At 39.4% G+C, this 72,089-nt stretch overlaps 1 protein-coding gene across 1 annotated transcript; it reads right to left on the bottom strand.

Annotated features, from left to right (window-relative positions):
- Window positions 1-35,062: 35,062 nt before the first annotated feature.
- On the bottom strand, window positions 35,063-35,425 carry LOC140010629 (uncharacterized). The gene has a single exon (XM_072057933.1). It carries the CDS (start codon window positions 35,423-35,425, stop codon window positions 35,063-35,065), a length of 363 nt encoding a protein of 120 aa, XP_071914034.1.
- Window positions 35,426-72,089: the final 36,664 nt, after the last annotated feature.

Consider the following 72,089-nt stretch of genomic DNA (forward strand, 5'->3'; position numbering starts at 1 on the left):
ACCAACAGGCAGTACCTGAACCAACAGAGATAGTAGAAGGTACGATTCGTAATTTCTATTGTTTAACTAAGTTTTGGCTATAGTGAGACCCGAGAGCCGGAAACGAATATATAAGGAAAATACCCTACGTTATTCGAAGTGCATGTATGAATTTCGAGGACGAAATTCTTTTAAGGAGGGGAGATTGTAACATCCCGAATATTAGGAGGTTGGTTATGAAGAAAATATTAAAGTGCATTTCTTTGGGTTGATTTAAAACCTAATTTTGTTTTAAAAAGACTAGAAACCCTAATATTGTAGCCCAAAACCCTAGTTTACTTGTGACTAACCGGTTTTCCTAAATCTCTCATATTTTAATTGAAACCCTAATTTTAAATTACTGGAATTGGAAAATTCCTCACGTTTTCTTAAAAATTTCTTTTTATTTGAAAATTATCATTTATTAAAACCCTACTATCCAATTATTCCATGATAAGTGTAAATAAACCTAGAAAATAAGGTTTTATTCTTCGGTTTCAAGTTTGGAGCAAAATTAGGGTTTTCGCGATTTTCTGCCGGATGAATTTTCGGTACGAAGCAAGGACCAAATTGGGTGATTAAAAGTGACTTTTAAGTGAGAAATAATATGTGAGTAGTAGCAATGATATAAGGTTAGTGAATGAGAAGTAAAAACCCTAGTACGTGAGTTTTAAGAAAAACGGCGCGAACCGGCGGGTCCCGCGCATTACCGATTGAACGCACTGCTTGACCACCATTTTTCTTACCCAACAAGTTTGTTGACTTTGTACATAATATCTTCTTATATTGTAGCAGCCTTGACCGAAATTAGTGGCCAAGAAAGGCAAGAAAGAAAGAGAAAAAGAAAGGGTGGTGGTGGTGACACTTGTCACCACCTCATGGCTTCTTAACCAAGACCATTAGTAACCATTTAAATCCAACACTTAGCAATTTCTTCTTCATTTCTGCTGGGCTGGCTGAGAACAACAAGGAGAGAAACTCCAAAGGAAAATCTTTCATTTCATCTCCAAATCCAACAAATAAGTGAGGAATCGAGCAAAGTAAACCGATTAAACTTGTTTTCTAGTGACTAGCTAGTGAGTTGTGGAGTGATTCTTGAGGGGGAGAGCTTGTGCTACTCTTGGTGACTTTTATTCAAGGTAAGAGAGTTTATCTCTCCAAGTTTTACTTCTAATCTTGTTATATTAAGCCTAGTAACTTGATTTTATGGTGAGATTATGGATGATGAGCATGTTTTAGTAGTTTTCCCCAATTTATTTGATGCACTAGGGCTTATGGAAATTCTGCCCAAATGATTGTATGATGTTTATATGTTGCAATTGAGGTGTTATATGGTGTTTTGGTAGTGATTGGACCAAGAAATTGAGGAAAGATTCACTAGAAACTTAAAATTTCCAAAATCTGGAAAATGGTCTTAACATTCTGTCCGAATTTTTATCTATATGTTAGAGGCTGTTTTGGCCTTAGGTCAAAGAATAAAAGTTGTAGCGAATGACATTTTATAGGTGCCTACAAAATTTCAGCTCAAACGGAGCAACGCAGAACGTGAAAAGTCCAAAATACCCCTACTGTTTTAAGAATTTCCCAGCAGTCCGTTTCTTCAGTTCAGTCCAGTTTATCACGATTTTTGACCAGGATCCATTCTGATTTAGCTCTGGGCCAAAACATAAAAGTTGTAGTGTTCTGAAGTAGCTTTAAAATGCCTCAAAGAAAACCTGATTCGGACTTGTGTGCACTGAGTTATGTCCATTACAGTGTTCTGCGTTTAAACAGCCGGTGAATTGGTTTCTGGTTTAGTAATCTGAGATTTTGACTAAGTTACATTAGGAAATGGACTAAGTGACCTTCATGAATGTTGTAGCTTTGTGTCTTAGCTTCGAAACGGCATAGGTTTCGCCTTAATCCGATAAGCGTAGCCTCGGACAAGTTATTTCCGCTTTTATACGTCAAATCTGTCTTGTGCCACATTGAATTTCTGCACTTGTACTTGATGCAATTCTTGTTGTTATGATATTGTGAGCCTAGGGAACGGCTCTTGGCTTGAATTGTTTTATGTGTGATGTTGGGTTGTTGTTGAGAAAACAATGAAGCCTAAAAGGCTGGAAAATTAGGTAAACACAAAGGGCATGCTGCCCAAATTTACGCTCGAAGACTAGAGAACTACTTGCAACTTGAGTAAGGGTTAAGAGTGATTATTGCTTGAACCGTCTAGGGTACTTAAGTCTTCTTGTCCCAAGATATATAAATAAGGACTTGGCCGAACTTGTACCCTTGAGAAATGAAATAATGATTGCTCAAAGTACGTTTTCCTTGTACTTTCGACTCGCATGACCATTTCAAGTATAAATGTTACAAAGTTTTATCATTTAAAAAGTGAGCGAGTATTTCACGAGTATTCTCCAAGTGAATTTCCATTTCTTGATTCTTATTGAACGAAACGTATAAGTTTCGAATTCTAGTCATGTTTCAAAGTTCTCAAACTAAGTTTTATCGCAGATTTTGAACTCCGAACCCGGAGTATAACCTGAAAGTGACCAGTGAAGGCACTATATCTTTTGGTGAGTGCTTTCAAATACCGAATTGAACTTGATACTTGAACTTGATATGTGACCAATATGATTACCTGTTATATACGTGAATTGTTAGGGCAAGAGTGTACTTTATCGCACTTGCCCTTACATGATATACACTTGTTTATGGTTGCAATTGACTTGACATACTTGTTATGATGCGCGCACTCCCTGGAATTCCAGAAACCCTGTGGCGAGTTACTCTAGTCGAGCCGGCAAGGGCTTGGTCGATTGGGTAACGAACCCTGGGTCTCTTGTATTGTCGAGTGGAGTGATATCTCCTCGACTAATCGGTATACTCGAGTATTACCACCCATCTTTCTTGAGGATTTTGGGCCCAGCTGGGGGTTTGAACGGTGGACGGAGAGTCGTGTAAGTGGTGTTCTACTGGATTGGTTACTTACTTGAAAGTTGACGGAGTGTCAACTACTACGTGATCAAGCTTCTGGTAATGCAATGGGAATTTGGCTCCTGAGAGCCATCCGTATCCTTATACTTTGGAGTGATTATTGTTTATTGGATTATTGTTTCTTTTGAAAAACTTCTACACTCGCTCATTTTAAGATTGCTACTTGACGTGTTATTGCTCACATTTATGAACTCTTCGTGCTCGTTACTTTGCTATATCGAAAACTTGTACTTATAAATAATGGTCAATTTGCTATTTGGAACCTCACTGGGCTTTTAGCTCATACCACGCTATTTGTTTTCCTTACAGGGGGTACGAGTGACGCGTGAGACTTGTAAAAGACTAGCGTAGCCTTTTGTTTTGACTTTTGACTTTTGGTCTTGTACTCGCGCTATTCCTCGAATGGAACATGTTGTACTTGGATTGTATAGGTTTTGAACTAGTTTGGTGTATTGAGGCTTTGTACCTCGATTTCTATCAATGTAAATTATAAGCTTGAATTGCGGATATTATTTATGGTTCATGGATGTGTGTACATGACTCGATTGAGATAGTGAGTGAGTCCTGGCGAGAGCTGGGCAGGCGCTCCGCCGAACCCTTTGGTACGCCTTAGGGGGAGGTGGGGTCGTCACAGATGGTATCAGAGCTCCTATTGAGCTCGTGCCGGGAGAGGGTTCTCGGACTGTGGGGATTGACTTGTTAAGTATGGAACAATTGTCTATTGTTGGGAACCTTAGATATGTATGTTGGGTAGGAATCTCTAATACGGGTGATTTGCTCTTGAGCCTGGCCAGCTTGAGTGGTGAATTATCATATTTTCGGATTCTTGTCCCCGAATACCAAAGAGTGACATCTTTACGATCAGTTGAGATCTCGTGTAATATTCGGATAAGTTTGGATGGTGAAAACAAAGGCACAGGGAATGCGAGTAGTCTGGACTTGAAAAATATTGAAGATATTCATGGGATTTGGGATCCTTCTTATTCACGTGTTTCGAGCCTTGATTAAGTGTAGTGCCTGAGCGATACCTAGGGTTAATGCTCTATAAGCTATGTGACTTGTTTTGATCGAATGTGTTGTATTGCCTTGTTTTATGATTTAGAGGGGTTTATGATTTGCATTAGTCTGTTTTGTGCTGTTGATATTTATATAGTTACTTAGTGGCTATATTCTATTATTGATTAGTTGGTTATATTGTTATAGTTGATTCGCTACGAACCATGGAGGGTAGAAGAAGTCAAGCTAAGGGAACTAATCGAGGACGCGGTCCTAGTCGTAGCCGTGGGGGTAGACAAGCCCAGGAACCGGTACGAGAATCGAGAGAGGAAAGAGAGGCAACGGTTGAGCCACAACCTGAACCCCAAGCTACAGGGGGAGATCAAGTGGCAACTGCCATCCAGCAAATGACCAATATTCTGGCCCGTTTAGTGGAACAACAGGGTCAAGCCCCTGTAAACCAACCTCGGGACCCCGATATGGGGCAGGATAGAGCTTTGGAGAGATTCCAAAAGTTCTCCCCACCCAAGTTTTTAGGAGGGCCAGACCCGTATGAGGCTGAGAAATGGCTGGAGGCCATGATAAATATTTTTGCTGCCCTAAACTATACGGAGGAGAGACAAGTCCAATTTGCTGTATTTCAGTTTGAGGGGCCAGCTAGGGCCTGGTGGAATGTAGTGAGGGCCAAGTGGGAGAGAGAAAGAACTGCATGGACTTGGCTAAACTTTGTACGGGACTTCAACGAAAAATACCTTCCACCCATCGTCCAGGAGAAGAGAGAGGACGAATTCATTAAACTTCGTCAGGGGATGTTGAGTGTAACTGAGTATGAGACTCAGTTTACAAAGTTGTCCAAATTTGCTCCCGAACTGATAGCTACGGAACAAAGAAAAGTACGGAGGTTCATACAAGGACTGAACGTGGAGTTACAAGAAGCCTTAGCGGCGGTCCAAATTAATACATTCACCGAGGTTCTGGAGAAAGCCTTGAGGATAGAGACTGCTAGGGCACAAGTGAGAGCTTTCCATACAAAAAGGAGAGGTGGGCCTGGTGGAAGTCAAAGGCAAGGACAAAGTGATTTAGATATGCCACCTTCTAAGTTAGGTCGAGAAGATGGTAGTGAGAAAATTTCAAGGACGGTTAAGGAAAGTACTCCAAGAGGAGCTTCGCGTGGCTGGGCCCAAGCAAGAGGTACCTCACAAGGAGGTCAGACCTCAGCCCCTCAGGTATCTTGTGGGTACTGTGGGAAGGCCAATCATGTGGAGAGTGATTGTTGGCGAAAAGCGGGAAAATGTTTATGGTGTGGTAGCACCGAGCACCAGCTTGCAACCTGTCCCCGTAGATCACGCCTAAACCCTGAACAAGCAAGTGTAGGAGGAACTAAGCCAAGAGTGCCGGCTAGAGCGTATGCCTTGAACCAACAGGCAGTACCTGAACCAACAGAGATAGTAGAAGGTACGATTCGTAATTTCTATTGTTTAACTAAGTTTTGGCTATAGTGAGACCCGAGAGCCGGAAACGAATATATAAGGAAAATACCCTACGTTATTCGAAGTGCATGTATGAATTTCGAGGACGAAATTCTTTTAAGGAGGGGAGATTGTAACATCCCGAATATTAGGAGGTTGGTTATGAAGAAAATATTAAAGTGCATTTCTTTGGGTTGATTTAAAACCTAATTTTGTTTTAAAAAGACTAGAAACCCTAATATTGTAGCCCAAAACCCTAGTTTACTTGTGACTAACCGGTTTTCCTAAATCTCTCATATTTTAATTGAAACCCTAATTTTAAATTACTGGAATTGGAAAATTCCTCACGTTTTCTTAAAAATTTCTTTTTATTTGAAAATTATCATTTATTAAAACCCTACTATCCAATTATTCCATGATAAGTGTAAATAAACCTAGAAAATAAGGTTTTATTCTTCGGTTTCAAGTTTGGAGCAAAATTAGGGTTTTCGCGATTTTCTGCCGGATGAATTTTCGGTACGAAGCAAGGACCAAATTGGGTGATTAAAAGTGACTTTTAAGTGAGAAATAATATGTGAGTAGTAGCAATGATATAAGGTTAGTGAATGAGAAGTAAAAACCCTAGTACGTGAGTTTTAAGAAAAACGGCGCGAACCGGCGGGTCCCGCGCATTACCGATTGAACGCACTGCTTGACCACCATTTTTCTTACCCAACAAGTTTGTTGACTTTGTACATAATATCTTCTTATATTGTAGCAGCCTTGACCGAAATTAGTGGCCAAGAAAGGCAAGAAAGAAAGAGAAAAAGAAAGGGTGGTGGTGGTGACACTTGTCACCACCTCATGGCTTCTTAACCAAGACCATTAGTAACCATTTAAATCCAACACTTAGCAATTTCTTCTTCATTTCTGCTGGGCTGGCTGAGAACAACAAGGAGAGAAACTCCAAAGGAAAATCTTTCATTTCATCTCCAAATCCAACAAATAAGTGAGGAATCGAGCAAAGTAAACCGATTAAACTTGTTTTCTAGTGACTAGCTAGTGAGTTGTGGAGTGATTCTTGAGGGGGAGAGCTTGTGCTACTCTTGGTGACTTTTATTCAAGGTAAGAGAGTTTATCTCTCCAAGTTTTACTTCTAATCTTGTTATATTAAGCCTAGTAACTTGATTTTATGGTGAGATTATGGATGATGAGCATGTTTTAGTAGTTTTCCCCAATTTATTTGATGCACTAGGGCTTATGGAAATTCTGCCCAAATGATTGTATGATGTTTATATGTTGCAATTGAGGTGTTATATGGTGTTTTGGTAGTGATTGGACCAAGAAATTGAGGAAAGATTCACTAGAAACTTAAAATTTCCAAAATCTGGAAAATGGTCTTAACATTCTGTCCGAATTTTTATCTATATGTTAGAGGCTGTTTTGGCCTTAGGTCAAAGAATAAAAGTTGTAGCGAATGACATTTTATAGGTGCCTACAAAATTTCAGCTCAAACGGAGCAACGCAGAACGTGAAAAGTCCAAAATACCCCTACTGTTTTAAGAATTTCCCAGCAGTCCGTTTCTTCAGTTCAGTCCAGTTTATCACGATTTTTGACCAGGATCCATTCTGATTTAGCTCTGGGCCAAAACATAAAAGTTGTAGTGTTCTGAAGTAGCTTTAAAATGCCTCAAAGAAAACCTGATTCGGACTTGTGTGCACTGAGTTATGTCCATTACAGTGTTCTGCGTTTAAACAGCCGGTGAATTGGTTTCTGGTTTAGTAATCTGAGATTTTGACTAAGTTACATTAGGAAATGGACTAAGTGACCTTCATGAATGTTGTAGCTTTGTGTCTTAGCTTCGAAACGGCATAGGTTTCGCCTTAATCCGATAAGCGTAGCCTCGGACAAGTTATTTCCGCTTTTATACGTCAAATCTGTCTTGTGCCACATTGAATTTCTGCACTTGTACTTGATGCAATTCTTGTTGTTATGATATTGTGAGCCTAGGGAACGGCTCTTGGCTTGAATTGTTTTATGTGTGATGTTGGGTTGTTGTTGAGAAAACAATGAAGCCTAAAAGGCTGGAAAATTAGGTAAACACAAAGGGCATGCTGCCCAAATTTACGCTCGAAGACTAGAGAACTACTTGCAACTTGAGTAAGGGTTAAGAGTGATTATTGCTTGAACCGTCTAGGGTACTTAAGTCTTCTTGTCCCAAGATATATAAATAAGGACTTGGCCGAACTTGTACCCTTGAGAAATGAAATAATGATTGCTCAAAGTACGTTTTCCTTGTACTTTCGACTCGCATGACCATTTCAAGTATAAATGTTACAAAGTTTTATCATTTAAAAAGTGAGCGAGTATTTCACGAGTATTCTCCAAGTGAATTTCCATTTCTTGATTCTTATTGAACGAAACGTATAAGTTTCGAATTCTAGTCATGTTTCAAAGTTCTCAAACTAAGTTTTATCGCAGATTTTGAACTCCGAACCCGGAGTATAACCTGAAAGTGACCAGTGAAGGCACTATATCTTTTGGTGAGTGCTTTCAAATACCGAATTGAACTTGCTTCGTGCTCGTTACTTTGCTATATCGAAAACTTGTACTTATAAATAATGGTCAATTTGCTATTTGGAACCTCACTGGGCTTTTAGCTCATACCACGCTATTTGTTTTCCTTACAGGGGGTACGAGTGACGCGTGAGACTTGTAAAAGACTAGCGTAGCCTTTTGTTTTGACTTTTGACTTTTGGTCTTGTACTCGCGCTATTCCTCGAATGGAACATGTTGTACTTGGATTGTATAGGTTTTGAACTAGTTTGGTGTATTGAGGCTTTGTACCTCGATTTCTATCAATGTAAATTATAAGCTTGAATTGCGGATATTATTTATGGTTCATGGATGTGTGTACATGACTCGATTGAGATAGTGAGTGAGTCCTGGCGAGAGCTGGGCAGGCGCTCCGCCGAACCCTTTGGTACGCCTTAGGGGGAGGTGGGGTCGTCACATCCTTCAAAGAATTTCGTCCTCAAAATTCATACATGCACTTCGAAATAACGTAGGGTATTTTCCTTATATATCCGTTTGTAGCTCTCAGGTCTCACTATAGCCAAAACTTAGTTAAACAATAGAAATCACGAATCGTACCTTCTACTATCTCTGATGGTTCAGGTAATGCCTGTTGGTCCAAGGCGTACACTCTAGTTGGCACTCTTGGCTTAGTCCCTCCTATATTTGCTTGCTCAGGGTTTAGGTGTGATCTACAGGGACAAGTTGCAAGCTGGTGCTCGGTACTACCACACCATAAACATTTTTCTGCCTTTCGCCAACAATCATTCTCTGTATGATTGACCTTTCCATAGTACCCACAAGATACTTGAGGGGCTGAGGTCTGACCTCCTTGTGAGGCACCTCTTGCTTGCTCCCTGCCACGCGAGGCTCCTCTTGGAGGAATTTCCTTAGATGTCCCTGAAATATTCTCACCACCATCTCCTCGACCCATCTTAGAGGGTGGCATATCTAAATCACCTTGTCCTTGCTTTTGACTTCCACCAGGCGTACCCCTCCTTTTTGCATGAAAAGCTCTCACTTCTGCCATAGCAATTTCTATTCTTTAGGTCTTCTCCAAAACTTCCGTAAACGTGTTAATCTGGGCCGCCGCCAAGGCCTCTTGTATCTCCACATTGAGCCCTTGCACAAACCTCCGTACTCTTCTTTGCTCTGTAGCTATCAGTTCGGGAGCAAATTTGGATAGTTTGATAAACTGGGTTTCATACTCAGATACACTTAAAGTTCCTTGTCGAAGCTTAATAAAATCGTCATCTCTCTTCTCCTGGACGATAGGTGGGAGGTATTTTTCGTTAAACTCCCGTACAAAGTTCACCCTTGTCTATGCAGTCGCCTCTCTTTCCCATTTAGCCCTAATTACATTCCACCAGGCTCTGGCTGGGCCTTCGAACTGAAAAATGGCAAATTGCTCTTGCCTATCCTCTGCATAGTTTAACGCGGCAAAGATGTTAATCATGGCTTCTAGCCATCTCTCGGCTCCCTCTGGGTCTGGTGCTCCCAGGAACTTAGGTGGAGAGAACTTCTGAAATCTCTCTAAGGCCCTATCTTGCCCCATATTAGGGTCCCTAGGTTGATTTACAGGGCTTGACCCTGTTGTACCACTAATCGGGCCAGAATATTGGTCATTTGTTAGATTGCAGTTGCCACTTGATCTCCTCCTACAGCTTGGGGTCCAAGTTGTGGCTCAATCGTTGCCTTTCTCTCCTCTCTCGGTTCTTGCACCGATTCCTATGCTTGTCTACCCCCACAGCCACGACTACAACCGCAAACTCGGTTAGTTCCCCTGGTTTGACTTCTTCTACCCTCCATGTTTTGGATTTAACCAACTATAGACATATAAACAAAGTAAGATATGGCTCATGTAGCACGTTTCAGAAAGATAAACAGAGGCAATAAAACACATAATAAACAGGTTCTTTATATACATAGCAAACAAGTCACATAACCTATAGGACATTAACCCTAAGTATTGCTCAGGCACTACACTTAATCAAAACTCGAAGCACGTGAATAATAAGGATCCCAAATCCCATGAATATCTTGGATATATTTCAAGTCCAGACTATTCGCATTCCCCGTGCCTTTGCTTTCGCCATCCAACCTATCCTACTATTACGCGAGCTCTCAACTTATCGTAAAGGTATCTCTCTTTGGTATTCGGGGACAAGAATCCGAAAATCTGATAATTCACCACTCAAGCTGGCCAGGCTCAAGAATAAATCACCCGTATTAGAGATTCCTACCCAACATACATATCTAAGGTCCCCAACAATAGATAATTGTTTCATACTTAACAAGTCAATCCCCACAGTCCAAGAACCTTCTCCCGGCACGAGCTCGATAGGAGCTCTGATGCCACCTGTGACGGCCCCACCTTCCCCTAAGGCGAACCAAAGGGTTCAGCGGACCGCCTGCCCAACTCTCGCCAGGACTCACTCACGCACTCGCTCATAGCTCAAGCAAAATAACGTGCATCCATAGAAAATGAATAACATATCCACTTCAACTTAATATATACATTGATGCTCAAATCCAGATACAAAGTTTCTACACACCAAAAAAAAACTTCAAACTGTTTACATTTCGAGTACATTCAACCCTAGTCGGGTACTAGCGTGAGTATAAAAACAAACTCAAAACAACTAGACTACGCTAGTCTGTACATGTCTCATGCCTCGCTCGTACCCCCTATAAGGAAAACAAATGGCGTGGAATGAGCTAAAAGTCCAGTGAGGTTCCAAATAACAAATTGACCATTTTAAAAGTACGAATATCAACGTAGCAAGTTAATGGGCATCAAAAGTTCATAAGAGTGAACAATAACACTTCAAGTAATAAATTTCAACGTGAGCGGGTGTGAAAGTTTTCTAGAAGAAACAATAATCCAATGAGAAATAGTCGTTCCAAAGTATAAGGATACGGAGGGCTCTCAGGAGCCAAATTCCCATTGCAACACCAGGAGCTTGATCACGTAATAGTTGACACTCCGTCAACTTTCAAGTAAGTAACCAATCCAGTAGAACACCACTTACACTACTCTCCGTCCACCATTCAAACCCCCTGCTGGGCCCAAAATCCTCAATAAATACGGGTGGTAATACTCGAGTATACCGATTAGTCGAGAAGATATCACTCCACTCGACAAAACAAGAGACCCGGGATCGTTGCCCAGTCGACCAAGCCCATGCCGGCTCGACTTGAGTACCTTACCGCAGGGTTTCTGGAATTCCAGGAAGTGCTCACCTCATAAACAAGTATATCAAATCAATTGCAACAATAAACAAGTATATATCATGTAAGGGCAAGTGCGATAAAGTACGCTCTTGCCCTAACAATTCACGTATATAACATGTAATTATATTGGTCACGTATCGAATACAAGTATCAAGTTCACTTCGGTATTTGAAAACACTCACCAAAAGGTATAGTGCCTTTACTGGTCACTTTCAGGTTGTACTCCGAGTTCGGAGTCCAAATCTGCGATAAAACTCAGTTTGAGAACTTTGAAACATGACTAAGATTCGAAACTTAGACGTTTCGCGCAATAAGAATCAAGAAATAGAAATTCTCTTGGAGAATATTCGTGAAACACTCGCTCGCTTTTCAAACTATATAACTTTGTATCGTTTATACTTGGAAATGCCATTTGAATCGAAAGTACAAGGAAAACGTATTCCTAGTAGTCATGATTGTAATTCTCAAGGGCACAACTTTGGCCAAATCCTCACTGATATACCTCGATAAAAGAAGATGCAAATATCCTAGATAGTTCAAGCAGTAATCGCTCTTAACCCTTACTCAAGTCGCAAGTATATATCTCTAGTCCTCAAGCGGAAATTTGGGCAGCATGCCCTTTGTATTTTCCTATTTCCAGCCATTTTTGGCTTCATTATTTTCTTTAATCAAACCCAAAGTTACTCACAACACCAATTCATTTCAATAGCCATTCAATAGGCTCAAGACAATACAAGTACAAAAATTAAGCTAACAACAAGTGCTGAAATAAGCTTTAGCAAAAGACAAATTTGATAGGGTTTTGCGTAACGGACACAATCGAGGCTACAATTATCGGATTAAAATGCAATTCATGCCATTTTGAAGCTAAGACATGGGGCTACAATTCTCATGAAGATCACTTAATCAAATTTCCAGTGTAACCCAGTCAAATCCCCAGTTCACAGAACCAAATTCCAACTAGTCGGCTAATTAACCGTACTACATTTAAATGGCCATATCTCAGGTTACCAAAGTCCGTTTAAGGCGTTCTTGTTTTGGAAAAGCTAAGACAGAGTAATAAAACTTTCATGTTTTGGAAAATGGCTAAATCAGCACGGATCATAGTGAATAGACACGGTCAATTGGATGAACTGTCTAAAACGGATCACTGGATGCATCCCAGGGCAGTGAGGGTATTTTTTGGTATTTTCACACGATACGTTGCTCCGATTGAGTTGAAATTTTGTAGGCACCTATAAAATATCATTCTCTACAACCTTCATGTTTTATGCCAAGCCTAATTCAGCCTCTAGGATCATGAACTGGAACCGGACAGAACAGGGCTACAATTTTCCAGAAATCTGGAATTTTCGGTTTCGAAGGAAACTTTCTTCATTTCTTGCTTCAATCACTACCAAAGCCCCCTTATATAATCTTAGATACAACATATATTAACCATACAGCAAGTATAGGCAGCAATCCTTCAAACCCTAACTCATATAACTAAAAAAAAGCATACACTATCTACCCAAATCATGATAATAGCTATCATTCACCACAATTTTAAGGTGCTAAGCCAATTTAAACAAGATCAAGAGTAAGAAATGGGAAAATCAGCATCATTACCTTGCTAAAGTGACTACCAAGAGCAACCCTAGCTTTTCCTCTCAAAATTTCACCAACACACCACTAGCTGAACACTCAAGGAAGGTTTTAAGCGGTTTAGTTTTTTGTTTCCTCACTTGGATGATTCAATTTCAAGATGAAATGGTGAAGCTCTCCCTTGAGTTTTTTTTCTCTCTCTCTCAGCCAAACAGCAGAAAAAATGAGGAAGAAAGGTAGCCCAAGGTGATAAGAAGGCAAGACAAGTTGTCTTGGTCAAGGCCCTTACATGGCCAACAAGTGTCCTCACCAACCTCCACTCATTTTTTTGTTTATTTTCCTTGCCATTTTGGTCCACATTTTTGGTCAAAGCCAGCTGGAATTGAGGAGATATTTTGCTCAAATATTAATGAGCTCATAAGGTAAGAAAGTGGTGGTCAAGTGGTGCGTTCAATCGGTAGTGCATGGTACCCGTCGGTTCGCAACGTTTTTCCTTAAATCACACGTACTAGGGTTTTTACTTCCTATTCACTAACTTTTTGTTAGGATCGAGGACAACCTAAGAGGGGGGGGTGAATTAGGCTTTCAAAAACCTGCTAGAATATATTCAACCTTTTTTGACAGACAGCCCTTCTTTTTCAAGATGCTTCTCAATGAACAAGATAATATAGTAGCACAGGTATTAGTGAGATGAGGAGAAAAGCAGTTTATATAGAAAAGCAGTAAATGAGAGTAAAGAACCAAACCAGGCTTCAAACACAACTGATGTTTGACACCCTCTATTATATACCAAGTTACTTCAAGCTGAATAGACTTGCAACCAATCTTATGTGTACAAGGAAGGGATCACTTCCTTCTTGCCCCAAAACACACTTGGTCAAGCAAGGAAGTTTTACACACAGTCGCAAACCCTCTCTTTGCTACACTATTGAAGAAGCTATGTCACACTTGAAAAAACAGCCACACGAAGATTGCACATACAAGGAATACAAATGTTTCTTTTGAGTATTCTAGCACTTGAATCACTCACAATCTGATGTAGGCTTGATGTACAAAGTTACCCTGAGGTGGTTGACTTAGTTCCTTTTATAGGAGACCAGAGAATTCTTCAATTAATGCTGTCAACGGATAGAAGGCAGCTGAAGAGTCAACTAGCCGTTGGTGCTGTCGGACGTCCGATGCTTGGTTTTTATGCGTCCGAACGATATAACTGAGTTCTGGAAGTTTTCTCGAGTCTCTTAGGACGTCCGATCATGCGTCCGAGGGTAGGATGAATACTTGGTCTTTTCTTCTTCAATTCCTTCGGACGGCCGATGCATCCAAAGTGTTGTGTCCGAAAATCAGCAACATTTGTCGGACGTCCGATACACAGGTGTTGAGCGTCCGAACCAAATTAGTAATGGAGTAACTCCTGGCTTGTCTTCTTCGGACGTCCGAGTCTGAGTTCTCTACTCGTCCGAAGATGCTCAAAGAATGTCGGACGTCCGATACTTTCCTTTTGTGCGTCCGACATCATCCTCAGCATACTTCATTCCTTTCTGATCTTCTTTTTCTGCTTTAACTCTACGTACCTGTTTGGTTTATTTCTGAAAAGGATCTTTACAAAAAGTATTAGAAACATCCAATTGTTTTGTAATCATCAAAAGATATGAATTTGAGATAAACAATCTCCCCCTTTTTGATGATGACAAAACAATTGGATACAACACAAAATATGGCAGCTCCCCCTGACGAAGTGCATGAGTAATATATTACTCCCCCTAAAACTGACTCCCCCTAACTAGATGTTCTATACCATCAGTTATAAACCAAATCCAATTCCAATTCTCCCCCTTTTTGTCATCACAACCAGCAAATCAGTATAAATATTCATCACAGTATGGAGTTAATCATCGAGCAGATGTCAATCAGAAACATTCATTCAACCAGCACACATAAAAACATTCATAACACAATACTTAGTTAAAGCATTCATAAACAGTAAAGAAACTATCCAGTTTTACAGACCAGGTGTCCAGCACTTAAAACAAAAGATAAACTATAGTCCTAGATTTTGGTGCAGTGACCTAGAAGTGCCTAGATAGTGATTTTAGATGATCCAGCCCTCCTCCTGGTCAGACGATACTGTTCAGGGTCCTCCTCTTCCTCAGTTTCTTCATCATCATCTTCAACTTCTTCCTCAGTAATTGGAGCCTTGCCTTTGTCCTTGGGCTGAGAACTAGAAGCTGGAGTAGTCTCATCACCAGTGGTTGGCCTTGTGGGCTCAGATCTTGGTTCTTTCTAATGAGCAGCTTCATTTGTTTCAGGTATAGGGGGCACAAGAAGATTCCTTTTTTCAAGAAAGGAGGATTGTTGGGCAGAGGTCATGGTCATCATGAGACCATCTTCAAGAAGCAGAACATGCTGTTTGAGGTCTTCAAGCAGGGAGATGACCTCAGAATTGGAAGGGAAGGACTTACTGGCAGACTTTCTGGGATGAATGGTGAAAGGAGACACATATCCTGACTGATCATGGGGAGTTCTAGGAGTGACAGGGGTTTCATGCAAATTTTTTCTTCTAGACTCGGCCACAGTTTCCTTGTAGCACCAATGACCCTCAAAAAATTTTAGATTCTTTCTTTCAAAATAAGCTTTGGAGAAAACTGAAGAAGCACTTTCTTTTGGAGATTTGCCAGAAAAGGGTATGTCAAAATGAGCAAAAATGGGGGTCAGAAATCTGCCATAGGAAAGCTTCCTACGACTGTCAGTGCTGATTTTGAGCAGGAATTTGCACATTACAAATCCAAAGTCAATGCGGATTTTTTCAACAAAGCAGTAGAAAAGATATAGTTCCATTTTATTTGCATCTGTTCTGTGGCCATCAGTTGGCACCAACAGATTCGAGATGATAGTGAAGATGATCAGATTCTGAGGACTGAGATCATCCAATCTTGCCTCAGCAGGGGTGTTGAATTTGGATTGAAAATAAGTCATGAGTTTAGCATTGTAAAAGTGATGATAGGCAGAAGGAAATTTCTCATATGAAAAGAAGTTTGCAATTTTTCCTTTGAAACTGGGTTCAATGTTGGTTTTCAAAATGGAGTTCACAATGTCAGGAGTTAACATGATGTCCACAGAATTGACCCTAGAGATGAGTTCAGTGTGTGATTTACCCTTTCTAAGATTAGCAAAGAATTGATATAGCATGTCAGGGTAAAAGACATTAGGAATGGTCAGAATATGGGTCCATTTCTGGAACTCAAACAATTTGACAACAGATTCAAGATCAAGTTTACGGAATTCATAGGGAATGATAAGTCTTTGGGTGATAAAACCTTTTTGAGAGACCAACTCAAATCTGTCTCTGGCTTCATCATCAATGAATTTCGGAAGAGGAGTGGGTTCTTCAACTGGTTGAGACACTGGATCCCTTTCAGAGCGTTTCTTGCTTGAAGTTTGTGTGGCAGATGCTTCCACATTTTGAGCCACAGATCTAGTCCTTGGAGACTTCCTGGTGGAAGGTTCAGGAGTCTTCTTATTCCCAGTAGTGTTCTCTTCATTCTGCTGATCATCAGTGGGATCAGCAGACTGTTTTTTCTTGGATTGAGGAGTGTTCTTCCTCTTAACGGACCTCTTTCTTTTAGCAGAGAATCTTGTGACAGTTTTATCTCCCTGGTCAGCCTGTTCTGGTTCCTCATTTCTACCAACAATGTTCTCTTCAGAGTTCTGCCCATCCAACTGTTCATCAGATGATTCAGCAGTTTGGATATCCAGTTTCCTTTGGGCAGTCTGCTTCACCTTACCACTACGGGTTATAGTCTTCTTTTTGGGTGCCACAGGAGGTGGTTCTAAAATTTCAATATCTTCATCCCTAAGCCTAAAGGATCGTCCGACACTAGAAGATCCTCCTCTCATTCTAACCATGATGCAATGTGGATATATTTTTGGATAAGAAGTGTGGTGTACAAAAAAAGAGTGCAGTAGGAACCAACTGATGAATACTGAGAAGCCGCAAGGAGAGGGTTATATGATTTTAGGGTTTCGTATGTAAATTAGGAATGTTGGGGTAGTTGGGTGTTAGGAGTGCCTTTTATGAATGATTAATGAGCAGGAGAAGTGTAATGGAGTTGGTTGAGTTAATTTTTTGAAACTTGGTTTGAGGAGAGAGGAATTTGAATTTCAAATTTTAGAGAAACTGAAAGGTCGCGTCCGAGAGTTATGAAGGAAAATGAATTGAGAAGAGTGGATAACTGTCTTATAGGACTCATTTTTTTGAGTGTCGGACGTCCGAACGAAGTGATGCGTCCGACACGACCGTCCGAGCCAGGGATTTTCTGGACCTTGGATGAAGAACACTGTCGGACGTCCGTTCCAATTCATCGGACGTCCGATAAGGATTGTCTGGAAATAAGACTCAGAACTTTTTTTCTGTAACACCCAATTTAGTCCTCAAAAACACAAATTGATCTAGCGGAAGAGCTTTTGTGAGTATATCAGCGATCTGTTCTTTAGAACAAACAAACTCAACACGGATTATCCCCTTTGAGACAAGATCGCGAATGAAATGATGCTTAATATCAATGTGCTTAGTCCTAGAGTGTTGAATGGGATTTTTTGTTAGATTAATTGCACTGGTGTTGTCACAGTACATGGGTACACATTCATACACTAAACCGAAATCATTTAGTGTGTTTTTCATCCACAACAATTGAGCACAACAAGCACCAGCAGCAACATACTCAGCTTCAGTAGTGGACAGTGAGATAGCATTTTGTTTTTTACTAAACCAAGAGACCAAGCAATTTCCAAGAAAGTTGCATATACCAGTAGTACTTTTTCTATCTATTTTACAACCTCCAAAATCAGCATCAGAAAATCCACACAAAGGAAGTTCATAACATTTTGAATACCACAAGCCAAAATTTAAGGTTCCTTTAAGATATCTCAAGATTCTTTTTACTGCATTCAAGTGTGATTCCTTTGGACAGGATTGAAATCGAGCACATAAACACACAGCAAACATGATGTCAGGCCTACTAGCAGTTAAATAAAGTAAACTTCCAATCATACCTCTGTACTTCTTCTCCTCAACTTTAATACCTTCCTCATCTTTGTCTAGTTTGGTAGAGGTGCACATAGGTGTCCCAACAGGCTTTGAATCCTCCATTTTGAATCTTTTCAGCAACTCCATGGTGTATTTTGGTTGATTTATAAATGTTCCATCATGGGTTTGAATCACTTGGAGTCCAAGGAAGAAATTCAGTTCTCCCATCATGCTCATTTCAAATTCTTTTTGCATGATGATGGAAAAATCCTTGCACAAATTTTCATTAGTAGCACCAAATATGATATCATCCACATATATTTGCACTATTAAAAGATCTTGTGAGCTTTGTTTTGTAAAAAGTGTAGTGTCTACAATGCCTCTTTTAAAACCATTTTCAATCAGAAATCCACTCAAACGTTCATACCATGCTCTAGGAGCTTGCTTTAATCCATATAAAGCTTTTGAGAGTTTAAACACGTGATTTGGATAAGATACATTTTCAAAGCCAGGTGGTTGGTCAACATAGACTTCTTGATCTATAAATCCATTTAAGAAAGCACTCTTAACATCCATTTGAAATAATTTAAAATTCTTGAAACATGCAAATGCTAAAAACATTCTTATGGATTCCAGCCTGGCTACTGGTGCAAAAGACTCATCAAAGTCTATTCCCTCTTCTTGAGTATATCCTTTAGCCACCAGTCTAGCCTTGTTTCTAACAATCTCCCCTTTATCATTCAATTTGTTTCTAAACACCCATTTTGTGCCAATGATAGGATGGCCTTGTGGTCTGGCAACCAGAGTCCAGACTTTGTTTCTTTCAAATTGGATTAACTCTTCTTCCATAGCTAAAATCCAGTGCTCATCATTCAAAGCATCAACAACATTTTTTGGTTCAATATGTGATACAAAAGCAAGATTATCTACCAGGTGTCTAGAGGAACGAGTCCTGACCTTTTCAGAAGGATCACCAATTATGAGCTCCCTGGGATGATTATGAACAAATTTCCAGGCTCTTGGAAGATCATTAGGAGTAGTGGTATCTCTATTATTCACTTCTTCAGCTGGACTGATCTGAGCATCATTATCCTTTGAATCAGTTTCTGGTGAAGCAGAGTCATGGTCATTGATTGCTAGTTTCTTTAGTCCTTCTTGAACACCTGTGTCATCATCATCACCACAACTCATAGAAATGTCACCATTAGATTCATCAAAAGTAATATGTATAGCCTCCTCTATAATCAATGTTCTACGATTATAAACTCTGAAACCTCTTTTGTTTTCACAATATCCCAAGAAAATTCCTTCATCAGATTTCTTGTCAAACTTTCCAAGATGTTCCTTGATATTCAAAATGAAACACTTACAACCAAATACTTTGAAGTAGCTGACTACTGGCTTTTTATCATACATGAGCTCATAGGAAGTTTTGTTCAAAATTGGTCTTAGAAGAATTCTATTCATGGTATAACAAGCTGTGTTTATGGCTTCAGCCCAAAAATATTTTGGTAAATTGCATTCACTAAGCATGGTTCTAGCAGCCTCTTGGAGAGTTCTATTTTTTCTTTCTACAACTCCATTCTGTTGAGGAACTCTAGCAATAGAGAATTCATGGGTAATACCATTGTGATCACAGAATTCTGGAAAACCACAGAACTTAAATTCTGTCCCATTATCACTTCTAATTCTAACAATTTTCAAGCCAAGCAGATTTTGTACTTTAGCAAATAATGAGGTAAAATTCTTAAAGGCATCATCTTTATGAGCAAGGAATATTACCCAAGTGTATCGAGAGAAGTCATCAACAATCACAAAACAATATCTCTTACCACCAAGGCTTGCAGTCTGTGTAGGGCCAAATAGATCAAGGTGCAGAAGTTCAAGTGGTTTTGAAGTGGAAACACATTTCTTAGGTTTAAAAGAGACCTTGACTTGTTTTCCAAATTGACATGCATCACAGATTCTGTCTTTTTCAAATCTGATTTTTGGAAGACCTCTAACAAGTTCCTTTTTAGAAATTTCTTTCAGCAAGTCCATATTGAAATGACACAACCTTCTATGCCATAACCATGAGTCCTCATTTGCTACTTTGAGACATTTGAGATATGAGGAATCAAAATTTTCAAGATACACAACGTAGACATCATTAACTCTTTTTCCTTTGAAAATAATGTTGAACTTTGAGTCAAATATAAGACATTCAAGCTTTTTGAATAATACAAACAGATTCCTATCACACAATTGGCTAACACTTAACAGATTGTAGCTCAAATTATCAACAAGAAGAACATTGTGAATAAAAGTTTGATCATTCTTACCAACATCGCCAATGCCAACAGTTTTGGCTTTGTTATCATCTCCAAAAGTTACCTTTCCACTTGCTTTTTGCTTGAGTTTAATAAATTGTGACGCATCACCAGTCATATGTCTTGAACATCCACTATCAATGAACCATTTTGATCCTTTAGCACTGTAATCCTGGTTCACCTACACACAAACCCACAAGATAATACTTGGTACCCTTTACATGTTGGGTCCTTGAGAGTTAGTCTTATGTTTGACTATCCACATGCATCTCATCCCATTCCTCATATTTTTCTTAACATGACAGTTGCTGTACATGTGGCCAGATTGATAACAAAAGTTGCACATTGACATAGGATTAATCAAATGAACAGGTTTGATGAATCTAACTTGCCTTCTTCTGTGGATAGCAAACTCATTTGTATTTTGGTTCAGTCTTATTCGATGAGTATTAACATAAGGTACAGTGTCAATTTTTTGAAGATGATTCTGTTTCACATGATGTAACAATTTACATAAATCATCCATCCTTTTTCTCAGGCTGCATTGCTCACTGTTGAGTAAGTCACAGTAATTTTTCTTTTTGTAAAGTTCAGCAATCGCATCAGTTTCAGTCCTTTTCAGGTTATCATTTTCATGCTTAAGGCATTTGTTTTGTCGAAAAAGATTTGCATTGTCTTGTATTAAAAAGCTGATTTTTTGCTTCAGTTCTTTGTTTTTAGCATAGGATTCTTTCAAGCTGTGATGCATTTTTTCTAGAAAAGAATTGGCATCATCATCAGATTCACTATCACTATTGATTTGAGAGTTGCATTGTGTTACCTCTTCATCTCCAATGGCCATGAAAGCTACTTGAGCAGATTCCTCTTCTTCTTCAACTTCGCCTTCTGAGTTGCAATCATTCCAGGTAATCTGAAAATTGTTGAACTTTGGTTTTCGTTCAATCTTGTTTTCCTTCTTTTTCTTCATTGGACACTCATTTGCATAGTGTCCAGGTTGGCCACATTCAAAGCATTTATCATTCTGCTTCTTGTTGAACTCTAGTTTCCCTCTATTCCTGAAGTCATTAGTCTGATTCTGGAAGGAATTGCTGGATCCGCCTTTCCTGAATCTTCTCTTATTAAGAAATCTTTTGAAGCCTCTTGTGATGAGTGTAATGTCACTATCATCACCTTCCAAGTCATTTTCATCCAGTGAGGCTGTTTCATCTTCATCTTGTGAAGTTTTCAGAGCAATACTCTTCCTTCCTTTTGTGTCTTCTTCTTCCTGCAACTTAGATTTAAGCTTCAGTTCATAGGAAGTTAGAGAGTTAATCAGAGATTCAATGGATAAGGAATTTAAATCCTTAGCTTCCTCTATAGCAGTTACTTTGCTTTCCCAATCCTTTGATAGAGCATTCAGAATTTTTCTGTTCTTTTCACCTAGAGAGTATTCCTTCTCGAGTACCTCTAAATCCTTGATCAGATCATTGAATCTACAATACATTTTGTCGATGTTCTCATGAGGCTCCATCTTAAAAGATTCATATTTGGTGACCAGAATGGACTTTTTCTGTTCTCTTACGTTGTCACTGCCCTCATGAATTTCTCTTAACTTATCCCACATTTCTTTGGCAGATTTACACCCTTTTACTCTAATTGACTCATTTGAGTCTAAGGCACTATAAAGAACATTCATGGCTTTGGCATTCAATGTGAGATTGGTTCTGTCTTGAGCATTCATCTCAGCTCTCGTTTTTGGCCGCAACAAACCTGTTTCTGCATCAAGAAAGTTAGCATCATGCGGTCCTTCATTCACAATAAACCATAGCTCAATATCAATGGATTGCAAGAAGATAATCATTCTTTCTTTCCAGCTAACATAATTGGAACCAGTAAACATGGGAGGCCTAGTAACAGATTGCCCCTCAACAAACATAGCATGACTGGTTGTCATCTTACTCCAAGCCGCTTGAGCTTAATCTCTAGGAGACCAAGCTCTGATACCAATTGTTAGGATCGAGGACAACCTAAGAGGGGGGTGAATTAGGCTTTCAAAAACCTGCTAGAATATATTCAACCTTTTTTGACAGACAGCCCTTCTTTTTCAAGATGCTTCTCAATGAACAAGATAATATAGTAGCACAGGTATTAGTGAGATGAGGAGAAAAGCAGTTTATATAGAAAAGCAGTAAATGAGAGTAAAGAACCAAACCAGGCTTCAAACACAACTGATGTTTGACACCCTCTATTATATACCAAGTTACTTCAAGCTGAATAGACTTGCAACCAATCTTATGTGTACAAGGAAGGGATCACTTCCTTCTTGCCCCAAAACACACTTGGTCAAGCAAGGAAGTTTTACACACAGTCGCAAACCCTCTCTTTGCTACACTATTGAAGAAGCTATGTCACACTTGAAAAAACAGCCACACGAAGATTGCACATACAAGGAATACAAATGTTTCTTTTGAGTATTCTAGCACTTGAATCACTCACAATCTGATGTAGGCTTGATGTACAAAGTTACCCTGAGGTGGTTGACTTAGTTCCTTTTATAGGAGACCAGAGAATTCTTCAATTAATGCTGTCAACGGATAGAAGGCAGCTGAAGAGTCAACTAGCCGTTGGTGCTGTCGGACGTCCGATGCTTGGTTTTTATGCGTCCGAACGATATAACTGAGTTCTGGAAGTTTTCTCGAGTCTCTTAGGACGTCCGATCATGCGTCCGAGGGTAGGATGAATACTTGGTCTTTTCTTCTTCAATTCCTTCGGACGGCCGATGCATCCAAAGTGTTGTGTCCGAAAATCAGCAACATTTGTCGGACGTCCGATACACAGGTGTTGAGCGTCCGAACCAAATTAGTAATGGAGTAACTCCTGGCTTGTCTTCTTCGGACGTCCGAGTCTGAGTTCTCTACTCGTCCGAAGATGCTCAAAGAATGTCGGACGTCCGATACTTTCCTTTTGTGCGTCCGACATCATCCTCAGCATACTTCATTCCTTTCTGATCTTCTTTTTCTGCTTTAACTCTACGTACCTGTTTGGTTTATTTCTGAAAAGGATCTTTACAAAAAGTATTAGAAACATCCAATTGTTTTGTAATCATCAAAAGATATGAATTTGAGATAAACAGTGGAATGATTCAGTAATATGTGAGAACCCGTACTTTCTTCCTTTTCCTAGCTTTAGTTTTTATTTAATCGCATGCTTTTCTGCATTTTCTTTAGTAGGAAAATTTTCCAGATAATTTTTTTTATGAGTTAATATAGTTTTTAGATGATTTTCCTAGTATCGGATAGTTTTTGAAAAATTAAGAACATATAACGGACGTAGGACCCGCTAGTGCGGAAAGTTCGGAAAAATTCGGCCAGTTCGGTTGAGTTTTGGATATTGGTTTAATTTACCGGGTGTTATGAGATATTTAGAGGTTGCCAAGTGGATAGGTGTGAGAGAGACAAAAAGTTAGGTATACAATTAATGAAAGTGACATGTGTCACTTAGAGATTCATTCTTACCTTTTGACCTTTTTACCACTATTCATGCCTTTACCATTTAAACCAAAAATTGACCAAAATTATCCCCAAATTGAAGCTTCTTGGCCGGCCACCATTCAAGAAAGAAAGAAAAGAAAAGCTCTCCAAAGCTTTGCTCCAAATTTGCTCAATCTTCAATTCCAACCGGTTAATCTTACATTTGTTCCATAAAAACCTTCAAGTGAGTGCTAGTGAGGTGATTTGTGAAGTTGTTTGGAAGGCTAAGGTGTTGAATTGCTTCCTTTCTTGTCTTACAAGGTGAGTGACTAAGGAACTACTCTTGTCTTTCCAATAATGCTTAATTAATACGCTATGTGAGTTAAAGTGGTGATTTTTGGTGTGATTTCATGATTTTGGTTGAGATTGATGAGATTTTTCTATTTAAACATGATATTTCTGTTTTAATATGAGTGTTATGGTGTGGCCATGTATGATGATTGGAAATGATGTTTAAGGAAGCTAGAAGGTGGGAAAAGTGGTTAATTGCAAGAAATTTCTGTTTTGGAAGAAAATTGGAAAAGTTAGGGTTTTCTTATTTACATTCTGCCCGGCACAGTACCTCATAGTTAGAGGCCGAATTGGCCTTAGGTTAAAACATTAAAGTTGTAGGGAATGATATTTTAGAGATGCCTACAAAATTTCAGGTCAATCAGAGTAGTGTAGCCTGTGAAAAGACCGAAATACCCTTGCTGCCCTGGTTTTACCCGAGCTTGAGAATTGCTTCTGTAATTGGTTATTTTGGCTGGGAATACTTCTGATTTGGTTGTTGATGCCTTCTGATGAAATTTATCCTTGGATCTTAGCTTTCGGATGGCTTTAGAATCACCTGATTTGGACTTAGGTAGCCTGACTTATGGTAGTTGAACCAGAATGTGGTTGGATAACCTGTTTTTGCGGTTCTGGTTTTGTATTCTGCATTTTTAACCTAGTTGCACTAGAAACTGGACCAAGTGACCTTCTGCAATGTTGTAGCCCTATCTCTTAGCTTCTAAACGGTGGGTCTTGTACCTCCATCGGATAACGGTAGTGCCAATGGTGTCAAAACCGTAAAATAACGTCAAAAACTGTTTTTCTGGTTTAGAGCTTAATTTCATTTCCGGAAATGTTTCTAGCTTGATTGTTGTATTTATATCACTTTAAGCCTAGTGAATGGCTTTTGGAAATGAGATTATTCTGTATGACATGTTGGGACTGATTTGAGGAAAATAATGAAGCCATTAATGGCTGGAAAATAGGTAAACACAAGGGATATGCTGCCCGAAACTTTACTTGAAGGCTAGTTGGTTTTACTTATGACTTGAGCGAAGGATTTTTGGGTTGTTCATGCCTTTGATTATATGTGTATTTTGTGTACTGGATTCGTGAAAGTGGGAATCATAATTGTTTCACCTTGGTTATTTTAGGGCTTCTTGGTGATTAAAGCTCTATTTTGGGCAAAAAAACTTTTGACGTGTCTGTACTGAAACCGGTGAGTGTACCACTCCCCTCAATTGCTGTTTAACTTGATTTCTGGCCTGCCATCTGTGAGTTAAATGACTGCACTATCTGTTTATTTTGTGTTGAGACGAGGGTGTACTTTATCACACTCGTTCTCTTGTCTGTTCATATGCCAATTTTGGTGTGAATCTGAATCTGTATCTGTATCTGTCATCTGTATCTGTATCTGTATCTGTTCGGACGTCGTTTGGAACTTGTATCCAACGACCTTTCTGTGACCTCTGAACTCAACCCCTGTGGCTAGTTATTCGAGTTGGGTCGACAAGGGCCTGGTCGATTAGATAACGAACCACGGTAGTCTGTTTTGGGATCTTTGGGTATTGAGACCCTTGATTCCGGGTATACTCGAGTATTACCACTTCTGCTCTGTTCAATGTGCAGGCTCGGTAGGGGTATGTTTGGTGGACGGAATTGGTGTAAAGTGTGGTCTACGGACATGTTGGTTCTATTTACGTTGACGGAGAGTCAACGGGTTCGGATCAAGTACTGCAAATGAAAATCTGGCTCCTGAGAGCCATCTGTATCCTTTAAAGTGTGATGTTCGTTCATTTCTTTTACTTGATGTGGATATGTGACCTATAAATGTTTTCTCATGATTTCTACTGTTCATAGTTTTGGTACCTCATTGAGCTTCTAGCTCACCCCGTCCCGTTATCCTTGTTTTCCTTACAGGAAATCGTCTTTTGGACCAATGATCATTTTGAAGAACGAATTGAGCTTGTATAACTACTAGTTTGTATAGCTCCTTGAAAGTTGGAAACCCTAAATGTATTTGAATACAATGGTTCCTTTTGGTTTGTAAACTTATTACTATGTATATAGTTAAGTGTTTCCTCATGTTAAAGTGAAATTTGTATTTGGGAATGCACATTCTCTCATGTCACATAATGATTGCTTGTACCTGGTTGGATGATGACGTGGCAGCGGTCCGTCCAATTCGATTTGATTCGTGAAGTTTTCTTCCGGTTTTGATGAAGTTACGAATGAGTCCCGGCGAGAGTTGGGCAGGCGGTCCGCCGAACCCTTTGGTTCGCCTTAGGGTAAGGTGGGGCTGTCACATAATAGGGCTATAATAAAATCATAAGTTCCAAATAAAAGGGGATTTTTAAGAAAAACGTGAGGCTTTTACAATTCCATGAATCGAATTTAGGGTTTCGGTTAAAATGTGAGAAATTTGAGAAAACGGTTAGTCACAAGTGAAACTAGGGTTTTGATTAGACTTTTAGGGTTTCTAGTCTTGTAAAACAAAACAAGGTTTTAAATCAAACCCAAAGCAATAACTTTAGTATCTTCTTTAAAACAAAATAATGTTTTAAAATAAAATAAACTAAAAAAACCGTAATATCCTCTTTGAGACTAAACAAAGATGATCCTAAAAGTTGGGGCATCACAAGTGGTTGTCAAGTGGTGTGTTCAATCGGTAGTGATCGATACCCGTCGGTTTGAGCCGATTTTTCTTAAATCGCGTATACTAGGGTTTTAACTTATAATTCACTAATTTATTATTATCACCTCTAATCCCACACTTAATATCATCTAAAACTCACTTTTAATCACCAAATTTGATCCACACTTCGTACCAGATAGTCGCACTACGGATAGGCGTAAAACCCTACTTCGCGCTAACTTGAAAACGAAAAGTGAAACCCTACTTTCTAGGTTCATTTACACTTATTGTGGGGTGATCGAGTAGTAGGGCTATTATAAAGTAATAATTTCCAAATAAAAGGGTATTTTTAAGAAAAATATATAGAATTTTACGGGTCCTCACATTAGTAGTAGTTAATTATATTATCGTTAGAAGAATTTCATTTCAATTTCGCTTTAACGCGCGCGAATTGGAAGGTCACGTAAATTGAGCCGGAACGGCTAAGTGGAGATTTAAGAAACTAATACTAGACTACTAAGGGTGAATAATTATAGTATTAGAGGAATTATATTGGAGGTTTAGTGCACAAGTGAAACAAATCCGAAAGAAATTGGAGACGAAACCCACGCGCGCGACAACTAGTAAAAGTTGACTTTTTGGCCCAACACCTATACCTACTATTTCATTCTTCCACTCCAAGTTTCAGCACACAAACCTCTCTCATCTCTCTCCTCAGTACCGGCTGGAACTAGAGAAAAGAAAGGAAAGAAAGCTCTTCATCATCTACTCCATTCTTGCTCCAAATCACCTCCAACTTTGCAATCAACTTCCACTTCACTTGGAGAGCAACTTAAGCTAAGGAAAAAACATCATCTCATAGTTTTTCTTGGACTTTAGAGGTGCGAAAATTTCTGGTTTATCTCAAGAAGTAGGAGGTAATCATCCAACCATTTCATCTTGGCTTTAGTGGGTTTAATTGTTGCTATGAAGCTTGTAGCCTCATTATGGTGGTTGTTATTTGGATTTAAATGGTTGGAGTGGGCTCTATGAATTCTCACATTGGATATATGGGTCGAGATGATGATATAATGATTGTTTGATGTTGTTTACATGTAATTTGAAGAGATTATGGATAGAAAATGAAAGAAAAGTTGAAGGAAATTTCCTAGGAAAGCTGACCGAAAATCTGTTCTATTTTGCTGTGGCATCAACTCGAATTTTTGTTGCTCAAATGGCTTTGAAACTGATGTAGATATATTGTGTATGATGTATAGAAAGTTTCTATGTGACGACCCCACTTCTCCCAAGGGCGAACCCAAGGGTATCGGCGGGCCGCCTGCCTAGCTCGCGCCAGGACTCAAAACTTAAAGCAATCAAACGAGATAGATCGAAAGAGCACTATATACAATATATACAATCCCAAAAGTTATATTTACATCTTCAAAAGTCTCGAGTCAAACCACTCTAATACACTATAACCACAACCAGCAGAAGATAGACCCTAAGAAGGGTCCTTATACAAACCACCAAAACAAAAACAAACATCCTAACTGTCCAACTATTACTAACAAACTTAACTACACTAGTGTAAGTGCCAAAATCCCCGCGTCGGCCCCTGCTAAGGAAAACAAAAGGAATGGGGTAAGCTAAATGCTTAGTAAGTAAACAGGGGCGAAAGCATAAATTCACGTAGCAACAATTACACAATAAGAGTAAAGCAAAAGCAGAAAAGAACAACATCATATAATAAGGATACGGGTGGCTCCAAAGCCAATTCATGTGCCATGTATGATCTCCTGCCGACACTCCGTCGACCGCAAATAATAGTCCGTAGAACTTCACTTGTACACCCACCGACACCTTATCACCCTCACTGGCCAGTCACCTCACAAACTTGCCCGGGCGAACGAAATCACAAACTTGAGCTTGAGTCACAAGCTCGGGTCACAAACTTGGTCACCTTCTCGGTGAACCGGATTCACAAAATTGGTTCATAACATGAACCTACAAACTTGGTGACCTCAGACTAAGTTGGACGGACTTCGACCAAGCCCTAACCGGCTTGAATAGTCCATACAGGTCTTAGATCGGGCCCACGAACTCACAAACTTCACAAAATTCACAAAACTTTACTCGAAAGTCGCCCCGAGCCACAAGCTCAAGGGTTTTGGTTCCAAAAGGTTCATATACATATGCCAAGTACAATTATACATTTAAATTAGGGTTTAGGTCGAGTGCGATAAAGTACACCCTCGCCTAAGTACCCTTTTCACATATCTCAAACACATAGCAAAGAAACACATCAAACCGGCCTGGATACTTACTCAAAATACCAAAAGTAGTACGAAAGCAAAATCGCTTCGCGCGTTCGCTAGTAGTGGGCCCCACCGGCTCCGCCTAGCTCACCGCTGTCTGAAATAGAAGATTTTATCACAAATGGCCACTAACATGCCCAAAACAAGCAAAACGGCAAAACAACACGCGCGCACGTAAATATGACAGACGGAAACGGAAACGGCAGATTTGATACTCATTTCTAGTTTACTCATAAGTTGAGCTACGAATATCGGATTAAGGCGTATGAGATGCCAAATCGAAGCTTAAAGGATGAACAACAACTGTTATGAAGACATCCAGAACTGAAACTGGAGGCTTCAGTCCCAAATGAACCAAACACAATCACTTACGAAATCTGGCCAATGCACAAATGGTCAGTTTTGAGTGCGAACTGTTTTCTATGCTACACATGGTCAAAAGAGCTGAAAATTGGCAGTTAGATAGTTCATTCCAAATGGAACAACTTTCATGAAGGTCGGCAATCAAAATTCGGAACGGAAATTGGTCATCAGGACCAAAACAGATCTGACCAGAGAATGGTCATCTTCACGGCCAGGCCTTATTTGCTCGGCTATATCTCAGGTCTTATAAATCCGATTCATGAAATTCCAAAGGCGTTTGAAAGTTCTGATATAGGGCTATAAGTTTGGTGTTTTGGTCGCGAGCCCAAACAGCTTGTAACCCAGTCAAATGTGAAGCCAAAGTTCCAGTCATAAACTGTCCAAAAACGTAACAGAATTTGACGGTCAAAACAGGTCTGAGTATTTCGTTTATAGCTCAGGATATACTAATCCGTTGAACCTGAAAATTTACAGGGATATCAAGGACTTAAGGGGATACAATGTTGAAGAAGGAAACTTTGTCCAATTTTGAATGTAACAAGGTCAAAAATGCAAGACACTATACCAGAATTGCAAAACAGGATCACAAACCGTATTTGACCTTAATATGCGGTAATGGCTCTAAATTCACTACGGTTATCGGATGGGGGTGTAAGACCCACCGTTTCGAAGCTAAGAAACAGGGTTACAACACTGTAGAAGGTCACTCAGTCCAAATCCTAACACAACTAGGTCAAAATGCAGAATACCAAATCCAGAACCGTAATTGCAGGTTCCCAAATCGCGCTATGCTGTAATGAACACAACTCAGTCTATACAGGTCCAAATGCCGAAATTCCAAAGGCATATGTTAGCTAAGACATCCAGCTACATTTCATCAGAAGACACTAACTTCAAAATCCAAACCAATTCCAGTCAAAACAAACGATTACAAGCGCAGTTTTCACATTCTGAGCAACCCTGGACAGCAACAGTAAAAACGACATAACTCACTCTACACAAATCCAAATGACCTGTAATTTTGCAGGCACTTCAAACTCATCAATACCTACAACTTTCATGTTTTGAGCAAAGTCCAATTCGGCCTCTAACCCTATGATCTAAAACCGGACAGAATTAGGGGATTATGAACCCTAACTTTCCATTTTTCCATCCAAATCCAAAATTAGTTGCATTTATCATCAATTCACACCTACTAGAGTCATTATAGTCCATTGCCAAACATCAAAGATAGCCACAACATCCCATTCATATTAAACCAGAAAATTCATCATAAAATTGAAAACTTCACTAAAACACTTCAAATCAAGAAATAAATCACATAATCCATCACTTTAGCCACTCCTAAGCAAATCATAAGCATCATTAGGTGTAGTATGGTGTTCAAGCATCACTTACCAAGAAATCAAGAGAGAGGGAGATGATGGACACCTTAGCTCTTCCAAAAAGCTTCACTAAACCAACCACTATCACCAACTAGAAAAGTTGTATGGAAAGGAAACTAATTTATGTGCTTGATTGAGATGATTTGCTAGTGGAAAGCTTGAAGATTGAAGAGGTTTTTCTCCTTCTTGCAAGGGAGAGATAGAGCCGGCTATGGAGAAAGAAAATGAGGGAATTTTAGTGAATTTTTTGAAGATATTTAACCTTTGGTCAAAAAAGTCAAAAACGTGAATAGTGTTTCTTAAAGTCCAACCAATGAGAAAGTGACACTTGTCACCTCATTAATGCAATCTGTCGCGCCCCATTTTTTGATAAATAAATAAATAGTTTTGAAGAATTGTATTTTTTGATTCAACTTGTGATTAGAAAATGAATTGTGATTTAAAAGAAAAATGGGTCTAAAAGGGGGGTTGAGAATGCGACGATTTGACCCAAAATTATAGTTTAAAAAGGGTTTTTGAAATGAAGAACGGAGTCGCCACTTGGTAATGAGTTAAGGTGTACCAAGTCACCTAAAAAATGAATTTTTTAAGAAAAATGAGAAAAAAAGAAAAAAAAAATTAGTAAGAAACCCCTTTTAAATGACTCCTAGTCCACGTAAACCAAAGAAAAAGGTTCGGGAGTCACATTTGACAAAGGGGAAGGCAAGGATACAATCCAAGGCACCCCTTTGACCTAGCCAAGGCTAGTTGCGTGATTTAATCAAAGATTTTCTTGTTTTAACCAAAGAATTTATTACATTTGGATGTGCTACATGAAATGCAAAACCCTAGATTCTAAGATGTCTCTTGTAAGGTTTTTGGCCCCAACCACATGAATTGTGGCGGCCAATGAAAGAAAACCTTATAGAGGTCGATTAATGCAGATGATGATTCAAGTGCAAGTGTGCAAGTGTATAAAAAGGTGCATGTGTGCAATTGTATGGAAATCCAAGTGTTTGTGTGCAAGTGTATGAAATATAGTGATAAGTGTATATAGATCGTAATTAAGTGCAATTTTGTGAAGTAGAAACCAAAATTGAACAATAAGGAAAGGAAAAGTAATGAGGAAATGTGAATTGAAAAAGTGAGTAAGTGAAAAATTGAGAATGAATGAACCTAAAGGAATGCATCAGGTCGGGTATGGGAATGACTCCTAACTTTTTCGACTTCGATTTTCCCTTTGATTAGAAGGCAAAACTAGCGTGCTAAGGCTATCGAGTAGCCACACTCGCTCGTTTCCCTTATCGGAGGGGACACTCAAGCAAATGTACCCTAACTAGTATGAAATGCAAGACCTAAAGTGAAGGGGAAAGGTTTGAGGAGCATGCCAAATGATAAAACTAAGGAAAATTACATGATATGTAGTGAACATGCAAATAATGCACTAATGAAAAGGAAATGGACCTATTGGGTCTAGCGTTGGACTAGCCCTCTATGAGTTCCTACTAGCGTTGGACTAGTGGAACGAAACAATGAACCACAGCTAGCGTTGGACTAGTGTGGGGGCGTGCATTCATCTATCACATTCATTCAAGGCTATGGAAAGCGAGCAGGCATATCAAAATTCATAAACACGTAGCACGTAACACTTAGCATGCTCGACTAGATGCAAGATCCTAATAAAGCATTTAATATATAACACATAGGCATGCAACCATTACATTTGCTAACTAAAACAAAGGGGAAAGGGAAAATGGACCAAATTACTTGCTACGCCCTATCTATTACAAGCCAAGAGGTGTACACATACCCCATTAATAGAAATCGAAAGTAAATGAAATAAATGAAAGGAAATAAGGAGCGGCTAGGAAAGTAAGTAGACATGCAAATTTCAATTAGCACATTAATCCACATAGGAGAGAAACAAAAGGGGTAAAAGAGATTATACCTCCCCGTTGGTGATACTAAGGAAGTAAACAAACTCAACTTGGCTAGAGTCACCCAAGAAAAGACTAACTTAGGCTAAAATCACCAAAAACAAAAGATTAATGCACCAATTTAGTGATAAGATATAAACTAAACAATTTGAACCCACCAAAACATCAAACTTTCCCTCAATTGCAACTCAATGAAGTCAAAACTACTTAAAGACCAAGGCAAAGGCATGATCATCCAATCCCCAAGCATAACATCTACTAAAGACCCAAAAGCAAGCACTACTCAATCATTTGAACCTAATTGAAACATTTAAAAACACAAAAAGTTCCCCAAGTAAATAACAAGATCCAAACAAACATTTATGGAAATTCGAAAGTCCAAGAATGAACAAGGGTCCATGAATGATTTAAACATGCATTTTGAAAACTCAATAGCAACCATTAATCAACCAAATAAAACCAATTGAAAAATTTAAGAGCTTCAAAAGTCCCAAAAACAATGAAAGGCCAAATGATGACTCAAAATACACCCACCTTAGGACCTAATGCAAGAAAAAGAAATGTAATTGGGCCATAATGCATTGCTGCAAAAGATCTCAGGGACCCAATTGATTAGTTTTTCTCAATTTTGGGTCATAGTAGAACAAGGGGAGACTTGGGGGGTCAAAGTGCAATGTTAGAAAACTTTTCATGCATGCAAACCAACATTCACGACCAAAACTTCTGCAACTTCAATTCTTTTCTACAAATTCTGCTATGCTTAAACTTAGGCAATTCGGCACTAGCCTTCAAGCTCAATTAAACTTGTAAAAATGAAACACCAACAGGGCGCCAATCACGCATGCAAAATCTGAACAGTTCGAGCTACTTGATGCAAAAAATTTATCAAACATTTCTGCAACAAGAAGAATTTTCCGAGAAAAACAGCTATGATTTTGGAGATTCAACAACTTTGTGACACACGAGAAACGTTTAATAAGAAGAAAAATCTGCAACTTGGATCACAAACGACATTGAAATTCTGTTTTGAACAACAAAACTTCAGAAATTTGATCATTCGAACCTGCAAAACTTAAACAAGAAATCCTGCAATGTTCCTACTGCCATACTTCACAAGAACTAAACCGTAATGAATCAGCTAACCAGCTAATACTCGTTAAGATCCTCAGCCCAACATTATTAAACTCGTAGCCATGCACTTGCCTATCCTAAAATACCCAATCACATATCTGGGTGCAAGAAACACAATTGAAACAGGAAAGAAAGGAAGACATGAACAACAAAAATCAGCCATGAAACCTGAGAGTGTCTAGACCGAATGCAACAAAAGGAAGACATAGTTAGACTCTTGAGTGAAAACAGGTTTTAGAAATCAAATGGTAAGTGCATACAAATCACCTAACATGCAAGGGAAACCGGAAAAAGCAACTGATTCAATCTCAGAAAACTAGTAATCATTCAAACCAAATTCACTTCAGCAAATTCTCCACCCATTTGCGTATCGAGAGAAACAAAAACTTCAAGCAGCCAGCCAGAAATTTACCATTTACTTCGTTTAATCATTGACATCCAAACACAAAGAACAAAATACAAAGAAACAACAACCAAGAATCAAAACAAAACTGTTTACCATTCCCAGCCATTTCTGAATTTTTAATGACACCAAAAATCAGAAATTATTTGCTATAACAAAAATAAAAGAAAAAAATCTAGTTTCATTGCAGTGACTCTCGAGCGCTCTCCTAAAGGCCCAAATATACTTAAACACGGATTAAACCAAAGTATTAAAACCTCAAAACTATCATTCAAAGCCCCACTTCTTCTCTGCAATTTTCCCATTCATACTCAAACAGATAGGAACTGAAGTCATGGAAAAACCGTAAAACGTTTTATATCTTCACAAAATTGACATTAATCTACCAAAGCTGCAATCTTTCGAATCCAATCAACATTCATTCAAACACCCAACATCAAAATGCTACGTTTTAATCTCAAGGTAGTATTAACAAAGAGAAACAAACGTAAAACCTCAGGAATTGCCGAGAGCCAGTAGGAAAAGGAAAATATCTATTCGGGAAAAGAAAAAAAAAAGAACTGATCTTGTCTAATGGAAAGAGTTCGTAGATTACCTCTGATACAATGAAATGGATGCGAACCCAAGACAAACTATCGACCGAAAGCTGCAAGATCCTTCCTTTGCCCCTCTGTCTCGAGCTTGTCTTCTTTTCCTCCCGTTATTGCCCACTCCTATCAATCTATCCTGTTTCCCTTTTAGTTTCTCTCTTTCCCTCAGCCAGATGTCTCTCCCCCTCAGGCGCAATCCCTTTTTTTTCTCTTGCTGAAATTTTTCTGGTTTCTTTCCGTCTCTTTTGCCGTCTCCCCCTTTTTACTCCCTCTTGCTCACCAAAAAAATCTCCTTTGCGGCTGTGGTTTCTCCTTGCCTTTTTTTTTTTTTAATCAAAACCTTTATTAATGGTAAGAAAATTACAATGGAGAGGAGCTAAAACGCCCTGTCATGAAAAACAGTCCTACATAGTAACTAAGGCTTCCATTGCCGGCGAATGTAAGGATAGCTAACTCTGTCTAACTGAAGAAGCCCACGAATGTCCCTTGGAAAAGAGGTAGCACAGTAGGATGAGGACGCACGAGACGTGCTGGCTAATTTGGCAAGCGAGTCCGCCACAGCATTGAGCTCTCTGTAGCAATGATGCAAGACCGAGGTGAAGTCCTCAAGTAGATGTCGAATGTGGCAAACCACCCCCCAAATCCTCCACGGACACTTCATCTCACGTCGTACTACCTTGAGGAGAGTCAGCGAGTCAATTTCAATCTCAACGTGGGGGAAGCCATGAGTTTTGCAAAGCTGTAACCCTTCGAGGAGAGCCATTGCTTCAGCACTCATATTGGTCTGCCAACCATAGAAAGTGGAAAAACCATAGAGTAGCCTCCCCTCGCTATCCCGGATGAGGCCTCCTTGCCTTTTATATGGAACACAAAGCCACTAAACCCTCACCCCAATGGTGAGGATGAAGGCTTGTCCCTTCCCTTTCCATCCGGCCATCCGATGTCTATTGAGGTTGTCCTTTGCACGCTGCAAAAAAATTGCAGCGTGCATGCTGCGGTTTTTTTTTTTTTTTTTTAAAACAACTTGATAATTACAGAAATGATAAAATAAAATAATAAATAAAAATAATAACAAAATTACACAAACCAGGTAATAATAATAATAACAAAACAAAAATAATTTTAAACAAAAAACTAAACAAAAATGGCCATTTTTAATTTTTAATTTTTAATTTTTCATCATTTTCTTTTTTCTCAAAATAACTTAATAAAAATAACTAAAGTGCCCAAAAATTGAATTTAAAGAAATAAACATATTTTTGTGAACAAATTTTTCTTTTTTTCTTTTTTTCCATTTTTCCAAGCCAACTAAAGCCTATTTTTTTTGAATTTTTCTTCTTTTTCCTCTTTTTCTTTAATTTTCTTTTATTTTTCAAGAAAATATTGAATTTAAATAAGAAAGAAAACGACTAAAGCATATTTTTTGAATGTTTTTCCTTTTCTTTTTGAGAAATTCCATCCTAAAAGCTTAAAAATAAAATAATAACATGAAAACTAAAAAGACTAAAAAACTAAAAATGAATAAAACAAATATGACAAAAACAATAACTAAGAAATAAAGAGTAAATGAACTTGAGCTAAAATTTGGTGTCTACACAATCCTATCCTTTCTTTTCTCTCTCACATCAATCATTTCACACACTCTACTTATCTCTTAACACCCGATAAATTTTACACAGTATCCGGAATTTAACCTAATTGGCCGAATTTTTTCGAACTTTTCGCACTAGTGGGTCCCACGTCCAATATACGTTCTTATTTTCTCAAAATCTAACCGATACTAGAAAAATCATCTAAAAACTCTATTTACTCATAAAAATTATCTGGGGAACTTTCTAATAACGAAAATATCAAAAAGACGGGTGAACAATCAAACTCCACTTAAGCTTTCTACTAAAATGAACTAGGGTTTTCAATCCTAATTGAGGTTAGGGTTTTCTCCTTAGCCTTAAAACCCTAATTCCACCCCACCGATCAATGAATAACCCTCATATCAGCTTACGAACGGACTGGGGCCTCACAATCTCCCCCACTTAGGACAATTTCGTCCTCGAAATTAATTCGTTGATCAAAGCGTACCTTCAAAACCCGCCGAAGGATTAGTCACTTCCGGTTGACCCATTGCATAGACTCTGGCTGGCCCTTTGGGTCGATTTTCCCCTGCATTTGACGGCTTAGCTGTAATCCCTTCAGTCGGTGGCTTAGGTTTCTCCTTTTGTGACTTAGGGCACTGGGCGATCAGATGTTCTGCACTACCACACTTATAGCATCTTCGGATCGAACTGTTCTTCCAACAGTTTTCGTCAGTGTGATTGGCCCCACAGAAACCACAGATTGGCTTAACGCCTGCACTTGGCCCTCCACGCTGGGCACTCCTCTGGGGCTCTTGCCCTACTCGACCTCTTCCAAACTTACCCTGGTTTAGGGTTCCTGCGGGTCGGGGACCATCTGTTCCATGACTCCTCTTAGAAGGTAACTCACTTTGCGAGCTCTGTCCAGTCACAAAATGGCTCGAATCGGGTTGTCTTCGTTTCCTCTCATGAAAGGATTTTACCTGTCCCCTAGCTGTCTCAATCCGCTGTGCCTTTTCTAGTGCCTGGCCAAACGTGTCCAACTGAGCAGCTGCCAGTGCCTCCTGGATCTCCACATTTAAACCTTGAACGAAGCGGCGGATTCGTTTTCGCTCCGTTAGCACCAATTCCGGGACAAAACGGGAGAGCTTTGTGAACTGGGTCTCGTACTCCGCTACACTCAGTGTCCCTTGACGCAAATGGATAAAATCATCTTCCCGTTTCTCTTGTACGATGGGTAGTAAATATTTTTCATTAAACTCTCGCGTAAAGTTAATCCATGTCCAGGGGGTCTGTTCCCGCTCCCACTTGGCTCTGATCACATTCCACCAGGCTCGAGCGGCCCCCTCAAACTGGAAAACAGCAAAAGATATCTCCCGCTCCTCCGAATACCTAAGTGCGGCAAATATATCTAGCATACGGTCCATCCAATTTTCTGCTAGGTCAGGGTTAGGTCCACCTACAAACTTGGGGGGTGCGAATTTTTGGAACCGTTCTAAAGCACGGTCCTCTCCTTCGTGATTACCCGGATTATGTCCAGGGTTTCCAGCAGCATTCCCATGGCCCTGACCCTGTTGGTCAATCATACGTTCCATCAAGTCAGCCATTCGCTGGATGGCTGTAGCTACTTGGTCTGGCTCTTGTTCATGTTCCATTTCAGGGCCTCATCCTCGCCCTCTACCTCCACCTCGAGTACCGGAGGCCATCTAGTGTACAATTCTATAATTCTGAACAATACGTATACTTATTATCCAGACTATGAGCAAAAGAAGAAACACAAAACTTACGCACAAAAGGCACACAAAAGATAAGTTCAACATTCTATTCAAATATATACACGTATTTACAAAGTCACACCAAAAGATTTACACATTACCCGACCTCCAGTCGGTACAAAACCCAATATACACGAGCACTCCGGCTCCAAAATGTAGTCAATCACCGGGTAACAAAAGAAACCAGGCATACTGGTTATAACAAAATAAACATGGCAGATATAACAAAATAAACATATCAGATAGTCAAAAGGAAATCCCATCAACGGCCCTACGCGCCTCCCCTAAGGAACCTACCTAATCCACTAGCACCGCCCCGGCGGCCCTAGGGTGCAAACCTAAAGAATAGGTCCAAATAGCTAACTTCAATATTAAGTAAGAACCAAATCGATTCACACTGGGACTGGCCATCTCCAAGTGCAATCAACTCAATCCCCACTTTGCCTTATGGAAAAATTACAAAAGTCAATATCAAAATCTTAGCTTTCAATATTTACCTTAATAGCCAAGTATCCCATAGTCCGGCATCCTAAACTTCAAGCCTAGGATACACTATAGAAATCTGAAACCTAAGCTCTGATACCAACCGTGACGACCCCACTTCTCCCAAGGGCGAACCCAAGGGTATCGGCGGGCCGCCTGCCTAGCTCGCGCCAGGACTCAAAACTTAAAGCAATCAAACGAGATAGATCGAAAGAGCACTATATACAATATATACAATCCCAAAAGTTATATTTACATCTTCAAAAGTCTCGAGTCAAACCACTCTAATACACTATAACCACAACCAGCAGAAGATAGACCCTAAGAAGGGTCCTTATACAAACCACCAAAACAAAAACAAACATCCTAACTGTCCAACTATTACTAACAAACTTACCTACACTAGTGTAAGTGCCAAAATCCCCGCGTCGGCCCCTGCTAAGGAAAACAAAAGGAATGGGGTAAGCTAAATGCTTAGTAAGTAAACAGGGGCGAAAGCATAAATTCACGTAGCAACAATTACACAATAAGAGTAAAACAAAAGCAGAAAAGAACAACATCATATAATAAGGATACGGGTGGCTCCAAAGCCAATTCATGTGCCATGTATGATCTCCTGCCGACACTCCGTTGACCGCAAATAATAGTCCGTAGAACTTCACTTGTACACCCACCGACACCTTATCACCCTCACTGGCCAGTCACCTCACAAACTTGCCCGGGCGAACGAAATCACAAACTTGAGCTTGAGTCACAAGCTCGGGTCACAAACTTGGTCACCTTCTCGGGGAACCGGATTCACAAAATTGGTTCATAACATGAACCTACAAACTTGGTGACCTCAGACTAAGTTGGACTAACTTCGACCAAGCCCTAACCGGCTCGAATAGTCCATACAGGTCTTAGATCGGGCCCACGAACTCACAAACTTCACAAAATTCACAAAACTTTACTCGAAAGTCGCCCCGAGCCACAAGCTCAAGGGTTTTGGTTCCAAAAGGTTCATATACATATGGCAAGTACAATTATACATTTAAATTAGGGTTTAGGTCGAGTGCGATAAAGTACACCCTCAACTAAGTACCCTTTTCACATATCTCAAACACATAGCAAAGAAACACATCAAACCGGCCTGAATACTTACTCAAAATACCAAAAGTAGTACGAAAGCAAAATCGCTTCGCGCGTTCGCTAGTAGTAGGCCCCACCGGCTCCGCCTAGCTCACCGCTGTCTGAAATAGAAGATTTTATCACAAACGGCCACTAACATGCCCAAAACAAGCAAAACGGCAAAACAACACGCGCACACGTAAATATGACAGACGGAAACGAAAACGGCAGATTTGATACTCATTTCTAGTTTACTCATAAGTTGAGCTACGAATATCGGATTAAGGCGTATGAGATGCCAAATCGAAGCTTAAAGGATGAACAACAACTGTTATGAAGACATCCAGAACTGAACTGGAGGCTTCAGTCCCAAATGAACCAAACACAATCACTTACGAAATCTGGCCAATGCACAAATGGTCAGTTTTGAGTGCGAACTGTTTTCTATGCTACACATGGTAAAAAGAGCTAAAAATTGGCAGTTAGATAGTTCATTCCAAATGGAACAACTTTCATGAAGGTCGGCAATCAAAATTCGGAACGGAAATTGGTCATCAGGACTAAAACAGATCTGACCAGAGAATGGTCATCTTCACGGCCAGGCCTTATTTGCTCGGCTATATCTCAGGTCTTATAAATCCAATTCATGAAATTCCAAGGGCGTTAGAAAGCTCTGATATAGGGCTATAAGTTTGGTGTTTTGGTCGCGAGCCCAAACAGCTTGTAACCCAGTCAAATGTGAAGCCAAAGTTCCAGTCATAAACTGTCCAAAAACGTAACAGAATTTGATGGTCAAAACAGGTCTGAGTATTTCGTTTATAGCTCAGGATATACTAATCCGTTGAACCTGAAAATTTACAGGGATATCCAAGACTTAAGGGGCTACAATGTTCAAGAAGGAAACTTTGTCCAATTTTGAATGTAACAAGGTCAAAAATGGAAGACACTATACCAGAATTGCAAAACAGGATCACAAACCGTATTTGACCTTAATATGCGGTAATGGCTCTAAATTCACTACGGTTATCGGATGGGGGTGTAAGACCCACCATTTCGAAGCTAAGAAACAGGGTTACAACACTGTAGAAGGTCACTCAGTCCAAATCCTAACACAACTAGGTCAAAATGCAGAATACCAAATCCAGAACCGTAATTGCAGGTTCCCAAATCGCGCTATGCTGTAATGAACACAACTCAGACTATACAGGTCCAAATGCCGAAATTCCAAAGGCTTATGTTAGCTAAGACATCCAGCTACATTTCATCAGAAGACACCAACTTCAAAATCCAAACCAATTCCAGTCAAAACAAACGATTACAAGCGCAGTTTTCACATTCTGAGCAACCCTGGACAGCAACAGTAAAAATGATATAACTCACTCTACACAAATCCAAATGACCTGTAATTTTGTAGGCACTTCAAACTCATCAATACCTACAACTTTCATGTTTTGAGCAAAGTCCAATTCGGCCTCTAACCCTATGATCTAAAACCGGACAGAATTAGGGGATTATGAACCCTAACTTTCCATTTTTCCATCCAAATCCAAAATTAGTTGCATTTATCATCAATTCACACCTACTAGAGTCATTATAGTCCATTGCCAATCATCAAAGATAGCCACAACATCTCATTCATATTAAACCAGAAAATTCATCATAAAATTGAAAACTTCACTAAAACACTTCAAATCAAGAAATAAATCACATAATCCATCACTTTAGCCACTCCTAAGCAAATCATAAGCATCATTAGGTGTAGTATGGTGTTCAAGCATCACTTACCAAGAAATCAAGAGAGAGGGAGATGATGGACACCTTAGCTCTTCCAAAAAGCTTCACTAAACCAACCACTATCACCAACTAGAAAAGTTGTATGAAAAGGAAACTAATTTATGTGCTTGATTGAGATGATTTGCTAGTGGAAAGCTTGAAGATTGAAGAGGTTTTTCTCCTTCTTGCAAGGGAGAGAGAGAGCCGGCTATGGAGAAAGAAAATGAGGGAATTTTAGTGAATTTTTTGAAGATATTTCACCTTTGGTCAAAAAAGTCAAAAATGTGAATAGTGTTTCTTAAAGTCCAACCAATGAGAAAGTGACACTTGTCACCTCATTAATGCAATCCTATCCTTTCTTTTCTCTCTCACATCAATCATTTCACACACTCTACTTATCTCTTAACACCCGATAAATTTTACACAGTATCCGGAATTTAACCTAATTGACCGAATTTTTCCGAACTTTTCACACTAGTGGGTCCCACGTCCAATATACGTTCTTATTTTCTCAAAATCTAACCGATGCTAGAAAAATCATCTAAAAACTCTATTTACTCATAAAAATTATCTGGGGAACTTTCTAATAACGAAAATATCAAAAAGACGGGTGAACAATCAAACTCCACTTAAGCTTTCTACTAAAATGAACTAGGGTTTTCAATCCTAATTGAGGTTAGGGTTTTCTCCTTAGCCTTAAAACCCTAATTCCACCCCACCGATCAATGAATAACCCTCATATCAGCTTACGAACGGACTGGGGCCTCACATTCTACCATGAATCATTTGATTTGATTGAGTAAAAGTGGAAATTTCGAAATTTTAGAAATCTAGAAAAGTGTGTTCAGATGATCTGGACAGAGTACCTTTGAACAAACATCTCTCTCTGTATGGAGGTCAGAATTGAGTGCCGTCAGTGGCATTTGAAACTAGACATCTGTAGTTTTCTAACGGTGTAAAATGTATCTCCTAATTCGAACTGAGTGAACCGTAGCAGTTCGTCAAAGTTTCCTATTCTGTTCTGTTGTTCTGTGCCTTGTCGCTTGAATTCGAACTACCTATGAACTGATTTTTGAAACAATGTCTTGTGATAAAATGTAGCCTTTTGAATCTAGTTTCCAACGCCACGACCATACTCAATTCCAAGTTTTATTGAGTGAGATATGGTACAATTTGTAAACTGCAGCAGAGCTGGAAAACCCTTTCTTGTGTTGGCTGAATGGTTAGGCTAATTGAGGGATACTTTGCTTTGCAAATTTTGATGTCAATTGACTACCAATTACTTGTTAACTGTTTCTTGGACATTGGTTTCACAAATGAACCGATATGGGACTGATTTCATTGTGCAAAATGTTTGGAAACGAACTAAAAGCAAGAAGACAGATTTACTAGGAAATATTTTCCAAATTATGGTGGTCTTCTTAATTGTCTTTCCATATTAGTTTTTGCGTGAAATTCGATAGGAGAATAGTACTCATATGGAAGTTTATGTGTATGAAATTTGGTGTTATTCTAAGACCATTTCAATATCCAAATGATGTCCCAAATCTTGCTTTTCAAATCTGGAAAACTTTTCTTTTTCTCTTGGCCCAATGGTTAAACTTGTTTCAAAAACTTTGATGTCAATTACCCCTAAATTGCTCATTGGATGCTTATGGAACATTGGTTTCAATATTTGTGTGAATTGAGGTTGATTGTGTGGGACAAAACTTTTAAAAGGAAAGAGAAACTCTAATAGGCAGATTAGCCTTGAGAGTTTCACGAACTTTGGTTATTTCGTTAACCACCTTCCGTACGAATTTTTGCCTAAATTTTGGTAGAGATATAGGTCACATATAGGTGATTTAGTGTATCAAATTTGGTGTATTTTCAATGCTATTTCGAAGGACAAATGATACTTCAAATATAGTTTTTCAAATCTGGAAACTCTTGGTCAGTGAGTATTTTTCAGCCCACTTTGAGCTACTATATCCTGATGCTCAACACTCCAAATTTCATTCCATTTTCTGCGTTTGAAACCTTTATTGGAATTCATATTGGGTTACGAATTTCAAAGGTTAGTTCACTTTCTCGGAATTTTGCCGAATTTTCAAAGTTTGCCGAAAAACAAGACTGAATCTGCCTTGCTGACTTAGATCAGCTACTTTGAGCTGAAAACTGAATGCTTTCCATTTAGAATCTTAAAAAAGTGTCTTCTAGCAAATTTTAGTAATTTGGAACCATTTTTCAATGGTACCAAGTTTTCTAATTTTGGACCTATTGAGTGCAAGATCCAATTTTTCAAAATTACTCCTTAAAACTGAAATTTTCGAACTTGATGGGAAATGAGATTTTAGAAACTCTTCACTACCCTTCGATATTGAATGACTGTTTTAAATTTGACTTCATGGAAGAAATCAGTTTTTACTTGAGTTATTAAACCCCACTTTTGAGTCTCGATTTACGAGTAATTAAGGCTCTCTTTCATTATATATTCTTAGTATTGTACAAGTGTACAACCTTCCTTGTTAACGAGGGTTTTATAAACAATAGTGTGTTATAGCCAATTATTATTTGTTCAGGTGCTCAAAGAGACCTTCAAGACGGTTTCGAAGCGGATGCCTAAAAGTTTGTTTGAGCACTTACACTCTATTTTGAATTGGTGAGTGTTCCATATAGGAGTACGTGATTTGAATAGTTTTACGACATGTTTACTCCATAGTCATGTGTTTAACTGTTAAGTGTTACCGATATTTGCTCCTATGAACTTTTCCACCGTTTTAAGGTGAGTGTGTAATTTATCTCATTCAACCTATTAAAATGACAAATTTCTACCGTTAGCCATGAACTACTTACCGTTTATTGATTATTTGAACTACTTATCATTTATCAATTTATTTGATTACTTATTGTTTACCGATTTATTTGATTACTTATCGTTTACCGATTTACTTGATCACTTGCGCTTGTTGTAAGCTCTAAGCTGAACTGGATCCTGCCCTTGGTTACTAACTTGCTCGAGCCAGGATTGGGCTTGGTCGGGTAGGTTGGAACCCTGGACTACCGTTCCGGTATACTCGAGTATTATCACTGGAGGGATAAGGTGATGGCCAGACAAACCGAGGGGATCTGAATTTATGAGGTGAAGTCGACCGAAATGGTTCCACTGGAACACCGTATCCTTCAATATGTGTTTATTTCTGTAGAATGATAACTGTTTCATGTTAATGTGCCAATGTGCAACCTTGAGCCATACATGTGTTATGCTCAAATTACTTGATTTATTAGAACTGCTAGAGTGTCTTGGAACCTCACTGGACTATTTAGCTCATTCCACATTTTTGTTTTCCTTAACAGGGTTCAAGACCGAGAGTGCCCGTGAATAGTATTCAGTTGTTTCCTTTTGGAGATTTTTAGTTGTATTATAGTAGGTGACTATAGTACATATTCCGTTGTATTGTATTTAGGCTTGAAGATTAACAATTGTAAGTATGAAATATTTTGAAATACTTTATTAACATATTCAAATTATTTGAAGCATTTCTAGTTTTGAATTCTGGTTTGTAGTAAGCCCCGACGAGAGTTGGGTTGGCGTTCCGCAGATACCCTTGGGTTCGCCCTTGGGAGAAGTGGGGGCGTCACAGGTGGTATCAGAGTGTGACGCCCCGAAAAAAAAGAGTTTGAGAACCCGTAAATTCCCTAATAATTTTCTAGGGTTTATTTCCTTTAATGGCATGTTTTCTGCATTTTCTGGTTTAGGAAAATTCTCCTGATGCATTTTATGAGTAATTATAGTTTTTATATGAATTTTCTAGTATTGGAGAGTTTTCGAAAAATTAAGGATAGATAACGGACGTGGGACCCACTAGTGCGATAAGTTCGGAAAAAAATTCGACCAATAAGTTTAAGTTTCGGATACTGGTTGAAATTTATCGGGTGTTAAGAGATAAGTAGAGGATGTCATTTGGATTGGTATGAGGGGGAACAAAGAGATAGAGATTCATTAATTAGGTGACAAGTGTCACCATTTGATTGGATGGACACTATTCACTTTTTGACTTTTTTACCAAGTGATTAAATATCTTAAAATTTCACAAAAATCACCATTTCTTCTCTCTCTCATGGCCGAACCTCTTGCAAGGAAAAGGAAGAAAACTTCTCCAAGTTTCAAGCTTCAAACTAGCTCAATCTTCCATTCCAACCGATTAAACTTAGAATTGTTCCATAAAATCCCTCTAGTTGGTGCTAGTAAGTGATTTGGTGAAGTTTTTTTTGAAGAGCTAAGGTGGTCTACATCTCTCCCTCTCTTGTTTACTTGGTAAGTGGTATATGAACTCCCTTCTATACTTAATGATGGTTAATTGGTGCCTAGTGGAAGCTAAAGTGATGGATTATGTGAGTTATTTCTTGATTTGTGATGAATTGGTGAAGTTTTTATTTTTTTTGAGGAATTTTCTGGTTTAATGTGATCATGGTGTTGTGGTTGTTTATGATGGTTGGTAATAAGGGGTAATGACTTTAGTAGGTGTAAATGATTGGTAATTGCAAGCAATTTTGGGTTTGGAGGAGATTTCAGCAAAATAGGGTTTTATACCCCAAATTTCTGTCCGATTTTGTATCTTGTGGTTAGAGGCCGAATTGGCCTTTCCTCAAAACATGAAAGTTGTAGGTATTGATGTTTTTGAGGTGCCTGTAAAATTTCAGGTCATTTGGATGAGTGTAGAGTGAGTTATGACGGAATTACTGTAGCTGTTCTGCTTTGGACAGAATGCGAAATCTGCACTGGTAATTGGCCATTTTGACTGGAATCGGTTTGGATTTTGAAGTTGGTGTCTTCTGATGAAATGTAGCTGGATGTCTTAGCTACCATATGCCTTTGGAATTTCGGCATTTGGACCTATATAGACTGAATTATAGTAATTACAGTTTTGTGTGATTTGCAAACCTGTTTTGGTCATTCTGGTTTAGTATCTGGAATTTTTGACCTAGTTAAGCTAGGAACTAGATTGAGTGACCTTTTGCATTGTTGTAGCCCTGTTTCATAGCTTCGAAACGGTGGGTCTTACACCCCCATCCGATAATCGTAGTGAAATTGACGCCATTACCGCATTAGGAGGTCAAAACTGTTTTTATTGTTGGAACAAATGAGTTACATTTCCTGATTTTCTGGTTTGCTTTAATGCTTATTTATGCATATGAAACCTTATTGGGGTTGTGGTTGGCATGGCTATATGACTCGTTATCGAGTCTCTTTTGGGGCTTGCTTTCATTTCGGTTGTTTCCTAGCTAAGTTTTGTACTTGTACTACTTTGAGCCTAGTGAACGGCTTTTGGGAAATGAGATGACTTTTGTGTGAAATGTTGGGACTGATTTGAGGATATAATGAAGCCTTAATGGCTGGAAAAGTAAGAAATTTAGGGGAAGTGCTGCCCAATTTTCTAGGCCGTTTGGTTTCTTTAAGTTGGATTGGCCTTTTTGTGGAAATGAAAGGCTTTTGGGTTGTTTGTGCCTAAGTCTTCATACTAACTTTTCGTTTTCAAGAAAATCATGTTTTTGTACCCTTGCATTAGTATGTCTCACTTGTGCATTCCGTTTATTCGATTTTAGATATGAAACCTTCAATTAGTTTATTTTGATTATTTTAGGGTTTCTTGGCGATTAAGGCCAATCTGAAGTGAAACTTTTGAAGTTGAGCCGGTGAGTGTACCACTCCCCTCCATTGCTGTTTAACTTGATTTCTGCTCTGCAATCTGTTTATTTGTTCGAGACGAGGGTGTACTTTATCACACTCGTTCTCTAGTCTGTTCATATGCCAATTTACTATGTAAAATTTGAATCTGTTATCTGTGTCTGCATCTGTTCGGATTTCTATGACCTATGAGCTCAATCCTGTGGCTAAGTTATTCGAGTCGGGCCGGCAAGGGCCTGGACGATTAGATAACGAACCACGGTAGTCTGTTCGGGGATTTTTGGGTATTGAGACCCTTGATTCCGGTATACTCGAGTATTACCATTTCTGTTCGATTACGGTGAGCGGGCCCGGTAAAGGGGTGTTTGGTGGACGGAATTCGGTGTAAAGAGGGGTCTACGGACGTTTTGGTTCTATATACGTTGACGGAGAGTCAACCAATTTGGATCAAGTACTGCGCTGGAAATTTGGCTCCTGAGAGCCACCCGTATCCTTTTGATTTGAATCATTGGTTCCTTTGCTTTACATCTGGCATGTGTATCTGATTTGAAAAATGTGAAATGCCATGATTTTTCTGCTATCTGTTTGGTACCTCATTGAGCGCAAGCTCACCCCGTTCTGTCCCTTTTGTTTTCCTTACAGGAAAATAAATACTTTTGGACTGGATTTGATAATCGGTTGCCGACTTGAGCTAGTTGAACATATCTTTTGTACAGCTCATGTATTAAAACCCTAAGTGTACTTTTGGGGCGTTTCTCTTTTGATTTGGCAAACCGTGTATATGTATTATCTTTTGAAAGCTTTTGTATGTCATTTTGATTTGTAAACGCTAAAGTTCAGATGTAAATGTTTGTTAGCTATTTCGGTTGGGTTCTGATGGGTCGGTTACTATTCATGGCCGGCTCCGGATTTCATTTCATTTTATCTTGGGTTGTTTTACTATTTTGATTTGTTTACGCGAGTTTGTAAGTTCCGGATTGAAGCGGATAGCTCTAATCTGATCCGTAGTCCTGGCGAGAGCTGGGCAGGCAGTCCGCTAACCCCTTTGGTTCGCCTTAGGGGAAAGTGGGGCTGTTACACAGAGCCGATTCGCATGGTCTCTGCGCGGGATGAGTTTGGGCCAAGTGGTATTATGGTCCTTATTATGTGAATGAGTAAAGGCTTAGGTACTTTTCTAGAGCGTAAGCTGTGAATCATGAATGTGACAGGTATAAACCCTTTATCTTGATACTTGGGAAAGAATTAGATATGTATGTTGGATAGGAATCTCAAATGTGGTGATTTACTCTTGGAACCGGCCAACTCGAATTGTGAATTATCTTATTTCGGATTCTTGTACCCGAGTACTTAAAAGTTGAGGGCAATGCTAAGGATTTGAAATCTCTATTTGCGAGGAATAAGAATAGACTAATGTTTTGTGAGAGCGAGTGCAAGAGGTCAACGGACGTCAAGTTCGGGTAGTAAGAGAAGTGTGACATCGGATGGAAAATATTTTAACCGAGTGTGGGACAATATCGGCCAGAGAGAAGTGGAATGTAGTTGAGTTTAAGAGAGAGAGGTGAAATGGATCGTGGCCCAGAGGATCCTAGTGTTGTGATTGTGTGAGAACCCGCAAAACCCTAATTATTTTCCTAGGGTTTAACCGCTTGAATAGCATGTTTTCTGCGTTTTCTGGCTTAGAAATATTTTCTTGGTGGATTTTATGAGCAAATATAGTTTTTAGATAATTTTTCTAGTATTGAAGAGTTTTTTGAAAAATTAAGGATAAATAACGGACGTGGGACCCACTAGTGCGAAAAGTTCGGAAAAATTCGGCCAATAAGGTTAAATTCCAGATACTGTGTAAAATGTATCGGGTGTTAAGAGATAAGTAGAGTGTGTGAAATGATTGATGTGAGAGGAAAAGGAAGTGATAAGATTGCATTAATGGTGTGACAAGTGTCACCCTCTTAGTGGTTCCAAGTTAAGATTTACTATTCCAATTTTTGACTTTTTTGACCAAAGGGTAAATATCTTAAAAATTGCTCAAAAATTCACCATTTCTTCTCCTTGGTGGCCGGCCCTCTTGTGCTAAGAAAGGAAGAAAACTTCTTCAATTTTCAAGTCCCAACTAGCTCAAATCACCCAAAAAATACTTGCTTCCATCTATTTCCACTCTATAAAATTCCTTCCTTGGGTGCTAGTAGGTAGTTTAGTGAAGTTTGTTTGAAGAGCTAAGGTGTCCAACATCTTCCTCTCTCTTGTTTACTTGGTAAGTGGTGATTGACTACCCTCCTATACCTTATGAAGCTTAAGTTATGCTTATTAGTGATTAAAGTGCTGAAATTTCTGGCTTTTATCTTGGTTTGAAGTGATTTGGTGAAGTTTTTATTTTATTGATGATTTTTCTGGTTTAATTGGATTATGATGGTGTGGTTGTTTATGATGGTTGGTAATGGTCTATATAGACTCTAGTAGGTGCAAATTATGGGTAATTGCAATCAATTTTGAGTTTTGATTGAATTGTGAAAAGTTAGGGTTCATAAACCCCTAATTCTGTCTGGTTTTAGATCATAGGGTTAGAGGCCGAATTGGACTTTGCTCAAAACATGAAACTTGTAGGTATTGATGAGTTCGAAGTGCCTACAAAATTTCAGGTCATTTAGATTTGTGTAGAGTGAGTTATGTCGATTTTACTGTTGCTGGTCTGGGTTGCTCAGAATGTGAAAACTGCGCTTGTAATCGTTTGTTTTGACTGGAATTGGTTAGGATTTTAAAGTTGGTGTCTTCTGATGAAATGTAGCGGGATGTCTTAGGTAACATATGCCTTTGGAATTTCGGCATTTGGACCTGTATAGACTGAGTTGTGTTCATTACAGCATAGTGCGATTTGGGAACCTGCAATTACGGTTCAGGTTGTGGTATTCTGCATTTTTTGGCCTAGTTGTGCTAGGATTTGGACTGAGTGGCCTTCTACATTGTTGTAGCCCTGTTCCATAGCTTCGAAACGGTGGGCCTTACACCCCCATCCGATAATCGTAGTGATATTGACGCCATTACCGCACAATAAGGGCAAAACAGTTTTTCTATTCGGGGCCAAGACTAATGCTATTTCTAATTTCTGGTTTGCTATCATGCTTATTTATGCATATGAAACCCTATTGGGGTTGTGTTCAGCATTGTTTTGTGACTCGTTATCGAGTCTCATTGTATTTGTTTGCTTGTTCTAGGAGGAAACGGTGGTGCACGACGTTCGTTTAACGACGGTGCATGAAACATCATTTTCTCACTTGGTGAGTATACTACTCACTTAATTGTTACTATGTGGCTTTGCTAAATGTATATGTGATGCCTTGAAGGCTTACTTGGATATTGGAATTGATTAAGGTGAGGGTGTACTTGACCGCCCACACCCCTTTTGATAGTATCACTGATTAGCTACCGTTTTACTGCATTACTGAACTTGATATATTGGTTGGTGAATTCCATTTCATGGAAACTGCCTTGGTGTCGTTTGGACGAATGTCCAACGGCCTTACTGTATTACTGAACTCAACCCCGTTTGGTAGTCAATTGGATCGAGCCGGCGAGAGCTTGGTCGTGAAAATTGTCATGCCACGGGGACTGTACTGAGGAACCTTGTAGTAATGAGACTCTTGGTTCCGGTATACTCGAGTATTACCAAAAGCTACTGAATTGGAGTGCGGGCCCGGTTGGGGTATGTTGGGTGGAAGGAATGGAAGTGAAGTGAGGTCTACGGTCGTGTATTCCTAAACATTGACGGAGGGTCAATGAGGTTGGATCAAGATTGCAAGCGTGGAAATGGGCTCTTGAGAGCCAACCGTATCCTTTCACTGATTTGATTTACTTTCTAATTGCATACTTGAATTGAACGGTTATGCTTATGTGATCATAGCTGCTATTGTGATAGTTGCTCACTGGGCATTTAGCTCACCCCGTTTCTTTTGTTTTCCTTACAGGAATATGACTATTTTGGAATGAATTTTGTTAAATGGTTGCCGAATGAACTAGATGAATGCCTCTTTTGTATTGTATATAAAATGGGACCCTAAATGTATCATTAGGGCCGTTTTCACTTTTGTTTTGGCAACCCACATATGTAGTGACTTTTGTATCACTTTTAAAGGCCATTGTGGCTTGTAAATGGTTAATGTTATGTTGCATATGTATTTCGATGTTTGGTTGGGTTTCGGACGGGTCGGTTACTATTCATGGCCGACCCTGGATTTCATTTCTTTTATTTTGGGTTATTTTGCCCTTTTGCCTTGTTTGCGCGCATTATAAGTTTCAGAACGTGATTGATCGCTTTATACTGCACCGTTAGTCCTGGCGAGAGCTGGGCAGGCAGTCCGCTAACCTCTTTGGTTCGCCTTAGGGGAAGGTGGGGCTGTCACAGGTGGTATCAGAGCCTAGGTTTGAATTAGCCTGGGTGTTATAGGAATGCTTGATCTGAGGGTTTATTGTTTATGGTTTTTAAGCTTATTGATACTTATTTACACTTTTGGTGTAGGATGGACAGATCCAGTGGACCTAGTGATGGCCCTGCGGCCAAGCGACCCTGTGTAGCGCTTCCGATGATTAAGTACCAGATCCGGCCAAAGGGGGCCGTTCTACGTTGGAGTCTGGCTAATCGCCGTAGACACTGCGAGTGCCGCCACACTTATGCTTACCCGAATGCCCTCGTTTTGGCGGTTGTGAAGGAAAGGAAGGAGCTGGCAAAAGCTAATGCCAAGCTTGAGGCTGAGGTGAATCAGTTAAGGCGGCCAACGAGGGGCAAGCTAAGAGGATCGAGGGTCTGAAGTACGATGTACTAGAGGCTGAGGATAGAGTTGATGATCTCTGTGCCCAGCTTAGGGAGGCGCGTGAGCGCGAGTCTAAGAGGGCTCGAAAGGTGAGGAATCGAGCCGCTGCAATCCTGAACCTCTGTTCGGAGGTAGTGGAGGGAGTTAGCGACGAGGACTCCTGTGCGGGGTCCGAGGCTGGGGAGGAGTCTACCCCGTCGCCTGGGTCCCAGAGCCCAGCGACTGACTAGGCCTTGACTCTTAGGCTTCTTTTGGATAGTTGGTGGTTTTTGTATGTACATAGGGATAGGGATAGCGCCTTAGCTAACCGTTTTGGATGTAGGGTTAGCTACGTGTAAATCTCTTTTGATAGGCCAATCCTCAGGGGGATCGTTTATATTCGTACGTGCCTTGGCCGTACTTGACGTGACTGATTGTATATATGTGCTTGGCTTGTATATATCTATGTTTGTGATCATGTTTGCAATGTATAAATATGTGTTATTATGAAAGTTTTGCGTGTTACTTACATGCCTTGTACTGCTTTGGTTTAGTACTTTTGCCTAGACCGAGTGAAACTCATGGAAGGTACACGGAGTGCCCGGGGACGCCGGCGCGGTGTTAGACAACCCGCACTGGTTAGGGAAACGGGGAAAACCTCTACTGGACCCAATCCTGAACCGCAGATAGACCCGAGTGTACAAATAGCTGCCGCTATGCAGCAAATGACCAATTTACTAGCACAAGTAGTACAACAACAGGGCCAGAACCCAAACCCTAACCCCGGAAACCCTGGCCATCATATTGAGAGCGAAGATAGAGCTCTAGAACGTTTTCAAAAGTTTTCCCCGCCAAAGTTTGTTGGGGGACCCGACCCTGATGTTGCGGAGAAATGGCTTGAGAAGATGGTTGATATATTTGCCGCTTTACATTACCCAGACGAACGGCAGGTGACTTTTGCCGTTTTTCAACTTGAGGGGGCTGCCCGTTCCTGGTGGAACGTAATTAGACAGAAATGGGAGCGGGAGCAGACACCTAGGACTTGGGTGAACTTCATCCGGGAATTTAATGCAAAGTTTTTCCCTCCTCTAGTCCAGGAGAGGAAGGAGGACGAGTTTATAAGGCTTCGCCAAGGGACTCAGACGGTGGCGGAATATGAGAGTCAATTCACCCGCCTGTCCAAGTTTGCGCCGGAGTTAATCATGACTGAGCAACGACGGGTGAGGCGCTTTATCCAGGGTTTGAACGTTGAGATCCAGAAAGACCTTGCGGCGGCTCAAATCACTACGTTTAGCGAGGCAATGGAGAAAGCCCAACGAGTTGAAAGTGCACGGCTGCAGGTCCGAAACTTCCAGGCTAAGAAGCGTGGTTTTCCTGGGAGTACGTCTGGACAAGGTGAGAAGAGCACTCCCTCGAAATTTGGACGAGGAACGAGTGGTGGCCGACAATCGGGTTCAGGCAGAGGGACTTGTTTATCTCAAATTCATATCTTTTGATGATTACAAAACAATTGGATGTTTCTAATACTTTTTGTAAAGATCCTTTTCAGAAATAAACCAAACAGGTACGTAGAGTTAAAGCAGAAAAAGAAGATCAGAAAGGAATGAAGTATGCTGAGGATGATGTCGGACGCACAAAAGGAAAGTATCGGACGTCCGACATTCTTTGAGCATCTTCGGACGAGTAGAGAACTCAGACTCGGACGTCCGAAGAAGACAAGCCAGGAGTTACTCCATTACTAATTTGGTTCGGACGCTCAACACCTGTGTATCGGACGTCCGACAAATGTTGCTGATTTTCGGACACAACACTTTGGATGCATCGGCCGTCCGAAGGAATTGAAGAAGAAAAGACCAAGTATTCATCCTACCCTCGGACGCATGATCGGACGTCCTAAGAGACTCGAGAAAACTTCCAGAACTCAGTTATATCGTTCGGACGCATAAAAACCAAGCATCGGACGTCCGACAGCACCAACGGCTAGTTGACTCTTCAGCTGCCTTCTATCCGTTGACAGCATTAATTGAAGAATTCTCTGGTCTCCTATAAAAGGAACTAAGTCAACCACCTCAGGATAACTTTGTACATCAAGCCTACATCAGATTGTGAGTGATTCAAGTGCTAGAATACTCAAAAGAAACATTTGTATTCCTTGTATGTGCAATCTTCGTGTGGCTGTTTTTTCAAGTGTGACATAGCTTCTTCAATAGTGTAGCAAAGAGAGGGTTTGCGACTGTGTGTAAAACTTCCTTGCTTGACCAAGTGTGTTTTGGGGCAAGAAGGAAGTGATCCCTTCCTTGTACACATAAGATTGGTTGCAAGTCTATTCAGCTTGAAGTAACTTGGTATATAATAGAGGGTGTCAAACATCAGTTGTGTTTGAAGCCTGGTTTGGTTCTTTACTCTCATTTACTGCTTTTCTATATAAACTGCTTTTCTCCTCATCTCACTAATACCTGTGCTACTATATTATCTTGTTCATTGAGAAGCATCTTGAAAAAGAAGGGCTGTCTGTCAAAAAAGGTTGAATATATTCTAGCAGGTTTTTGAAAGCCTAATTCACCCCCCCCTCTTAGGTTGTCCTCGATCCTAACAATTGGTATCAGAGCTTGGTCTCCTAGAGATTAAGCTCAAGCGGCTTGGAGTAAGATGACAACCAGTCATGCTATGTTTGTTGAGGGGCAATCTGTTACTAGGCCTCCCATGTTTACTGGTTCCAATTATGTTAGCTGGAAAGAAAGAATGATTATCTTCTTGCAATCCATTGATATTGAGCTATGGTTTATTGTGAATGAAGGACCGCATGATGCTAACTTTCTTGATGCAGAAACAGGTTTGTTGCGGCCAAAAACGAGAGCTGAGATGAATGCTCAAGACAGAACCAATCTCACATTGAATGCCAAAGCCATGAATGTTCTTTATAGTGCCTTAGACTCAAATGAGTCAATTAGAGTAAAAGGGTGTAAATCTGCCAAAGAAATGTGGGATAAGTTAAGAGAAATTCATGAGGGCAGTGACAACGTAAGAGAACAGAAAAAGTCCATTCTGGTCACCAAATATGAATCTTTTAAGATGGAGCCTCATGAGAACATCGACAAAATGTATTGTAGATTCAATGATCTGATCAAGGATTTAGAGGTACTCGAGAAGGAATACTCTCTAGGTGAAAAGAACAGAAAAATTCTGAATGCTCTATCAAAGGATTGGGAAAGCAAAGTAACTGCTATAGAGGAAGCTAAGGATTTAAATTCCTTATCCATTGAATCTCTGATTAACTCTCTAACTTCCTATGAACTGAAGCTTAAATCTAAGTTGCAGGAAGAAGAAGACACAAAAGGAAGGAAGAGTATTGCTCTGAAAACTTCACAAGATGAAGATGAAACAGCCTCACTGGATGAAAATGACTTGGAAGGTGATGATAGTGACATTGCACTCATCACAAGAGGCTTCAAAAGATTTCTTAATAAGAGAAGATTCAGGAAAGGCGGATCCAGCAATTCCTTCCAGAATCAGACTAATGACTTCAGGAATAGAGGGAAACTAGAGTTCAACAAGAAGCAGAATGATAAATGCTTTGAATGTGGCCAACCTGGACACTATGCAAATGAGTGTCCAATGAAGAAAAAGAAGGAAAACAAGATTGAACGAAAACCAAAGTTCAACAATTTTCAGATTACCTGGAATGATTGCAACTCAGAAGGCGAAGTTGAAGAAGAAGAGGAATCTGCTCAAGTAGCTTTCATGGCCATTGGAGATGAAGAGGTAACACAATGCAACTCTCAAATCAATAGTGATAGTGAATCTGATGATGATGTCAATTCTTTTCTAGAAAAAATGCATGACAGCTTGAAAGAATCCTATGCTAAAAACAAAGAACTGAAGCAAAAAATCAGCTTTTTAATACAAGACAATGCAAATCTTTTTCGACAAAACAAATGCCTTAAGCATGAAAATGATAACCTGAAAAGGACTGAAACTGATGCGATTGCTGAACTTTACAAAAAGAAAAATTACTGTGACTTACTCAACAGTGAGCAATGCAGCCTGAGAAAAAGGATGGATGATTTATGTAAATTGTTACATCATGTGAAACAGAATCATCTTCAAAAAATTGACACTGTACCTTATGTTAATACTCATCGAATAAGACTGAACCAAAATACAAATGAGTTTGCTATCCACAGAAGAAGGCAAGTTAGATTCATCAAACCTGTTCATTTGATTAATCCTATGTCAATGTGCAACTTTTGTTATCAATCTGGCCACATGTACAGCAACTGTCATGTTAAGAAAAATATGAGGAATGGGATGAGATGCATGTGGATAGTCAAACATAAGACTAACTCTCAAGGACCCAACATGTAAAGGGTACCAAGTATTATCTTGTGGGTTTGTGTGTAGGTGAACCAGGATTACAGTGCTAAAGGATCAAAATGGTTCATTGATAGTGGATGTTCAAGACATATGACTGGTGATGCGTCACAATTTATTAAACTCAAGCAAAAAGCAAGTGGAAAGGTAACTTTTGGAGATGATAACAAAGCCAAAACTGTTGGCATTGGCGATGTTGGTAAGAATGATCAAACTTTTATTCACAATGTTCTTCTTGTTGATAATTTGAGCTACAATCTGTTAAGTGTTAGCCAATTGTGTGATAGGAATCTGTTTGTATTATTCAAAAAGCTTGAATGTCTTATATTTGACTCAAAGTTCAACATTATTTTCAAAGGAAAAAGAGTTAATGATGTCTACGTTGTGTATCTTGAAAATTTTGATTCCTCATATCTCAAATGTCTCAAAGTAGCAAATGAGGACTCATGGTTATGGCATAGAAGGTTGTGTCATTTCAATATGGACTTGCTGAAAGAAATTTCTAAAAAGGAACTTGTTAGAGGTCTTCCAAAAATCAGATTTGAAAAAGACAGAATCTGTGATGCATGTCAATTTGGAAAACAAGTCAAGGTCTCTTTTAAACCTAAGAAATGTGTTTCCACTTCAAAACCACTTGAACTTCTGCACCTTGATCTATTTGGCCCTACACAGACTGCAAGCCTTGGTGGTAAGAGATATTGTTTTGTGATTGTTGATGACTTCTCTCGATACACTTGGGTAATATTCCTTGCTCATAAAGATGATGCCTTTAAGAATTTTACCTCATTATTTGCTAAAGTACAAAATCTGCTTGGCTTGAAAATTGTTAGAATTAGAAGTGATAATGGGACAGAATTTAAGTTCTGTGGTTTTCCAGAATTCTGTGATCACAATGGTATTACCCATGAATTCTCTATTGCTAGAGTTCCTCAACAGAATGGAGTTGTAGAAAGAAAAAATAGAACTCTCCAAGAGGCTGCTAGAACCATGCTTAGTGAATGCAATTTACCAAAATATTTTTGGGCTGAAGCCATAAACACAGCTTGTTATACCATGAATAGAATTCTTCTAAGACCAATTTTGAACAAAACTTCCTATGAGCTCATGTATGATAAAAAGCCAGTAGTCAGCTACTTCAAAGTATTTGGTTGTAAGTGTTTCATTTTGAATATCAAGGAACATCTTGGAAAGTTTGACAAGAAATCTGATGAAGGAATTTTCTTGGGATATTGTGAAAACAAAAGAGGTTTCAGAGTTTATAATCGTAGAACATTGATTATAGAGGAGGCTATACATATTACTTTTGATGAATCTAATGGTGACATTTCTATGAGTTGTGGTGATGATGATGACACAGGTGTTCAAGAAGGACTAAAGAAACTAGCAATCAATGACCATGACTCTGCTTCACCAGAAACTGATTCAAAGGATAATGATGCTCAGATCAGTCCAGCTGAAGAAGTGAATAATAGAGATACCACTACTCCTAATGATCTTCCAAGAGCCTGGAAATTTGTTCATAATCATCCCAGGGAGCTCATAATTGGTGATCCTTCTGAAAAGGTCAGGACTCGTTCCTCTAGACACCTGGTAGATAATCTTGCTTTTGTATCACATATTGAACCAAAAAATGTTGTTGATGCTTTGAATGATGAGCACTGGATTTTAGCTATGGAAGAAGAGTTAATCCAATTTGAAAGAAACAAAGTCTGGACTCTGGTTGCCAGACCACAAGGCCATCCTATCATTGGCACAAAATGGGTGTTTAGAAACAAATTGAATGATAAAGGGGAGATTGTTAGAAACAAGGCTAGACTGGTGGCTAAAGGATATACTCAAGAAGAGGGAATAGACTTTGATGAGTCTTTTGCACCAGTAGCCAGGCTGGAATCCATAAGAATGTTTTTAGCATTTGCATGTTTCAAGAATTTTAAATTATTTCAAATGGATGTTAAGAGTGCTTTCTTAAATGGATTTATAGATCAAGAAGTCTATGTTGACCAACCACCTGGCTTTGAAAATGTATCTTATCCAAATCACGTGTTTAAACTCTCAAAAGCTTTATATGGATTAAAGCAAGCTCCTAGAGCATGGTATGAACGTCTGAGTGGATTTCTGATTGAAAATGGTTTTAAAAGAGGCATTGTAGACACTACACTTTTTACAAAACAAAGCTCACAAGATCTTTTAATAGTGCAAATATATGTGGATGATATCATATTTGGTGCTACTAATGAAAATTTGTGCAAGGATTTTTCCATCATCATGCAAAAAGAATTTGAAATGAGCATGATGGGAGAACTGAATTTCTTCCTTGGACTCCAAGTGATTCAAACCCATGATGGAACATTTATAAATCAAACAAAATACACCATGGAGTTGCTGAAAAGATTCAAAATGGAGGATTCAAAGCCTGTTGGGACACCTATGTGCACCTCTACCAAACTAGACAAAGATGAGGAAGGTATTAAAGTTGAGGAGAAGAAGTACAGAGGTATGATTGGAAGTTTACTTTATTTAACTGCTAGTAGGCCTGACATCATGTTTGCTGTGTGTTTATGTGCTCGATTTCAATCCTGTCCAAAGGAATCACACTTGAATGCAGTAAAAAGAATCTTGAGATATCTTAAAGGAACCTTAAATTTTGGCTTGTGGTATTCAAAATGTTATGAACTTCCTTTGTGTGGATTTTCTGATGCTGATTTTGGAGGTTGTAAAATAGATAGAAAAAGTACTACTGGTATATGCAACTTTCTTGGAAATTGCTTGGTCTCTTGGTTTAGTAAAAAACAAAATGCTATCTCACTGTCCACTACTGAAGCTGAGTATGTTGCTGCTGGTGCTTGTTGTGCTCAATTGTTGTGGATGAAAAACACACTAAATGATTTCGGTTTAGTGTATGAATGTGTACCCATGTACTGTGACAACACCAGTGCAATTAATCTAACAAAAAATCCCATTCAACACTCTAGGACTAAGCACATTGATATTAAGCATCATTTCATTCGCGATCTTGTCTCAAAGGGGATAATCCGTGTTGAGTTTGTTTGTTCTAAAGAACAGATCGCTGATATACTCACAAAAGCTCTTCCGCTAGATCAATTTGTGTTTTTGAGGACTAAATTGGGTGTTACAGAAAAAAAGTTCTGAGTCTTATTTCCAGACAATCCTTATCGGACGTCCGATGAATTGGAACGGACGTCCGACAGTGTTCTTCATCCAAGGTCCAGAAAATCCCTGGCTCGGACGGTCGTGTCGGACGCATCACTTCGTTCGGACGTCCGACACTCAAAAAAATGAGTCCTATAAGACAGTTATCCACTCTTCTCAATTCATTTTCCTTCATAACTCTCGGACGCGACCTTTCAGTTTCTCTAAAATTTGAAATTCAAATTCCTCTCTCCTCAAACCAAGTTTCAAAAAATTAACTCAACCAACTCCATTACACTTCTCCTGCTCATTAATCATTCATAAAAGGCACTCCTAACACCCAACTACCCCAACATTCCTAATTTACATACGAAACCCTAAAATCATATAACCCTCTCCTTGCGGCTTCTCAGTATTCATCAGTTGGTTCCTACTGCACTCTTTCTTTGTACACCACACTTCTTATCCAAAAATATATCCACATTGCATCATGGTTAGAATGAGAGGAGGATCTTCTAGTGTCGGACGATCCTTTAGGCTTAGGGATGAAGATATTGAAATTTTAGAACCACCTCCTGTGGCACCCAAAAAGAAGACTATAACCCGTAGTGGTAAGGTGAAGCAGACTGCCCAAAGGAAACTGGATATCCAAACTGCTGAATCATCTGATGAACAGTTGGATGGGCAGAACTCTGAAGAGAACATTGTTGGTAGAAATGAGGAACCAGAACAGGCTGACCAGGGAGATAAAACTGTCACAAGATTCTCTGCTAAAAGAAAGAGGTCCGTTAAGAGGAAGAACACTCCTCAATCCAAGAAAAAACAGTCTGCTGATCCCACTGATGATCAGCAGAATGAAGAGAACACTACTGGGAATAAGAAGACTCCTGAACCTTCCACCAGGAAGTCTCCAAGGACTAGATCTGTGGCTCAAAATGTGGAAGCATCTGCCACACAAACTTCAAGCAAGAAACGCTCTGAAAGGGATCCTGTGTCTCAACCAGTTGAAGAACCCACTCCTCTTCCGAAATTCATTGATGATGAAGCCAGAGACAGATTTGAGTTGGTCTCTCAAAAAGGTTTTATCACCCAAAGACTTATCATTCCCTATGAATTCCGTAAACTTGATCTTGAATCTGTTGTCAAATTGTTTGAGTTCCAGAAATGGACCCATATTCTGACCATTCCTAATGTCTTTTACCCTGACATGCTATATCAATTCTTTGCTAATCTTAGAAAGGGTAAATCACACACTGAACTCATCTCTAGGGTCAATTCTGTGGACATCATGTTAACTCCTGACATTGTGAACTCCATTTTGAAAACCAACATTGAACCCAGTTTCAAAGGAAAAATTGCAAACTTCTTTTCATATGAGGAATTTCCTTCTGCCTATCATCACTTTTACAATGCTAAACTCATGACTTATTTTCAATCCAAATTCAACACCCCTGCTGAGGCAAGATTGGATGATCTCAGTCCTCAGAATCTGATCATCTTCACTATCATCTCGAATCTGTTGGTGCCAACTGATGGCCACAGAACAGATGCAAATAAAATGGAACTATATCTTTTCTACTGCTTTGTTGAAAAAATCCGCATTGACTTTGGATTTGTAATGTGCAAATTCCTGCTCAAAATCAGCACTGACAGTCGTAGGAAGCTTTCCTATGGCAGATTTCTGACCCCCATTTTTGCTCATTTTGACATACCCTTTTCTGGCAAATCTCCAAAAGAAAGTGCTTCTTCAGTTTTCTCCAAAGCTTATTTTGAAAGAAAGAATCTAAAATTTTTTGAGAGTCATTGGTGCTACAAGGAAACTGTGGCCGAGTCTAGAAGAAAAAATTTGCATGAAACCCCTGTCACTCCTAGAACTCCCCATGATCAGTCAGGATATGTGTCTCCTTTCACCATTCATCCCAGAAAGTCTGCCAGTAAGTCCTTCCCTTCCAATTCTGAGGTCATCTCCCTGCTTGAAGACCTCAAACAGCATGTTCTGCTTCTTGAAGATGGTCTCATGATGACCATGACCTCTGCCCAACAATCCTCCTTTCTTGAAAAAAGGAATCTTCTTGTGCCCCCTATACCTGAAACAAATGAAGCTGCTCATCAGAAAGAACCAAGATCTGAGCCCACAAGGCCAACCACTGGTGATGAGACTACTCCAGCTTCTAGTTCTCAGCCCAAGGACAAAGGCAAGGCTCCAATTACTGAGGAAGAAGTTGAAGATGATGATGAAGAAACTGAGGAAGAGGAGGACCCTGAACAGTATCGTCTGACCAGGAGGAGGCCTGGATCATCTAAAATCACTATCTAGGCACTTCTAGGTCACTGCACCAAAATCTAGGACTATAGTTTATCTTTTGTTTTAAGTGCTGGACACCTGGTCTGTAAAACTGGATAGTTTCTTTACTGTTTATGAATGCTTTAACTAAGTATTGTGTTATGAATGTTTTTATGTGTGCTGGTTGAATGAATGTTTCTGATTGACATCTGCTCGATGATTAACTCCAAACTGTGATGAATATTTATATTGATTTGCTGGTTGTGATGACAAAAAGGGGGAGAATTGGAATTGGATTTGGTTTATAACTGATGGTATAGAACATCTAGTTAGGGGGAGTCAGTTTTAGGGGGAGTAATATATTACTCATGCACTTCGTCAGGGGGAGCTGCCATATTTTGTGTTGTATCCAATTGTTTTGTCATCATCAAAAAGGGGGAGATTGTTTATCTCAAATTCATATCTTTTGATGATTACAAAACAATTGGATGTTTCTAATACTTTTTGTAAAGATCCTTTTCAGAAATAAACCAAACAGGTACGTAGAGTTAAAGCAGAAAAAGAAGATCAGAAAGGAATGAAGTATGCTGAGGATGATGTCGGACGCACAAAAGGAAAGTATCGGACGTCCGACATTCTTTGAGCATCTTCGGACGAGTAGAGAACTCAGACTCGGATGTCCGAAGAAGACAAGCCAGGAGTTACTCCATTACTAATTTGGTTCGGACGCTCAACACCTGTGTATCGGACGTCCGACAAATGTTGCTGATTTTCGGACACAACACTTTGGATGCATCGGCCGTCCGAAGGAATTGAAGAAGAAAAGACCAAGTATTCATCCTACCCTCGGACGCATGATCGGACGTCCTAAGAGACTCGAGAAAACTTCCAGAACTCAGTTATATCGTTCGGACGCATAAAAACCAAGCATCGGACGTCCGACAGCACCAACGGCTAGTTGACTCTTCAGCTGCCTTCTATCCGTTGACAGCATTAATTGAAGAATTCTCTGGTCTCCTATAAAAGGAACTAAGTCAACCACCTCAGGATAACTTTGTACATCAAGCCTACATCAGATTGTGAGTGATTCAAGTGCTAGAATACTCAAAAGAAACATTTGTATTCCTTGTATGTGCAATCTTCGTGTGGCTGTTTTTTCAAGTGTGACATAGCTTCTTCAATAGTGTAGCAAAGAGAGGGTTTGCGACTGTGTGTAAAACTTCCTTGCTTGACCAAGTGTGTTTTGGGGCAAGAAGGAAGTGATCCCTTCCTTGTACACATAAGATTGGTTGCAAGTCTATTCAGCTTGAAGTAACTTGGTATATAATAGAGGGTGTCAAACATCAGTTGTGTTTGAAGCCTGGTTTGGTTCTTTACTCTCATTTACTGCTTTTCTATATAAACTGCTTTTCTCCTCATCTCACTAATACCTGTGCTACTATATTATCTTGTTCATTGAGAAGCATCTTGAAAAAGAAGGGCTGTCTGTCAAAAAAGGTTGAATATATTCTAGCAGGTTTTTGAAAGCCTAATTCACCCCCCCTCTTAGGTTGTCCTCGATCCTAACAGACCTCCACTCTACTGGAACGCATTAAAGAGGCACAAAAAGAAGATTTGATGGTACGAAAGTGGAGAGAGAAAGTGGAAAAGGGAGAAACTTCGGACTTCAATTTGAGTCCTGAGGGTATTTTGAAGTATCGAAACCGAATAGTGGTACCGAGGGAAGAGTCGATGAAAATGGAGATTCTGGAGGAAGCTCATCGGTCCAAGTATATAATCCATCCGCGCAGCAGCTAGATGTATCAAGACCTGAAAGGAACCTATTGGTGGGACAATATGAAGAGGGAAATCGCTCAGTACGTGCAGAAATGTCTCATTTGCCAACAGGTGAAAGCAGAGCATCAAAAACCATCGGGTCTGTTACAACCCTTGGAAATACCCGAGTGGAAGTGGGAAAACATCACAATGGACTATGTTTCAGGTTTACCAAGGACGCAAAGAGAACACGATGCCGTTTGGGTGATCGTTGATCGATTAACCAAATCGGCCCATTTCTTGCCGGTGAACATGAAATATTCAATGGACAAGTTGGCCCGACTGTACATGGATGAAGTAGTAAGACTACACGGTGTTCCTGTGAGCATCGTCTCCGATCGGGATCCACAGTTCGTATCTCGGTTTTGGCAGAAGTTTCACGAAATTCTGGGGACTAAACTCAATTTGAGCACGACCTATCATCCTCAGACGGATGGCCAGTCGGAACGGACGATTCAAACTCTCGAGGACATGCTACGAACTTGCATTCTGGACTTTGGAGGCAACTGGGGTCAGCACATGACCTTAGTAGAGTTTGCGTACAACAATAGCTTCCATTCGTCGATTCAAATGGCTCCGTACGAAGCTCTCTACGGACGCAAGTGCCGGTCGCCGATTTACTGGGACGAAGTTGGCGAAAAGAAAGCTCTAGACCCAGCAACTATTCCATGGATGGAAGAGGCTCAGGAGAAGGTCAAGTTGATAAGGCAACGGCTTCAAACAGCTCAGAGTCGACAAAAGAGCTACGCGGATAACCGAAGAAAAGACTTGGAGTTTGAAGTTGGAGACCACGTATTTCTCAAGATCACACCCTTACGAAGTCTTACAGCGGGTAAAGGAAATAAGCTTCAACTGCGGTACGTCGGACCCTACAAGATTCTTCAGAGGGTTGGAGCGGTCGCATATCGATTGGAACTGCCATCCAGTCTCTCTCGAATCCACGACGTGTTTCACGTCTCGATGCTAAAGAAGTACCATCCTGACCCATCCCATGTATTGCAACCGGAGGATATCGAAGTAGATGAATCACTGGCCTATGAAGAGAAATCGGTCCAAGTGCTCGATCGAAAAGTCAAAGAGCTCAGAAACAAGCGGATTCCGCTAGTGAAGGTGCTATGGAGAAACCACGGAGTTGAGGAAGCTACCTGGGAGATGGAAGAGGAAATGCAAAAGAAATACCCAAACCTTTTCGGGAATTAAAGTGAGAAATTTCGAGGACGAAAATCTTTTAAGGGGGAGAGAGTGTGAGAACCCGCAAAACCCTAATTATTTTCCTAGGGTTTAACCGCTTGAATAGCATGTTTTCTGCATTTTCTGGCTTAGAAATATTTTCTTGGTGGATTTTATGAGCAAATATAGTTTTTAGATAATTTTTCTAGTATTGAAGAGTTTTTTGAAAAATTAAGGATAAATAACGGACGTGGGACCCACTAGTGCGAAAAGTTCGGAAAAATTCGGCCAATAAGGTTAAATTCCAGATACTGTGTAAAATTTATCGGGTGTTAAGAGATAAGTAGAGTGTGTGAAATGATTGATGTGAGAGGAAAAGGAAGTGATAAGATTGCATTAATGGTGTGACAAGTGTCACCCTCTTAGTGGTTCCAAGTTAAGATTTACTATTCCAATTTTTGACTTTTTTGACCAAAGGGTAAATATCTTAAAAATTGCTCAAAAATTCACCATTTCTTATCCTTGGTGGCCGGCCCTCTTGTGCTAAGAAAGGAAGAAAACTTCTTCAATTTTCAAGTCCCAACTAGCTCAAATCACCCAAAAATACTTGCTTCCATCTATTTCCACTCCATAAAATTCCTTCCTTGGGTGCTAGTAGGTAGTTTAGTGAAGTTTGTTTGAAGAGCTAAGGTGGCCAACATCTTCCTCTCTCTTGTTTACTTGGTAAGTGGTGATTGACTACCCTCCTATACCTTATGAAGCTTAAGTTATGCTTATTAGTGATTAAAGTGCTGAAATTTCTGGTTTTTATCTTGGTTTGAAGTGATTTGGTGAAGTTTTTATTTTATTGATGATTTTTCTGGTTTAATTGGATTATGATGGTGTGGTTGTTTATGATGGTTGGTAATGGTCTATATAGACTCTAGTAGGTGCAAATTATGGGTAATTGCAATCAATTTTGAGTTTTGATTGAATTGTGAAAAGTTAGGGTTCATAAACCCCTAATTCTGTCTGGTTTTAGATCATAGGGTTAGAGGCCGAATTGGACTTTGCTCAAAACATGAAAGTTGTAGGTATTGATGAGTTTGAAGTGTCTGCAAAATTGCAGGTCATTTAGATTTGTGTAGAGTGAGTTATGTCGATTTTACTGTTGCTGGTCTGGGTTGCTCAGAATGTGAAAACTGCGCTTGTAATCGTTTGTTTTGACTGGAATTGGTTAGGATTTTAAAGTTGGTATCTTCTGATGAAATGTAGCTGGATGTCTTAGGTAACATATGCCTTTGGAATTTCGGCATTTGGACCTGTATAGACTGAGTTGTGTTCATTACAGCATAGTGCGATTTGGGAACCTGCAATTACGGTTCAGGTTGTGGTATTCTGCATTTTTTGGCCTAGTTGTGCTAGGATTTGGACTGAGTGGCCTTCTACATTGTTGTAGCCCTGTTCCATAGCTTCGAAATGGTGGGCCTTACACCCCCATCCGATAATCGTAGTGATATTGACGCCATTACCGCACAATAAGGGCAAAACAGTTTTTCTATTCGGGGCCAAGACTAATGCTATTTCTAATTTCTGGTTTGCTATCATGCTTATTTATGCATATGAAACCCTATTGGGGTTGTGTTCAGCATTGTTTTGTGACTCGTTATCGAGTCTCATTGTATTTGTTTGCTTGTTCTAGGAGGAAACGGTGGTGCACGACGTTCGTTTAACGACGGTGCATGAAACATCATTTTCTCACTTGGTGAGTATACTACTCACTTAATTGTTACTATGTGGCTTTGCTAAATGTATATGTGATGCCTTGAAGGCTTACTTGGATATTGGAATTGATTAAGGTGAGGGTGTACTTGACCGCCCTCACCCCTTTTGATAGTATCACTGATTAGCTACCGTTTTACTGCATTACTGAACTTGATATATTGGTTGGTGAATTCCATTTCATGGAAACTGCCTTGGTGTCGTTTGGACGAATGTCCAACGGCCTTACTGTATTACTGAGCTCAACCCCGTTTGGTAGTCAATTGGATCGAGCCGACGAGAGCTTGGTCGTGAAAATTGTCATGCCACGGGGACTGTACTGAGGAACCTTGTAGTAATGAGACTCTTGGTTCCGGTATACTCGAGTATTACCAAAAGCTACTGAATTGGAGTGCGGGCCCGGTTGGGGTATGTTGGGTGGAAGGAATGGAAGTGAAGTGAGGTCTACGGTCGTGTATTCCTAAACATTGACGGAGGGTCAATGAGGTTGGATCAAGATTGCAAGCGTGGAAATGGGCTCTTGAGAGCCAACCGTATCCTTTCACTGATTTGATTTACTTTCTAATTGCATACTTGAATTGAACGGTTATGCTTATGTGATCATAGCTGCTATTGTGATAGTTGCTCACTGGGCATTTAGCTCACCCCGTTTCTTTTGTTTTCCTTACAGGAATATGACTATTTTGGAATGAATTTTGTTAAATGGTTGCCGAATGAACTAGATGAATGCCTCTTTTGTATTGTATATAAAATGGGACTCTAAATGTATCATTAGGGCCGTTTTCACTTTTGTTTTGGCAACCCACATATGTAGTGACTTTTGTATCACTTTTAAAGGCCATTGTGGCTTGTAAATGGTTAATGTTATGTTGCATATGTATTTCGATGTTTGGTTGGGTTTCGGACGGGTCGGTTACTATTCATGGCCGACCCTGGATTTCATTTCTTTTATTTTGGGTTATTTTGCCCTTTTGCCTTGTTTGCGCGCATTATAAGTTTCAGAACGTGATTGATCGCTTTATACTGCACCGTTAGTCCTGGCGAGAGCTGGGCAGGCAGTCCGCTAACCTCTTTGGTTCGCCTTAGGGGAAGGTGGGGCTGTCACAGAATGAAGTTGAACATGTTTGGGAATGAGGACCATCTAGCTCCATTTAATCTAATGAAGTACTACTTGTGATCTTTTGTAATGGGACGATGGCAGTTGAACTTAAGAGTTTGTACTTTGGAGATAAATGTATTTTTGATAATCACCTATTTACTTTTGTTTACTAACTTTGACTTGGTATGAACTTTACTTGACTATAACTTGTGTTATGATTTAATGAGCTCTAGTTTATGTTTAACTTGTATGGTGATAGTGTTATTTGTGCAAGTGATTTTAGTTTTCTTTAAAATTGTTACTGGCATGTGTGTGTAGTTCAATTATGGCTTAGTGTGAGATTTATGCATATGCATATAGATTAGCTGTAAACATGAAAACTAGAGGACAACGAAAGGGACGTCATCCTAGACAACCCCGAACCAAAGAGTAGATAATGGGTCTGATATTGATCAAAACACCGAGACAAGAGATAGAGGAGGAAATCGACTAGTGGCATCTGCAACAACATATGAAATGATCACACAACAAGGCTCAGGGTTATCTGAGGTTATGGAATGTATGAATTTCGAGAACGAAATTCTTTTAAGCGAGGAAGGTTGTGAGGACCCGTAATTTTTCTTACTTTTATTTTATTTTACTGGTTTAATTAATTATTTACTCACCTATTTTTTCTGAATAATCCATTTCAACCATTTTAAACTTGTTTTCATGGAATAATATCCCAATTATGTTTTTAAAACCTTTCGTTAGTAAATTTAATTTTTCTACGCCCCGTTTAGCGAGAAATAGCGATTAAACATTTTTTTCGAGGTAAATTCGATCCGAGAGTATATTAGTCTTGGATAACTAAGGATGATTAAGAATAGACTAAGAAAAGTTAATTGAGGAATTAGATGTAAGTGAGTTTAAATTTAAGCTTATACCGCACACACGTCGAAAGTTTCCCAAAAGTTGCGCCGGTACAAACTAATTGGAGATTTAGAGAATTAATATATGTGGGGACTCGTGTTTTTATTTCTAATATAGTTATTTTTATAATTATTTACCTTAGTAGTAGTTAATTATATTATCGTTATAAGAATTTCTTTTCAATTTCGCTTTAACGCGCGCGAATTGGAAGTTCGCGTAAATCGAGCCGGAACGGCTATATGGAGATTTAAGAAACTAATACTAGACTACTAAGGGTGAATAATTATACTATTAAAGGAATTACATTGGAGGTTTCGTGCACAAGTGAAACAAACCCGAGAGAAATCGGAGACGAAACCCACGTGCGCGACAACTATTAAGAGTTGACTGTTTGGCCCAACACCTATGCCTACTATTTCATTCTTCCACTTCTAGTTTCAGCACACAAACCTCTCTCATCTCTCTCCTTAGTGAAGGCTGGAACTAGAGAAAAGTAAGGAAAGAAAGCTCTTCATCATCTACTCCATTCTTACTCCAAATCACCTCCAACTTTGCAACCAACTTCCATTTCACTTGGAGAGCAACTTAAGTTAAGGGAAAAGCATCATCTCACGGTTTTTCTTGGACTTTAGAGGTGCGAAAATTTCTGGTTTATCTCAAGGAGTAGGAGGTAATCATCCAACCATTTTATCTTGGCTTTAGTGGGTTTAATTGTTGCTATGAAGCTTGTTGCCTCATTATGGTGGTTGTTATTTGGATTTAAATAGTTGGAGTGGGCTCTATAAATTCCCACATTGGATATATGGGCTGAGATGATGATATAATGATTGTTTGATGTTGTTTACATGTTATTTGAAGAGATTATGGATAGAAAATGAAAGAAAAGTTGAAGGAAATTTCCTAGGAAAGCTGACCGAAAATCTTTTCTATTTTGTTGTGACTTCAACTCAAATTTTTGTTGCTCAAATGACTTTGAAACTGATGTAGATATGTTGTGTATGATGTGTAGAAAGTTTCTACTAAGAATCATTTGATTTGATTGAGTAAAAGTGGAAATTTCGAAATTTTGGAAATCTGGAAAAGTGTGTTCAGATGATCTGGACAGAGCACCTTTGAACGAACATCTCTCTTTGTATGGAGGTCAGAATTGAGTGCCGTCAGTGGCATTCAAAAATAGACATCCGTAGTTTTCTAACGGTGTAAAATGTATCTCCTAATTCGAACTGAGTGAACCGTAATAGTTCGCCAAAGTTTCCTATTCTGTTCTGTTGTTGTTTGCCTTGTCGCTTGAATTCGAACTACCTATGAACTGATTTTCGAAACAATGTCTCGTGATGAAATGTAGCCTTTTGAATCTAGTTTCCAACGCTACGACCATACTCAATTCCAAGTTGTATTGAGTGAGATATGGTACAATTTGTAAACTGCAGCAGAGCTGGAAAACCCTTTCTTGTGTTGGCTGAATGGTTAGGCTAATTGAGGGATGCTTTGCTTTGCAAATTTTGATGTCAATTGACTACCAATTACTTGTTAAGTGTTTCTTGGACATTGGTTTCACAAATGAACCGATATGGGACTGATTTCATTGTGCAAAATGTTTGGAAACGAACTAAAAGCAAGAAGACAGATTTACTAGGAAATATTTTCCAAATTATGGTGGTCTTGTTTGTGACAGCCCCACCTCCCCTAAGGCAAACCAAAGGGTTCGGCGGACCGCCTGTCCGGCTCTCGCCGGGACTACGGATCCGGAACGAGCGTAAACCCTACCAACTGCTCAAAAGAACTTCGAGAAGATAACATTCACTGTCCGAAACCCAACCAAGCACAACAACTTTAGATAACCCTAGAAAAGAACATTTCCAAACCAAATCAACTTAGGAACATGGTTAAACACTTTTATATACACATGGTTGCAAATTTACAATTCAAAAGGGAATTGTTTGGTTAAAATACATTTAAGGTTTTCCAACCATCGAGGAGCTATACAAAAGAATACTAAAACTAGCTCAACTTATGCTTCAAAACATCATAGTCTTCAAAAGGTGATTTCCTGTAAGAAAAACAAGGATAACGAAACAGGGTGAGCTAAAAGCTCAATGAGGTACCAACAGTATAAACAGTAGAATTCATGAGAAAGCACTTTGGAGGCACATATTCACATCAAATACGAGAAATGAATGAACATCACAATGTAAAGGATACAGGTTCTCAGGAGCCAAATCCCCGTTGCTATACTTGATCCAACCTCGTTGACCCTCCGTCAACGTTCAATAAAGAAACCAGTCCAGTAGAACACCACTTTAACGCCAAAATCCCGTTCACCAAACATACCCCTTACCGGGCCCGAACGCCAAACAGGAACAGGAATGGTAATACTCGAGTATACCGGAATCAAGAGTCTCAATACCCAAAGATTCCCCAAGAACAGGTACCTATGGATTGTCAATTATCTCGACCAAGCCCTTACTGGCTCGATTTAATTAACTCCCCATGAGGTTGAGCTCAAGTTTAACAGGACGATCGTTGGACACATTTCCAAACGATCTCATAGCAAGTGCAAGTAACAAGTTCAAGTACATAACAAGTACAAGTAATAGATTCCAATTTGTTCATTACAGGCAAGAGAACGAGTGTGATAAAGTACACCCTCGTCTCATACAAGATAAATAGTCAAGAAAGATAATTAAATAGCAAGTTGCAAGTACAGAAAACCAGTTTAGCAATAACTCAGGGGAGTGGTGCACTCACCAGTTCAAATAAGGATAACTTCAAAAGTTTCCTTCCCAAGTGTGGCTTTAATCGTCGGCACCTTCTAGAACAATCAAGGCAAACACTTAAGACTCCACTCCAAGACCTAGTATGGAATTCGCAAGAGAGACTCGGTTACGAGCCATATGCCTAGTCAAAAGAACCATTAATACAAAGCAAAGAGGTGACCTCGAAGTGAAAAGGTAACAATTAGTCTTAAAGGTATGAACAACATCAAAACCCTACCTACAATGACTGACCAATTCCAAATTTGAAGAAGATAATGAAAGTAAGATCAATACTAGGAAAACAGGATTTTCTAGTTTCGCGCAACCCTATATGAAAATCATATCTCAAGTTTTGTTAGTCCAAAATTAATAAAAGTTATAACGTTGGAAAATACATTCAAAGGGCTATAACTTTCCAGAAAACATCCTCATAAGATTCAGAACGAAAGTCAGTCAAATTCAAGCTTCAAATTGCTGCTTTATCCAGTGAAAGATAGAACAGGTACAATATTTCAGTCAACTTTGAAAAATCACCATAAATGGTACAGACATAAACAGGGTCCAAAATTTACATGGTTTGTAGCCCTATGAATCTAGTTTAAAACGCAATAAACGGAACTCAATTTTGACATTTCTACATCAAGATATAGCAAATTTCCCGAGACTGTGCAGAAGCTCCGCGAAAATTTTGACAGCATTTCCCTTGTCTTTCTTTACTTTCCAACCAAACCTCAACACCCACAAATCACAAGCTATCAAACACCTTTAATTAGAGCCACCATAAGGCTCGAATACGAGTCATAAACCAAATCCACACATCACTAGAGTAAAATCATATGGAACGTATAAGTGCAAAATCAAACTAGGACATATTCGGAAACGAAGTTTGGGTTGGAAACAAAAGGCAGATTTGCTGTTGCCCAGCGGAATTAACACAACTGAAGCTATCCTTGTCAGATTGAG

This window comes from Coffea arabica, chromosome 7c (genome assembly GCF_036785885.1).
Source record: "Coffea arabica cultivar ET-39 chromosome 7c, Coffea Arabica ET-39 HiFi, whole genome shotgun sequence".
Classification (NCBI taxonomy): Eukaryota; Viridiplantae; Streptophyta; class Magnoliopsida; order Gentianales; family Rubiaceae; genus Coffea; species Coffea arabica.

Coding starts and splice junctions, on each gene's coding strand:
- LOC140010629 (XM_072057933.1), bottom strand. CDS start 35,425: ATGAGTGCTGAAGCAATGGCTCTCCTCGAAGGGTTACAGCTTTGCAAA.